This window comes from Hyla sarda, chromosome 4 (genome assembly GCF_029499605.1).
Source record: "Hyla sarda isolate aHylSar1 chromosome 4, aHylSar1.hap1, whole genome shotgun sequence".
NCBI lineage: Eukaryota > Metazoa > Chordata > Amphibia > Anura > Hylidae > Hyla > Hyla sarda.
The window spans coordinates 413507905-413579993 of record NC_079192.1 but is presented as its reverse complement, the minus strand read 5'-3'; the positions used below and the strand labels follow the sequence as shown (position 1 = coordinate 413579993).

The following is a 72089-nucleotide window of genomic DNA, read 5'->3' as shown; positions in this document are numbered from 1 at the left end:
ATTCTGCTACATGGCGTTTTTTCAGCCAAAAAATGCTGTGGCCAGATGTTAGCTGTAAATCAATGAGAAATCTCAAAATTCTTTTTCAACTTGGCATTTTTCAGTTTGGCGTTTTTTTTTTTATCCTTTTGGCATTTTTTCACTCTTTTTTGGCGTTTTTCAGCTCCTTGGCGGTTTTGCTAAGTTGCAGCATGTTGAGCCTATGGTGTTTTTCTCCCATAGAAGGTTATGGGAGTAAAAAAACGCAAAGAAAATTGCCATGTGGGTTTAAACTTTGGCGTTTTTTTATTCTCTTTTGGGCTTTAGCGATCCAAAACAGTGATGGGGATACCTTTTTTAATAAAATTTAGTAGGGTACCATTAAAAAAAAAAAAAAAAGATACAGTAGTGACGGAAAAAATTGTATTTAACAAATGAATTTTTAAACAGGGATCAATTTATGTGTGCGGGCAGGGCACAAAAAATTTAGCCGACAATAATAAAAATGTAGTGTGTGTGTTTTTCACTTTTTTTTTCTTAATTTTTTACACTTTTTAGGTAGTGCTACTACTCCCAGCATGGAACACATGGTTACAGAAGTTACACTCGCTGCGATCTGTCTATTAAAGCAGGTTGTACAGCTCTATGTTGGGAGTAGTAGTACCTGCAGTAAGGGACAGATCACAGTGGGTGTCACTCTTGATACCCAATCCGATCATCCATAATATAGCAGAGATGCGGTGCGGCTCTATACAGCACTCACATCTCTGCTCTGTACTCCGGCCAGCCACTCACTCACCATTCATATTTCCCTCTGAGAGCGGTGATTGGCTGCCACCATCCGGCCAATCCCCACTCTGCACTCAATATGAATGAGTGAGGTGAATTTCTATTCACATCACTGGCCGGAGTACAGAGCAGAGATGCGAGTGCTGTATAGAGTTGCCCCACAGCTCTGCTATATTATGGACGATCGCATTGGGTGTCAGGAGTGACACCCGCTGTGATCTGTCCCTTACTGCAGGTACTACTACTCCCAACACCCAGGGCGATATGTCTATTAGTACAGGTACTACTACTCCCGAGGGGATATGTCTATTAGTACAGGTACTACTATTCCCATCATGGAACAGTGTGTTCTATGCTGGGAGTAGTAGTACTACTTAAAAAATTTAAAATAAAGAGAGAGAAAAAAAAGTGAAACAAACACTTTATTAAAACCTAATAAAATTTCGTTAAAGGAGTTCTCCAACTGAAATCTTTTATCCCCCACTGTGCCGGGCTGTAAAACTATACATAATAAACTTTCACTTACCTGCCTACGATCCCCCGTTGTTCCGATATCGCCGTCCCGTTCTCCGGTCCCAGTCTCTTCCACTTCCTGTGGGCTCAGCCTATCAGTGGCCGCGACGGGACATTGCTGCGCCCGCTGATAGGCTGAGCGCAGAGTGAAGTCACCGACCCGCAGGAAGTGGAAGAGACTGGGACGGCGATATATTTTAAGCGTATGGAAAGTACTCCTATCATCCTTTGAGGATATGAATTTGGGGAGTGGTTTTATTCAAGCCAGAAGGTCCTATGAACAGCCGCTGGGTGTCCTTTAGTAGTAGTGGATATTGTTAGCAAAAAATTACCTTTTGATTAGGCGCTCAGAATCCCCAAGGAATTGGCAGACAGTGTGGCGGTATATAGATGAATAGACTTTATTATGTATACCAATGACTCGTTTCAGGGCTATACCGATCATGCCAATCTGAGAAAAGGGTCATAGCCCCGAAACGCATCATTGGTATACAGAATAAAACTATATATCTATATATCTTTAACCCTTAACAGGACCTATGGACATTATCCTATAAAAAGGAAATAATGGTTTAATGAGCACAGTTCAGGCCTCAGGCTGTGTTCACACATTCAGGTGTTTAAGTTCATTCACTGAAGACAAAGCCAGGAACAGATCATAAATGGGAGACACAAATGAAGGACTGAAACTTCTTCTTGACTGTGTGACAACAACCTAAGGCTGTTTTCACATTTGTGTTTTTGTTGTGTTTCTGTGTGTACATAAGAATATACAGTATATTAGGTGGGCTATATGGGCTTAGCAATGTGATTAGCTTCTGCTGCTGCTCAAAAATGCATTTTTGTCAATGCATTTTGTCTGCTGGTTTCAAATGCAATTGTTGGAACACAGTATAAGACCGCGTTTACACAACATAGTACCCTGTTGTAGACAACTAATCCACTGTTCCTCTACACAAGGTTTAAGAAAAACTCCCCACAGTTTTTATCTGTATACATATATCCATATTCCATAGGATATAAATATATATACACTTACCATACAAGGTCTGTACACAGAAGCCCCAGGTAAGACTTGCGCTCGTGTGCACAAGGCTCAATCAATCACGTGGCCGGGTCATATGAACGATCGCTAATCACTGCCAATTAATTAAATCACTGTGGACCACATATCCCCCATTTATAAAGGACGACGTGAGGCCGATAGTGATAATTGTCTTCACAATGTAAGGAAACAAACCAATCAAAATTTGATGCTTACAGTGATGGAAAAGCACCGTCCATGAGGTGAAGTGAGCGCTTGCCTTAGACGGCTTTCCACATTGCCTTCAAGGGGCCCCTTTTTTTAACCGTTTACTGTGTGGTCAAACTAACATATTATGTTGATACTTTAGGTTGGCACAATCACAACAATACCAAATTTGGGGTTTGGTATTTTTGTACATTTACGTTATTTACCGTACGGGATAAATAATGTGATATTTTAAGAGTTCGAACAATTACGAACGCAGCAATGCCGGGGACGATCCACCCCACTAGATCACCGGGGACTGTTTAAAGCAGGGTTCTCAAACTCAAATTATCCGGGGGCCACTGGAGGTAGCAGCTGGGTGAGGCCCCATTCGCCCCTTACATATAATGCTCCCATCATGCGCCCCTTATCATCCACCAGCAACACCCCCCACCAGCAGTAGCACCCCCATCATCCACCAGCAACCCCCCCATTCCCCCTACCGCGTGTGGTAATAGCATGAACTGACAGATGATGGGGGTGCTACTTCTGGGGGTTCCCCACATTAGGTAGGCAGTAGGTTCCCCACATTAGGAAGGCAGCAGGTTCCCCACATTAGGTAGTAGCAGGTTCCCCACATTAGGCAGTAGCAGGTTCCCCACATTAGGTAGAAGCAGGTTCCACACGTTAGGTAGCATTGTCGTCGCCCCCCCGACTCTCACACACACGCACACAGACAGACAGACAGACACCCACACATGCATACACACATAGACACACTTACCTGTGCTGCGCTTCTCCTCTCCGGCAGCGGCCTGACGAGTGATGTCACTGACGTCCTCCTGTGGGGGGTCTGCAGAGGGACCGGAGACACGGAGGAGGGCGGGGAAGTGAAGCCTTACGGCATTTAGCGCTGCTTGCCCGAAGCAGGGCTAAATGCCTGAAGAAGTTACCTGCCCGGTGCCCGGAACTGCATGTCCCGGGCTTCGGGCAATATAAATAAGAATAAGCAACGCCATTCTTCATGCGGATATTTTTAAGCGGATTTTCCATTCTCAAATTCCGCTTCCAAAATTCTGAAGTGTGACTTTGTGAACGGAAATCCCATTAACTAGGCTTGTGCATTTTAGCAATCAGAATTTCTGCCTACAATTTCAAAACAGAATTGCAGGCGGAAATTCCATAGTGTGAACCTAGCCTTAGACACCGCTGTCAGCTTTGACTGCGGCGATCTACAGGTTATAAGTCAAAAATTGAGTTTGTCTCATACAGACTATTAGTGGCTAAGCCAGCTCCATACACCCTTCACGAATGGGTTAAGTTTCATTTTCGAAATTGGAATCTTTTAAAATTGAAACCCAGGGTAAATATTATGTCTTCTAATCTGTGCCCTCTTGAAAGAGTGACATATGTGCATCCAGCAGCGAATTATCTTTTACCTATATACACTACCAAATGAGGTAGTGTTAGTTCTCATGATTTATGGATTGTAATCAGGATAAGCGAAAACTAAGTCCTTCAACATGACACTTCTAGTACATATGCTCTTTCTTCTTTAGATTCTTCAGCTCATCCTGTTGAACGTTTGTTCAATATTTGACCATGGGAAGGCTTTTTTTTTATTATTATTATTTTTTTTTTTATAATTCGTTTTAGGCATTGTTCCCTTGTCTTACTCCCAGCTGTCTCTCCAACTGTGGACAAAACCAATGCACAGTCACTACCTACAATTATTGACCGATCCAATGAACTGCCCAACTATTTCAGTATAATGATCACCATAATGAAACCAGGCACACAAATTACTGCAAGTTACAGGTTGGAGATCCACCCAACTCTGTGAAGCAATTCTTCACATAGCACAAGCATTTTAAGCAGAAATTAGACAAGTATACATAAAATGACTTAATAGAGTGTCTCAAATTTAAAATAATAACAATAATGTAAGGGTTGTAATAATGTAAGGGTACATACACAACCCTAATAAGAAATTACATTATGAAGACAACAAAATAAAATTTTCACTATTTGCCATACCGCTCATACTGCTCCGATCTCCCCGTGAAGCTCAGTCGACCAATTTACTTATCTGTACTAGAAAGATTTCATTTTAATAAATTATATCTTAATGGTGATTTTTTACTTTTACTTGATAATGCTTTTTTTAATTTATTTTTTTAGTGTTTCTCTTATTTGCTACTTAATGTTTCTGACTGTTATTTTAAGAATCTTTACTGTAAGAACCTGGCTCCTTATATGCAACCATAATGAACATAGGACATAGAAAACATAACTACGAAAGTGTCCATGAACAGGTTAATTATAACTGATCCTTTGCTGTTAAGCTCTTCCCTGTAGAGACAAGTATAAAACCCGCCCCCTGGTTTCTAAGCACTAGAGAGCTGTTTCCTTTCTTTCTTCCTGTCTGCCATGGCGTCTGCTTATCTGAGAGTCGAGCTGTTCTGTTCCATCTGCCTGAACACTTATACAGATCCTGTAATGCTGAGATGTGGACACAACTTCTGCCGGGTCTGTATTGATCGTGTGCTGGATACACAGGACCAGTCTGGACTTTATTCCTGTCCTGAATGTAGAGAAGAGTTTCAGGAGCGGCCGACACTGATGAAATGCTTAGCTCTGCGTAAGATAATGGAGACCTTCTTGCTTACTCAACCAATACAGACAGAAACCAGGATCTTCTGCACTTACTGTGTGGACTCTCCTGTACCTGCTGTGAAGTCCTGTCTGCACTGTGAGGCTTCTCTGTGTGATAAACATTTGAGAGTTCACAGCAAGTCACCAGAACACGTCTTATCTGAGCCCAGAAATACTCTGGAGAACAGAAAATGTTCTGTCCATAAGAAGGTCCTGGAATATTACTGCACTGAGGACGCTGCTTGTATCTGTGTGTCCTGCAGTTTGGCTGGAGAACATCGGGGACACCAGGTGGAGATGCTGGATGAGGCATCTCAGAAGAAAAAGCAAAAACTGAAAAATACTCTCGAAAGACTGACCACAAAAAGAGAGAAAACTGAGGAAAAAGTCCAGAGACTGGAGAAGCGGAAGAGAAAAGCTGCGGAAAAAGCAGCTGGAGAAGCTGAAAGAGTCACAGACCTGTTTATAGACATGAGGAGACGACTGGACGACCTGGAGAAGAAGGTCCTGAGTGAGATCTCCAGGCAGAAAAAGGAAGAGTCACTGTCACTGTCTGTTCTGATTCCGCAGTTTGAAATAAAGAAGGACCAGCTGTCCAAGAAGATGAGACACATTGAGGAGCTGTGTAACATGACGGATCCACTGACTGTCTTACAGGAACAGGACACAGGTGACTTGTATGATCCTGAGAAGGGGGGAGGTGATGAGGACACAGGGGGACATGATAAACAGCCCCATGATGTAGATTATCTGGATGTGGCTGAGATCTCAGACACATTCCGCACATTATGTGACGTAATATCAGGTATAAAAAGCGGGATCTATGTGAAGGGTCCTGCAGACATGTTTCTGGATGTAGACATAGCAGAAAATAAAACCCTTATATTAGATGATCTGAAAACTGAAACCAAGACACAGTGGGACCAGAGTCCTCCAGAAACAGGAGAGAGATTCCCGGATTATCAGGTGATAAGCAGCAGGATATTTTCTTCTGGGCGACATTATTGGGATGTGGAGGGCAGCAGATCAAAATATTGGATGGTGGGGATGTGTTATCCCAGTATAGACAGGAGGGAGGGTCAGTCAGTCATTGGATGTGACAACAAGTCCTGGAGTTTATGTAGGTGGTCTAATAATCTGTATTCAGTTATACATGACAATAAAGAGATCCGGTTACATGATTATATCTCCAGTGATAGATTCAGGATATATCTAGATTATGAGGCTGGGCAGCTGTCCTTTTATGAGCTTTGTGACCCCATCAGACACTTACACACCTTCACCACCACCTTCACCGAGCCCCTTCATGCTGCATTATGTGTATATAATAGTGCTATAAACATATTTGGGGTTAGCAGCTGGAAGAAACCATCATAACCTAACAAACTAATAAGAGAAACCAAGATTCTTATTGATTAATTATTTAGTCAAGAACATTAATGAGAATGTAGGTCACCAAGTAATGATTCCTTCATGGCAGCCATTTCTATGACCTAATCACAAGTAATTCCTCTCTGAATACAGCATTGGTACTTGTATCAATGGTGTTGATTTTATTATCATGTTTTAGAATTTGTATATTTGTAACCTTTGTAGAGGTATTTTACCTGTCCCAGGTGTTCCGCTTGTAATTTGCAGCTCATTGGTTGAGGAATTTTTCCCTCCCATTGTGCATACTACATAATGGAATGTTCACCTTGGATTGGGCATCATTGACAAAGGGTGCGCATGTGCCCAAAACGCGTCTGATGACATGCTGACAGTTGCTGTACCTGTTTTACTGTGGATTCTTGAATAAAGCTGGATTTCTTCTGACATTGTTGGATCATTGCCTTTTTTCTCCTGAGTTTTCGCATCCGGCTGGATGCTAGATCCGAGCAGGTTCACCTTGGCGAGGTAGAGCTGGGCACAGAACTTTGCATACTATTCCAGTCGTTCCAGCCGGGCCGTGCTCCCCTGCCTTGCCAGTGCAGAGCCACGAGTTTGCACGTGTGCATCTACACCACAGGTACTTAATTTTGCAACCCAGTATCACACCAGTGTACTGAGAAAACATGGCAAGTCTCAACCACTCACAACAAGCCGCCAGCCTGTTTGCTACATTTGGTTCCCAGAAACCCAATTTGGTAAAACTGAAAGTTTTAATGCATAATCTGGAGAGACTGCAACAGAAACACCAAGAAATAAAATTATGGTGGGACTGCACTACCCTCAGCAACTATGTTTCTAAAGACATTATACCTAGGGGTCTGCGCATAAAAATATTCCAACTACTGTGTTTTGTGAGGAGATGATTATGGAGTGGAACAAAGCCCTCCATGAGCCTCATGTGAACTATCAAATTTAGAAATTTTGAATCTAAAAAACTAGATGTTTTAATGCAAGAGAAACTAAAACTGGAGGCAAAAGCTTTTACAGATTTGCCTGAGTATAAGGAGCTCATGGAAAAAGTGTATGAGCGCATTGCTAAAGTGGAGCAACAAATCATGGAAAAAATAAAAATAAAAAGTTACAAAGAGACATTCATGACTATGAGGCCAAACAAGTGTACGAATGGGGCCATTGGGAATACAGTGACATCAAAGTTACCTTTCGTATAGGAAAGCCACCCGTGGGGGCGGGGGTGGGGGGGGTGGAGGAAACACTGCAGGCACCCCCACACCTCGTCTGAGAAGCCAGGTGACCAAGTAACTTCTGTATTGAGTATTTCTTCTAGGAATTTATCCCCAGAGCAAATGACTTTACTTTCTAAGGGTTGAAATTTCTCACCTTCCAATGGGTTTAATGTTTTTGGCACATTGTGTGAAATAAATACGTTTATACGCAATCTTACAGTTAAAAATGTTTTTTTTCCCAATGTAGATGATACCTCCAGTGAATTTCAGGGTTTGCCTTTCTGTGAGCAATTGGCCTTGACCTCTTCAATGGATATGGCTGATATAGATCCTGCAGCATCTAATTTGGTAAATATCAACGTTGCACACGGAAGTGGCAACCCTTTTTTCTATCCCCTGCAATCCAGGACAGAAGGGATGGAAGCATTTCAGAATGCTGTAGAGAGAGAGATCTTGTTGCCCTGGGTGATAGCCTACAGAATGGTATTTGTCCAGAAAAGAAAAAAGTGCATTGAAAGAACTCATGCCCTATAAGGGTGGCACTGTTACTGTTATGGAAAAATCAGCGTACATGCATCAAATCACTGTGATGTTATCTGACACACAGGTATACGCTAAATTGAATGCGGATCCCACAAGTAGATTTAAATGAGATCTAGAAAAATTACTGGTGGAAGGTATCACATTAGGCATTATTACTGAGAGAGACAAAGATTACTTATGTGTACCAGAACCTATTATACCAATCATGTATTTCTTCTCCACCCATGTACCCCATCGTGTCCAGCTGCGGGTCACTTCTGGAACCTTTCCATATGGGTAGACCAGTTGCTGCAGCCACTTGTTCAGAGGGTACCTGGATACCTCAGGGATTCCAGAGATGTTCTCAAGGCGTTCAAAGCATCTGTGTGGGAAAAAAGGGTTTTGCTGGCTCACTTGCGATGTCACTTCGCTTTACACCAGCATTCCCTGGTCTGTTGCTTTGGACGCCCTTGATTATCATCTCCGGACTCATAGTCATTACATGTCAGATCTCCACGAGTACATTAAAACGTGTGTATGGGTTCTCATGACGAGAAATAATTTCTTATTTGACAATACTTTTTTTTATCCAAAAGAGTGGGGTGTCGATGGGTGCTAGATACTCACCATCCCTGGCAAATCTGACCCTGTTGTTTTAGGAATGGCAGTTTATTGTCTCCAATTCCAATCCATTTGCGTCTCACATACAGTGGTATGGCCGTGACCTAGATGATCTCCTCCTTATTTGGAGGGGTGATATGTCAGCCATACCAATGTATGTGAGTTACATTAACAACAATCTTTTCAATCTCAATTCCATTCGGATCCCTCTGTGATGGCCTATCTTGAATTAAAACTCAAAGGTGTCACCAATAGTGTTATTTCAGTGGCCACGTATCGGAAACCTTTGGCAGGAAATACGATTTTACAGGCTAGCAGTAACCATCTTCCACATACAACTCATTCTATTCCAGGTGGGGAATTCACTCGTATTAGAAGAAATTGCAGTGACTCATCTGTCCATGAGACTCAAATATAGGAGGCTTCATGCAGACTTATAGACAGAGGTTATTCGTCCCATGCATTAATTCAGGCCAAAAAAATCGTGGACAAAAAGAAACGTAGTGAATTGTTCACTCCCACATATGAAACTTTAAAAAAAACTTTGACACATAAACCCATAATGGCAATTACCTATTCACCTCGGTTCAGTCACATTAAACAGATCATTCACAGGCATCTTTATTTCTTACGGCAAGATCATACTCTTTCCCAATTACTTGCAGATGGGTGCCACATTGTCCCCAAAAGAGCCAAAACATTGGGAAATCTCTTGTCACCGAGCATGGTACTCTCTGAACAATGCAATAAGGTCACCCAACTGGTTACAACATAAAGGCTTCTTCAAATGTGGTTGCAGAGTTTGCCAAACTTGCGATCATGTTAAAGTTTGTAACAAACAAAGTATGAAGCTGTACATGAATTGCAATTCCTGCAACCTGGTATATGTCATTGAGTGCACACAATGCCGGCTAAAATACACTGCTCAAAAAAATAAAGGGAACACTAATATAACACATCCTAGATATGAATGAACTAATCGTATGAAATACTTTCATCTTTACATAGTTGAATGTGCTGACAACAAAATCACACAAAAAATATCAATGGAAATCAAATGTATTAACCCATGGAGGTCTGGATATGGAGTCACACTCAAAATCAAAGTGGAAAACCGCACTACAGGCTGATCCAACTTTATGTAATGTCCTTAAAACAAGTCAAAATGAGGTTCAATAGTGTGTGTGGCCTCCACGTGCCCATATGACCTCCCTACAACGCCTGGGCATGCTCCTGATGAGGTGGCGGATGGTCTCCTGAGTGATGTCCTCCCAGACCTTGACTAAAGCGTCCGCCAACTCCTGGACAGTCTGTGGTGCAACGTAGCGTTGGTGGATAGAATGAGAAATTATGTCCCAGATGTGCTCAATCGGATTCAGGTCTGGGGAACGGGTGGGCCAGTCCATAGCATCAATGCCTTCCTCTTGCAGGAACTGCTGACCCACTCCAGCCACATGAGGTCTAGCATTGTCTTGCATTAGGAGGAACCCAGGGCCAACCGCACCAGCATATTGTCTCACAAGGGGTCTGAGGATCTCATCTTGGTACCTAATGGCAGTCAGGCTACCTCCTCTGGTAAGCACATGGAGGGCTGTGCGGCCCCCCAAAGAAATACCAGCCCACACATTACTGACCGCCTGCCAAACTGGTCATGCTGGAGGATGTTGCAGGCAGCAGTACGTTCTCCACGGCATCTCCAGACTCAGTGTGAACCTGCTTTCATCTGTGAAGATCACAGGGTGCCGTAGGTGAATTTGCTAATCTTGGTGTTCTCTGGCAAATGCCAAATGTCCTGCACGGTGTTGGGCTGTGGATGTGGGGCCTCATGGAGTCTGTTTCTGACCGTTTGAGTGGACACATGCACATTTGTGGCCTGCTGGAGGTCATTTTGCAGGGCTCTGGCAGTGCTCTTCCTGCTCCTCCTTGCACAAAGGCAGAGGTATCAGGTCCTGCTGCTGGGTTGTTGCCCTCCTACGGCCTCCTCCACGTCTCCTGATGTACTGGCCTGTCTCCTGGTAGCGCCTCCATGCTCTGGACACAATGCTGACAGACACAGCAAACCTTCTTGTCACAGCTTGCATTGCTGTGACATCCTGGATGAGCTGCACTACCTGTTTGGGTTGTAGACTCAGTCTCATGCTACCACTAGAGTGAAAGCACCGCCAGGATTCAAAAGTGCCCAAAACATCAGCCAGGAAGCATAGGAACTGAGAAGTGGTCTGTGGGCACCACCTGCAGAACCACTCCTTTATTGGGGGTGTCTTGCTAATTGCCTATAATTTCCACCTGTTGTCTGTTCCATTTGCACAACAACATGTGAAATTGATTGTCAACCAGTGTTCTTCCTCAGTGGACAGTGGGGGACATTTATCAAAACCTGTGCAAAGGAAAAGTTGTCCAGTTGCCCATAGCAACCAATCAGCTTGCTTCTATCATTTTTAATAAGGCCTCTGCAAAATGAAAGAAGTGATCTGATTGGTTGCTATGGGCAACTGGGCAACTTTTCCTTTGCACAGGTTTTGATAAATCTCCCCCAGTGTGATTTCACAGAAGTGTAATTGACTTGGAGTTACATTGTGTTGTTTAAGTGTTCCTTTTATTTTATTTTTTGAGCAGTGTATATAGGATCAGTATTACTTCATACATCATACACTAGTGTAGTCTCGACTTCTATATGATATATATCAGGTGAGTATTCATACTTCAAACAATAGTCTAGTATCAGCTTCTATATTATACACTGCTCAAAAAAATAAAGGGAACACTTAACCCCTTAAGGACCAAGGACGTACGCGTATGTCCTAACTACCTGGTAGTTAAGGACCAAGGACGTACGCGTATGTCTGTGGGAATTTCGGTCCCCGCCGCGCGCTGGGCGAAGACCAGACCGGGGTGACTGCTGGCACCCCGTGCAAATGCCCAGGGGGGTCATCACACCAGCGATTTGCGCCGATTCCGGGTCATACGGGTCTATGGTGAACCGGAAAATAAGGGGGATCGGGGTTGTCCAAGACACCCACGATCCCCCTGAAAGGATAGGAGTGAGGTGGCAGGGAAGCCACCCCTCCTATCCCTGCCACTGGTCGTCTAGAAGCGACGACCAATAGCAGATCAGGGGCGGGATTTAACTTTCGGTTTCCCTGTTCTGCCCACCCACCATAGGCGGGGCAGAACGGGGAAGCCGAAGTCCACTTACCCATCGGCGGCGGCAGAGTACGGCGGGGATTGCGACAGCAGAGGACAGCGATGCGGCTCCCTGGATCCTACGGAAGCCTAGCAACATCTGGAGGGCTACAGTTTGAGACCACTATACAGTGGTCTCTATACTGTAGCCCTCCAGATGTTTCAAAACTACAACTCCCAGCATGCCTAGACAAATGTTTGCTGTGTGGGCATGCTGGGATTTGCAGTTTTGCAACAGCTGGAGGGTCACAGTTTGGAGATCACTGCGCAGTGATCTCTAAACTGTGGACCTCTAGATCTTGCAACACTACAACTCCTAGCATGCCCATACAGCAGTTTGCTTTCTGGGCATGCTGGGATTTGTAGTTTTGCAACATCTGGAGGGCCACAGTTTGGAGATCACTGTGCAGTGGTCTCTAAACTGTAGCTCTCCAGATGTTGCAAAACTGCAAATCCCAGCATGCCTAAACAGCAAACAGCTGTCTCGGCATGCTGGGAGTTGTAGTTGCGTACCCCCAGCTGTTGCATAAATACATCTCCCAGCATACCCTTCGGCAATCAGTACATGCTGAGAGTTGTAGTTTTGCAACAGCTGGAGGCACACTGGTTGGAAAATACTGAGTTTGGTAACAGAACCTAACTGAAGGTTTTCCAACCAATGTGCCTCCAGCTGTTGCAAAAGTACAACTCCCAGCATGCATGGTCTGTCAGTACATGCTGGGAGTTGTAGTTTTGAACCTGCTGGAGATTTCCCCCCCATGTGAAAGTACAGCCTCTTCTTGTTATGCCCGATGAAGCTGCGCATGCGCAGCGAAACGCGTTGCATCTAATAAATCCATTGATTTTATCTGGCTCCCTGATGGTTCCTCTCTGAATTTACGGTCATCCTGTTTTGATTCTACTTCTACCCAGGAGGGCTGCAGTGGACCTATACATATATTCATTCTATACTTTACCTTGTTGTGTGTGGGCGCACAACCAACTCTGGTAAGCGGCTTGGGAATTACCGTCCCCTTCCCCCACTAACAAGACCTGCTGATCCCGCACATTAGGTGCCTTCCTCCCTCTCTTCTGAAGTTTTTAGTGGTAGTGTGGTAGTGGTTTTTAGACTTTTTGATCGCTTTTTATTCATTTTTTCATGATATAAAAAGTGACCAAATAATAAGCTTTTTTTTGCACGTACGCAATTGACCATGCGGTTTAATGTATTTTTATAATTCGGACATTTACGCACGCGGCGATACCACATATGTTTATTTTTATTTACACTTTTTTTTCTAAATGGGAAAAGGGGGGGTGATTCAAAATTTTATTAGGAAAGGGGTTAAAGGATCTTTATTCACTTTTTTTTCACTTTTTTTTGCAATGTTATAGCTCCCATAGGGGGCTAACACTGCACTAACTGATCTTTTACATTGATCAATGGTTTCTCATAGGAAACCATTGATCAATGATTCTGCCCCTTGACTGCTCATGCCTGGATCTCAGGCACTGAGCAGTCATTTGGCGATCGGACATCAGAAGGCAAGGTAAGGGACCCTCTTTCTGTCCTACAGCTGTTCGGGATGCCGCATTTTTACCGTGGCGATCCCAAACAGCCCGCTGAGCTAGCCGGGTGTAGTTTACTTTCACTTTAGACGCGGCGATCAACTTTGAACGCCACGTCTAAAGGGTTAATAGTGCGCGGAACTGTGATCAGTGCCGCGGGCTGTTAGCCATGGGTCCTGGCCATTGTTAGAGGCTGGACCCAACCCGCTATGATGCGTGGCCCCGCTTTTTAGAACGGGAGCGGACTCAGGACGTACTGGTACGTCCTGGGTCCTTAAGAGATTAAAATCCCTGTATTTTGAAGGCCTATAACTTTTTGAATTTTTCGTATAAGCGGCGGTATGAGGGCTAATTTTTTGTGCCAAGATCTGTACTTTTTATTGATACCACATTTGCATATATGAAACTTAATTATTATTTTTAATATTTTTTTGAATATGTGACCAAAAAAATGCAATTTTGGACTTTTTTTTTTTTTTACGTTCACGCCGTTCACCGCATGCGATCAATAACATTATATTTTGATAGTTCAGACATTTACGCACGCGGTGATACCAAATATGTTTATTCATTTATTTATTTTACACTTTCTGAGGGTAAAATAGGAAAAAGGGACAATTTATATTTTTATTGGCGGAGGGGATTTTTCAAATTTTTTTTACTTTTGTTTTTACATTTTTTACTTTATTTTTTACACTTTAATAGTCCCCATAGAGGACTATTTATAGCAATCATTTGTTTGCTAATACTGTTCAGTCCTCTGCATAGGGCATAGCACTGATCAGTATTATCGGCTATCTTCTGCTCTGGTCTGCTCGATCGCAGACCAGAGCAGAAGACCCAAGGAAGGCGGCGGAGGCAGCTGAGGGGACCTCCGTCCGTCGTTCTGGATGATCGGATCCCAGCGTCAGCACTGCGGGGGATCCAATCATCCATTGTAAGTGCCACGCTGCCACAGATGCCATGATCTGTATTGATCACAGCATCTGTGGTGTTAATGGCACACATCAGCACGATCGCTAATGTGTGCCATTACCGGCGGGTCCCTGGATCGGTGCTCACGGTCATGTACATGACGTAAATGTACGTCATGGTGCGGGAAGTACCACCACAACATGACCTACATTTACTTCAATTGTCGTTAAGGGGTTAAACCTCACTTTTTTCCTATTTTTGGATGACATTTTGGGGCTTCAGAACCAATTACCAGGTTTGCATTGAGTTATGGTCTCAACATACAATGGTCGTCCTGGAACCAATTAATATTATAACTTTAGAGACCACTGTATTACCTCATACATCATACAGTGGCCCCGACATACGATAATTTCAACATGCGATGGCCTCTCAGAGGCCATCGCATGTTGAAGGCAGCATCAACATACAATGCTTTTGTATGTGGGGCCATCGCATAAACGGCTATCCGGCAGCGCTGACTGCTTCAGCTGCCGCCGGATAGCCGTTTACGGTGCCCTCTGAGCTCCGGTGATGTCTCTTACCTGTCCTCGGGGCTCCGGCGTGTCCTCTTCAGGATCCTCTGCATCGTCGGCGCCATCACGTCGCTGCGCACGCCATCCCGTCATCCAATAGGAGCGGCGTGCGTAGCGACGTGATGGCGGCGACGCAGAGCGCGGATGCCAGGGAAGAAGAGGCCTTGCCGGAGCGTCGGGGACACCTTGAGGACGTGGCGACAGCGATGGATGGGGACATTCCGGGCAGCGGTGACGAGCGGTGATGGTCCGGAGCGGCAGGGACAGGTGAGTACAACTACCTCTAACAGTGGTCTACAACCTGTGGACCTCCAGATGTTGCAAAACTACAACACCCAGCATTCCCGGACAGCCAACGGCTGTCCGGGCATGCTGGGTGTTGTAGTTTTGCAACATCTGGAGGTCCGCAGGTTTTAGACCACTGTCCTATACTTTACATTGCACAGATCCCTCAACATGCGATGGTTTCAACAAACGATGGTCCGTTTGGAACGGATTACCATCGTATGTTGAGGGACCACTGTAAACTAGTGTAGTATCAGCTTCTATATTCTGTATAGCAGGGTGTCGGGGGTGTCCGTTAACATCTTGGGGATCCCTTATCCTAGTTATCTCACTATGCCCAACGGGCGGATCCTGAGCCTCCGCTATCTGGGAGCTGGGGTACATGTCTTCGGCAGTGCCTCCCCCCAGTGGAGCATCTGGGATCTGTGGTGCAGGTCTCTCTCTATAACAGGTGCTGTCTCTGTAGTGCAGGTCTCTCTCTATAACAGGGGCTGTGTCTGTAGTGCAGGTCTCTCTCTATAACAGGGGCTGTCTCTGTGGTGCAGGTCTCTCTATAAAAGGGGCTGTCTTTGTGGTGCAGGTCTCTCTCTCTCTATAACAGGGGCTCTCTCTGTGGTGCAAGTCTCTCTCTTTAAAAGGGTCTGTCTCTGTGGTTAAAGGAGTAGTCCAGTAGTGAACAAGTGGTGAACAACTTATCCCCTATTCTAAGGATAGGGGATAAGTTGCAGATCACAGGGGTCCGACCACTGGGGCCCCCCGCGATCTCCTGTACGGGGCCCCGACAGCCCGCGCGAAGGGGGCGTGTCGACCCCCGCATGAAGCGGCGGCCGACACGCCCCCTCAATACAACTCTATGGCAGAGCCGGAGTGCTGCCTTCGGCAATCTCCGGCTCTGCCATAGCGATGTATTGAGGGGGCGTGTCAGCCGCCGCTTTTGTGCGAGGGTCGACACCCACTATCTGGCCGGAGAGCCTGGCCCCCGTACAGAGAGATCGCACGGGGCCCCAGCGGTCGGACCCCCTGCGATCTCAAACTTATCCCCTATGCTTAGGATAGGGGATAAGTTTTTCACCACTGGACTACCCCTTTAAGGTCTCTCTCTATAACAATGGCTGTCTCTGTGGTGCAGGTCTCTCTCTATAACAGGGGCTGTTTCTGTGGTGTAGGTCTCTCTCTATAACAGGTGCTGTCTCTTTGGTGCAGGTCTCTCTCTATAAGAGGGGCTGTCTCTATGGTGCAGGTCTCTATAAAAGGGTCTGTCTTTGTAGTGCAGGTCTCTCTATAACAGGGGCTGTCTCTATGGTGGAAGTCTCTCTATAAAAGGGTCTGTCTCTGTGGTTCTGGTCTCTCTCTATAACAAGGGCTGTCTCTGTGGTGCAGGTCTCTCTCTATAAAGGGCTGTCTCTGTGGTACAGGTCTCTCCAACAGGGGCTGTCTCTGTGGTGCAGGTCTTTCTAACAGGGGCTGTCTCTATGGTGCAGGTATCTCTATCTATAACAGGAGCTGTCTCTGTGTTGCAGGTCTCTCTCTATAACAGGGGCAGTCTCTGTGGTGCAGGTCACTCTCTCTATAACAGTAGCTGTCTCTGTGGTGCAGGTCACTCTCTCTATAACAGTAGCTGTCTCTGTGGTGCAGGTCACTCTCTATAACAGGGGCAGTCTCTGAGGTACAGGTCACTCTCTCTATAACAGTAGCTGTCTCTGTGGTGCAGGTATCTATAACAGTAGCTGTCTCTGTGGTGCAGGTCTCTCTATAACAGGTGCTGTCTCTGTGGTGCAGGTCACTCTCTCTATAACAGTAGCTGTCTCTGTGGAGCAGGTCTCTCTATAACAGGTGCTGTCTCTGTGGTGCAGGTCACTCTCTCTATAACAGGTGCTGTCTCTGTGGTGCAGGTCACTCTCTCTATAACAGTAGCTGTCTCTGTGGTGCAGGTCTCTCTCTCTCTATAACAGGGGCTGTATCTGTGGTGCAGGTATCTCTCTATAACAGTAGCTGTCTCTGTGGTGCAGGTCACTCTCTATAACAGTAGCTGTCTCTGTGGTGCAGGTCTCTCTCTATAACAGGGGCTGTCTCTGTGGTGCAGGTCTCTCTCTATAACAGGGGCTGTCTCTGTAGTGCAGGTCACTCTATAACAGTAGCTGTCTCTGTGGTGCAGGTCTCTCTCTATAACAGGGGCTGTCTGTGGTGCAGGTATCTCTCTATAACAGTAGCTGTCACTGTGGTGCAGGTCACTCTCTATAACAGTAGCTGTCTCTGTGGTGCAGGCCACTCTCTATAACAGTAGCTGTCTCTGTGGTGCAGGTCTCTCTCTATAACAGGGGCTGTCTCTGTGGTGCAGGTATCTCTCTAACAGTAGCTGTCTCTGTGGTGGAGGTCACTCTCTATAACAGTAGCTGTCTCTGTGGTGCAGGTCTCTCTCTATAACAGGGGCTGTCTGTGGTGCAGGTATCTCTCTATAACAGTAGCTGTCTCTGTGGTGCAGGTCACTCTCTATAACAGTAGCTGTCTCTGTGGTGCAGGTCACTCTCTATAACAGTAGCTGTCTCTGTGGTGCAGGTCTCTCTCTATAACAGGGGCTGTCTCTGTGGTGCAGGTATCTCTCTATAACAGTAGCTGTCTCTGTGGTGGAGGTCACTCTCTATAACAGTAGCTGTCTCTGTGGTGCAGGTCTCTCTCTATAACAGGGGCTGTCTCTGTGGTGCAGGTATCTCTCTATAACAGAGGCTGTCTGTGGTGCAGGTCACTTTCTCTATAACAGTAGCTGTCTCTGTGGTGCAGGTCTCTCTATAACAGGTGCTGTCTCTGTGGTGCAGGTCACTCTCTATAACAGGTGCTGTCTCTGTGGTGCAGATCTCTCTATAACAGGTGCTGTCTCTGTGGTGCAGGTCTCTCTATAACAGGTGCTTTCTCTGTGGTGCAGGTATCTCTCTATAACAGGTGCTTTCTCTGTGGTGCAGGTCACTCTCTATAACAGGTGCTGTCTCTGTGGTGCAGGTCTCTCTATAACAGGTGCTTTCTTTGTGGTGCAGGTCACTCTCTATAACAGGGGCTGTCTCTGTGGTGCAGGTCACTCTCTATAACAGGGGCTGTCTCTGTGGTGCAGGTCTCTATAAAAGGGTCTGTCTTTGTAGTGCAGGTCTCTCTCTATAACAGGGGCTGTCTCTGTGGTGCAGGTCACTCTCTATAACAGGGGCTGTCTCTGTGGTGCAGGTATCTCATAGCTAGAAGCACATCCTTTCTCTGAGAGATTCAGGACCTGTGTGATGTCACAATCATGTGACCGGACTCTCCACCAATCTAAATAATCATGTGATCACATCTCCAGTCTTTATTAACAGCATACTAGTTCATTTATGGTCTCTGTCATCTACTAAGCATTTCAGGTACTGCAGCCAACTCCATAGGAGTTACATATGTATGGACTCAATATTACCTCACACAATAGTGTAGTATCAGCTTCTATATCATGTATGGGATCAGTATTACCTCACACAATAGTGTAGTATCAGCTTCTATATCATGTATGGGATCAGTATTACCTCACACAATAGTGTAGTATCAGCTTCTATATCATGTATGGGATCAGTATTACCTCACACAATAGTGTAGTATCAGCTTCTATATCATGTATGGGATCAGTATTACCTCACACAATAGTGTAGTATCACCTTCTATATCATGTATGGGATCAGTATTACCTCACACAATAGTGTAGTATCAGCTTCTATATCATGTATGGGATCAGTATTACCTCACACAATAGTGTAGTATCAGCTTCTATATCATGTATGGGATCAGTATTACCTCACACAATAGTGTAGTATCACCTTCTATATCATGTATGGGATCAGTATTACCTCACACAATAGTGTAGTATCACCTTCTATATCATGTATGGGATCAGTATTACCTCACACAATAGTGTAGTATCACCTTCTATATCATGTATGGGATCAGTATTACCTCACACAACAGTGTAGTATCAGCTTCTATATCATGTATGGAATCAATATTACCTCACACAATAGTGTAGTATCACCTTCTATATCGTGTATGGGATCAGTATTACCTCACACAATAGTGTAGTATCACCTTCTATATCGTGTATGGGATCAGTATTACCTCACACAATAGTGTAGTATCAGCTTCTATATCATGTATGGGATCAGTATTACCTCACACAATAGTGTAGTATCACCTTCTAAATCATGTATGGGATCAGTATTACCTCACACAATAGTGTAGTATCAGCTTCTATATCATGTATGGGATCAGTATTACCTCACACAATAGTGTAGTATCACCTTCTATATCATGTATGGGATCAGTATTACCTCACACAATAGTGTAGTATCAGCTTCTATATCATGTATGGGATCAGTATTACCTCACACAATAGTGTAGTATCAGCTTCTATATCATGTACGGGATCAGTATTACCTCACACAATAGTGTAGTATCAGCTTCTATATCATGTATGGGATCAGTATTACCTCACACAATAGTGTAGTATCAGCTTCTATATCGTGTATGGAATCAATATTACCTCACACAATAGTGTAGTATCACCTTCTATATCATGTACGGGATCAATATTACCTCACACAATAGTGTAGTATCACCTTCTATATCGTGTATGGGATCAGTATTACCTCACACAATAGTGTAGTATCAGCTTCTATATCATGTATGGGATCAGTATTACCTCACACAATAGTGTAGTATCACCTTCTAAATCATGTATGGGATCAGTATTACCTCACACAATAGTGTAGTATCAGCTTCTATATCATGTATGGGATCAGTATTACCTCACACAATAGTGTAGTATCACCTTCTATATCATGTATGGAATCAGTATTACCTCACACAATAGTGTAGTATCAGCTTCTATATCATGTATGGGATCAGTATTACCTCACACAATAGTGTAGTATCACCTTCTATATCATGTATGGGATCAGTATTACCTCACACAATAGTGTAGTATCACCTTCTATATCATGTACGGAATCAGTATTACCTCACACAATAATGTAGTATCACCTTCTATATCATGTACGGGATCAGTATTACCTCACACAATAGTGTAGTATCACCTTCTATATCATGTATGGGATCAGTATTACCTCACACAATAGTGTAGTATCACCTTCTATATCATGTATGGGATCAGTATTACCTCACACAATAGTGTAGTATCACCTTCTATATCATGTATGGGATCAGTATTACCTCACACAATAGTGTAGTATCAGCTTCTATATCATGTATGGGATCAGTATTACCTCACACAATAGTGTAGTATCACCTTCTATATCATGTATGGGATCAGTATTACCTCACACAATAGTGTAGTATCAGCTTCTATATCATGTATGGGATCAGTATTACCTCACACAATAGTGTAGTATCAGCTTCTATATCATGTATGGGATCAGTATTACCTCACACAATAGTGTAGTATCACCTTCTAAATCATGTATGGGATCAGTATTACCTCACACAATAGTGTAGTATCAGCTTCTATATCATGTATGGGATCAGTATTACCTCACACAATAGTGTAGTATCACCTTCTATATCATGTATGGAATCAGTATTACCTCACACAATAGTGTAGTATCAGCTTCTATATCATGTATGGGATCAGTATTACCTCACACAATAGTGTAGTATCACCTTCTATATCATGTATGGGATCAGTATTACCTCACACAATAGTGTAGTATCACCTTCTATATCATGTACGGAATCAGTATTACCTCACACAATAATGTAGTATCACCTTCTATATCATGTACGGGATCAGTATTACCTCACACAATAGTGTAGTATCACCTTCTATATCATGTATGGGATCAGTATTACCTCACACAATAGTGTAGTATCAGCTTCTATATCATGTATGGGATCAGTATTACCTCACACAATAGTGTAGTATCACCTTCTATATCATGTATGGGATCAGTATTACCTCACACAATAGTGTAGTATCAGCTTCTATATCGTGTATGGGATCAGTATTACCTCACACAATAGTGTAGTATCAGCTTCTATATCGTGTATGGGATCAGTATTACCTCACACAATAGTGTAGTATCAGCTTCTATATCGTGTATGGGATCAGTATTACCTCACACAATAGTGTAGTATCAGCTTCTATATCGTGTATGGGATCAGTATTACCTCACACAATAGTGTAGTATCAGCTTCTATATCATGTATGGGATCAGTATTACCTCACACAATAGTGTAGTATCACCTTCTATATCGTGTATGGGATCAGTATTACCTCTCACAATAGTGTAGTATCAGCTTCTATATCGTGTATGGGATCAGTATTACCTCACACAATAGTGTAGTATCACCTTCTAAATCATGTATGGGATCAGTATTACCTCACACAATAGTGTAGTATCAGCTTCTATATCATGTATGGGATCAGTATTACCTCACACAATAGTGTAGTATCAGCTTCTATATCATGTATGGGATCAGTATTACCTCACACAATAGTGTAGTATCACCTTCTATATTGTGTATGGGATCAGTATTACCTCACACAATAGTGTAGTATCACCTTCTATATCGTGTATGGGATCAGTATTACCTCACACAATAGTGTAGTATCAGCTTCTATATCGTGTATGGGATCAGTATTACCTCACACAATAGTGTAGTATCAGCTTCTATATCATGTATGGGATCAGTATTACCTCACACAATAGTGTAGTATCAGCTTCTATATCATGTATGGGATCAGTATTACCTCACACAATAGTGTAGTATCAGCTTCTATATCATGTATGGGATCAGTATTACCTCACACAATAGTGTAGTATCAGCTTCTATATCATGTATGGGATCAGTATTACCTCACACAATAGTGTAGTATCACCTTCTATATCATGTATGGGATCAGTATTACCTCACACAATAGTGTAGTATCACCTTCTATATCATGTATGGGATCAGTATTACCTCACACAATAGTGTAGTATCAGCTTCTATATCGTGTATGGGATCAGTATTACCTCACACAATAGTGTAGTATCACCTTCTATATCGTGTATGGGATCAGTATTACCTCACACAATAGTGTAGTATCAGCTTCTATATCGTGTATGGGATCAGTATTACCTCACACAATAGTGTAGTATCAGCTTCTATATCATGTATGGGATCAGTATTACCTCACACAATAGTGTAGTATCAGCTTCTATATCATGTATGGGATCAGTATTACCTCACACAATAGTGTAGTATCAGCTTCTATATCATGTATGGGATCAGTATTACCTCACACAATAGTGTAGTATCACCTTCTATATCATGTATGGGATCAGTATTACCTCACACAATAGTGTATCATCACCTTCTATATCATGTATGGGATCAGTATTACCTCACACATCATACACTAGTATAGTATCAGCTTCTATATTATATATGGGATCAGTATTACCTCACACATCATTCACTAGTATAGTATCAGCTTCTATATTATATATATGGGATCAGTATTACCTCACACATCATACAATAGTGTAGTATCACCTTCTATATCATGTACGGGATCAGTATTACCTCACACAATAGTGTAGTATCAATTTCTATATCATGTATGGGATCAGTATTACCTCACACAATAGTGTAGTATCACCTTCTATATCATGTATGGGATCAGTATTACCTCACACAATAGTGTAGTATCAGCTTCTATATCATGTATGGGATCAGTATTACCTCACACAATAGTGTAGTATCAGCTTCTATATCATGTATGGGATCAGTATTACCTCACACAATAGTGTAGTATCACCTTCTATATCGTGTATGGGATCAGTATTACCTCACACATCATACAATAGTGTAGTATCACCTTCTATATCATGTATGGGATCAGTATTACCTCACACAATAGTGTAGTATCAGCTTCTATATCATGTATGGGATCAGTATTACCTCACACAATAGTGTAGTATCAGCTTCTATATCATGTATGGGATCAGTATTACCTCACACAATAGTGTAGTATCACCTTCTATATCGTGTATGGGATCAGTATTACCTCACACAATAGTGTAGTATCAGCTTCTATATCGTGTATGGGATCAGTATTACATCACACATCATACAATAGTGTAGTATCACCTTCTATATCATGTATGGGATCAGTATTACCTCACACAATAGTGTAGTATCACCTTCTATATCATGTATGGGATCAGTATTACCTCACACATCATACACTAGTATAGTATCAGCTTCTATATTATATATGGGATCAGTATTACCTCACACATCATTCACTAGTATAGTATCAGCTTCTATATTATATATATGGGATCAGTATTACCTCACACATCATACAATAGTGTAGTATCACCTTCTATATCATGTACGGGATCAGTATTACCTCACACAATATTGTAGTATCAATTTCTATATCATGTATGGGATCAGTATTACCTCACACAATAGTGTAGTATCACCTTCTATATCATGTATGGGATCAGTATTACCTCACACAATAGTGTAGTATCACCTTCTATATCATGTATGGGATCTGGAGGGGCAAGCTGTGCATAACTAGCTTGCCCCCTGACTGGTGAGCAGTAAGAGGTTAAGAAATATACAGGCAAGGTTTTTTAGCCCCCTCCCCCGCCTGTAAAACTTGTTGGTAACTATAGTGGTATGTCCCATGGGTGGGGGGGGGAAGGAGTGCACCAATCAGGGGTTTAATAGTTTCCCGGGCTTTCAGAGGCCCTCCCCTGGGTATTTATAGCTGTGGTGCCTCCCTTCCCCCCTCAATCTGCCCAGGACCCGGAGTTTTGTCTGCCGGTTGGTATGTATCTGCCCCTTATATTATGGCCCGGATGGAGCAGGAGGGTGAGGGTTGGCATGCTCGCTCGTGGCTAGCTGGCCTCCCCTCCTGTTGCACCCTGGCGTTAGGTTCGGGAGGCTGGCGGACCTCTCGCCCTCTCACAGTCCCGCTCTCCTTTGACACCACCCCCCCCCGTCCGCCTGTCCTGCCCGTTCCTTTACTCCTCTTCCCTGCCCCGTTCCTTTAATCCTCTTCCCGTACCTTTAATCCTTTTCCTTGCCCGTTCCTCCAATCCACTTCTCTGCCCCTGGCCCGAGCCCCTTTGCCAGGCGTGCTCTTTATGTGCGCGCTTTGCCTCCTTCCCCGTTGCTGTCCCCTCCGTCTGCGGTGGCGGCCCCTGGGTTGCTGCGGCTGTTTTGTGTAGCCTTGCGCAAATGGACGTTTATTAACGTCCATTTGCGTGTTCCCAGCTGTAATGCGCGCTCACAAGGCGAGCGCGCATCATAGCCGTCGGGTCCCAGTTGCTATTAGCAACCAGGACCCGTGCTAATGCCGGACATCGCCGATCGGGCAGATGTCCGGCATTACCTTTTCGGATGCGGCGATCAAAGTTGATCGCCGCATCTGAATGTATGTATAGGTGTCCCGGCTGCTCAGTCGGGCTGATCGGGACCATCGCGATTAAATCGCGATGTCCCGATCAGCTGGAACGCAGCAGGAGGGTCACTCACCTGCCTCCTGCGCGTCCGCTCGTGGATTGATTGCTCCAAGCCTGAAATTCAGGCTTGAGCAATCAATCACTGACAACCCAGATCATTGCCATGTTAATACATGGCAAGTGATCTGTGTGTGCAGTGTTATGGCTCCCTATGGAGCTATAGCATTGCGCACAAAAAAAAAAAAAAAAAAAAATATTTAACCCTTGCCATGATAAATGTTTGGATCACTCCTCCCCCCCCCCTTTTTCCCCCATACATAAAAACATGAATTAAAATATAAATACATAACTAATAATAATTAAATAAATAAATAAAAAAAAACAAAAAAAAAAAAACTGTATTACATCAAGCATGTATATGGTATCGCTGCGTGCGTACATGTCCGTACTATCTAAATATGTCTTCGATTGCAGCATTCCTTCAATGGCGTATGCGCAAAAAAAAAAAAAAAAAAAATATTTACTTAATTAATTTAAAAAATAAATAATTAAATAAATAAAATTAAAAAAAAAAAAAAAAATACAAAAAATTAAAATAAAAAAATAAAAAAAATTACAATAAAAAAAAAAAAAAAAAAAAAAAAAGTACGAACTGTGTAGATTTCAATGCACAGGCACATGTGGTATTGCCACGTGCGTCAATGTCCGCACTATCAAGTTATATATCCTCATTTGATCCGCGTGTAAGCGCGAATTAAAAATTAAATATATAAAGTCTACAGTCCCATATAGCGTATTTTGGTCGCTTTTCATACCTATAAAAAAAAAAAAAAAAAAAATAATAAATAAAATATATATATATATATATATATTTATATCGCAACTCTGTTTGACACGACAATTGTATCGCTGTAAACTTCGGATCACAGCGCATGGTTCAGGCAGCCACTGCACCCCAAACCCTCTCCGCTGCTGTCCCTCTTCCTGAGTTCTCTGCTGCTGGTTTCCCGGCGCCATTCCGGGCGGCGGCAGAGTACCCGCAACCAGGTGGTCTCCAGCGTGCCTTGTTCAACGCCTGCGGTGGTGAAGTGGTTCCTCCTGCTTTTGTGCCTTCTCCATCTTCTGGACTTAGTGAGTGTGCTGTTGCGGGGGGGCAGGGGGGGCTCTATTTTCGTGCCTGCCCTTGGTGCTTTGGCAGGCCAGTTGTCTTCAACTGGCTAGCTGGGTTGGTTCCCTCTCCTTCCCCGGTTAGTGTGCTTATGGCTGTTCTGGTAGTTTCCACCTTTTGTTCCTGTGGGTTTGTTGGGTTTGGGTCTCGGATATAGGTGTATGTCTATGTTGGTCTCTGGTTGTGAGTTGGGTACGTCTCTTCTTGACGGGGTGCTTTGGTGTGGTATCATTTTCTGCGGTGCACGCTTAGGTGAGTGGTCTTTTGGCCTTACGCTCTGGATGACCGGGTTTTGTGGATTTAGCTCCTGAGGCTTGTTCCTTATTTTGAATCGGTGGCACCCAGTTACGGTTTTGTTTCTTTTGGTTTTCTCCCCCTTTGTTTGGTGTTTCTCTCCGTCACTAGTTGTAGTCCCTCTCCGCTGCTCTGTTTGTCCTAGTGTATTGTCTGATGTTTTCTCCTGTTTTGCTCCCGATCTTTGGTAGGCATGGGACTCCTGTATGTCGTGCTGGGTGCTTTAGCTGATGTGGCGGTGGGTAGGTTTCGCTTTGAGTCTCAGTTTGTCTTTCCTCGTGGTTTCTTTTGTTTGTGGTGGTTTTCCGGAGGGGGATACTCCTGTGCTCTACGCTTGTTGGGGTGTGGTTTGTTGCTGTCTTCCGTTGGCGTTGGTCTGCAGTTTTCCTGTGGACGGGGAGTGATTGCGTTTGCTCTGCTTTGGTTTCCTCGGGGCTCGCTAGGTGCCCCTGTTCCGGTCCTTGCTGGTTTACTGTAAGTTCCGCATGGAATATGGTTCTGGGCGGAGTTTTTTCCTGCAGGTTGTCTTTGGCCGCCGAGGGTGTCTGGTATTTGGGCCCCGCCATATGTGCCCCTGGTACGCTTTGGGCTGACATTTCGGTTGGTTGGGGTTTTTTCAAGGGTCATGCGGTGGCCTGGCCTGCTTTCAGTTCCCTGCACGGGGAGCTCGCTTTGTTCTCGGATGTGGCTGGTTTGGTCGGTTGTTGGTGTGGTGTTTGGTTTTCCAGTGGTGCTGTGGGGTGGTTTACCCCTGGGTCTTGGTAGTCAGTGGGTTTCTGCCATGCTTGGGGTTTTGTTTGTGCTTCTCCCTTGGTGTTGGTTGTGGGACTTTGGGTGCTTGCTTCGGCAGCTCATGTTCTAGGCTTGTAACGTTACTGTGTGGGTTGCAAGTCCCCTGCGCTTGGTTGCGCGCTAATTTTGTGATGCTTTTCTTCTTTTCTAGTGTGTGATTTGAGTGATCACGGGGCGTGTTTTTCTTCCTGTGCTCTGTCTGTTGCATCTAGTGCTTCGCTGTTTGGAGTTACAATTTCTTTCAGGGCTATGCTCCCTGGGTCGGTATTGGGTGTTGACGCTTTGTCCTGTTTTCTCTGGCTGTAGTTCCGGAGGGTTGCTTGTGTGGCCGGCCCGTGGGTCATCGGGGAGAGTGGTGTAATTTGTAGTCCGCTTTGGTGGCTCCTGCGACTTGGTCGCACTCACGGTACGGTACTTGCGAGTGGTTGGTGTTGGTGTGGAGGCCGGGATGTCTATCTACAGTCGTGGAGGGTCCCGGAGGTTCTAAAGGGTCTGTGGACAGGGGATAAAAACATAAAAAATAAAATAAAAAAAAGTAATAAATAAATATTGGTTTCGGTACCTGGAATGCCCTTTGAAGTGACCTTACGAGGCTAATGTTTGATTTCCTGTTTCGTTTTAATAGGATGTGATGACGGAAGTTATCTGCTGTGTCACCTCTCCAAGGAGGTTCGAGATTTGGGCAGTGTTCTCGGTGTATCCAAATAACATTCTGAGTATGTGATGTGGGATCTTCACCTGTTCATGTTAATCAGCTAAACATAAAAATAAAATAAAAATGATAAATAATCTAAAAAAATAAATTAATAAAAAGTTGGGTGGCTTTCCCGCTGTGCTGCACGGCACATGGCAGGGGGTGATTTTCTTTCTGCTTTGCGGGTGGTGTATAAATAGGGGCTGGGCCCGCGAGTGGGTGGCCTTGCTGTCGGCGACCGGTTTTTCCTATCTGTTTTTGGGTCGCTTAGTGGCGGCTGCAGGTTTTTGGTTGTCGCTTTTGCGTTGTTTTTCTGATCCGAGTTTTTGCGCTAGCTTTTTTCAGGGCTATGTGGATGGGGCACTTTTTCTTTCTCCTCGTCTCCTTCCATGGGACTTGGGTGTCTGTGTTTTTGGGTGGCTATTTTGTGCGTTTCATGGTAAAAGTTTATAAAAATAAAATAAAAATTAAAAATAATAAAGGCCCGTCGGTCCGAGACTGTTTAGGCGATCCGGGACACGCAGCTCGTGCTCCATGAGGGTCCGCGAATGACTCCCTCCCTCCCTTTTTGTATCTTTGTTTATTGTAAGTCACAGCTTGGCGGTAAGAAGACGGTGAAAGCGGGGTCAACCCGGGGTAGACCTCCACACAGGACGGTGTGGCAGCACCTCTCGGGTTGGTAAGAAGCCAATCGGTGTCTTTGTTACAGTTAAATTGTTATTTATATAAGTAATTTTATAAATAAAGCTGTGGCCGATCCCCACCCACGGAAAAGTTAAATTGTTGTTGTGTCAGTTATTATTTAAGTATTTATTGTAGTAAGGGGGAGGGGTAGTTATAGCCTGCTAGGAGCTAATTGTGTCTCAGCAGTCAGTATTACCTCACACAATAGTGTAGTATCACCTTCTATATCATGTATGGGATCAGTATTACCTCACACAATAGTGTAGTATCACCTTCTATATCATGTATGGGATCAGTATTACCTCACACAATAGTGTAGTATCACCTTCTATATCATGTACGGGATCAGTATTACCTCACACAATAGTGTAGTATCACCTTCTATATCATGTACGGGATCAGTATTACCTCACACAATAGTGTAGTATCACCTTCTATATCATGTACGGGATCAGTATTACCTCACACAATAGTGTAGTATCACCTTCTATATCATGTACGGGATCAGTATTACCTCACACAATAGTGTAGTATCACCTTCTATATCATGTATGGAATCAGTATTACCTCACACAATAATGTAGTATCACCTTCTATATCATGTATGGGATCAGTATTACCTCACACAATAGTGTAGTATCACCTTCTATATCATGTATGGGATCAGTATTACCTCACACAATAGTGTAGTATCAGCTTCTATATCATGTATGGGATCAGTATTACCTCACACAATAGTGTAGTATCACCTTCTATATCATGTATGGGATCAGTATTACCTCACACAATAGTGTAGTATCAGCTTCTATATCGTGTATGGGATCAGTATTACCTCACACAATAGTGTAGTATCAGCTTCTATATCGTGTATGGGATCAGTATTACCTCACACAATAGTGTAGTATCAGCTTCTATATCGTGTATGGGATCAGTATTACCTCACACAATAGTGTAGTATCAGCTTCTATATCATGTATGGGATCAGTATTACCTCACACAATAGTTTAGTATCACCTTCTATATCGTGTATGGGATCAGTATTACCTCACACAATAGTGTAGTATCAGCTTCTATATCGTGTATGGGATCAGTATTACCTCACACAATAGTGTAGTATCACCTTCTAAATCATGTATGGGATCAGTATTACCTCACACAATAGTGTAGTATCAGCTTCTATATCATGTATGGGATCAGTATTACCTCACACAATAGTGTAGTATCAGCTTCTATATCATGTATGGGATCAGTATTACCTCACACAATAGTGTAGTATCACCTTCTATATCATGTATGGGATCAGTATTACCTCACACAATAGTGTAGTATCAGCTTCTATATCGTGTATGGGATCAGTATTACCTCACACAATAGTGTAGTATCACCTTCTATATCGTGTATGGGATCAGTATTACCTCACACAATAGTGTAGTATCAGCTTCTATATCGTGTATGGGATCAGTATTACCTCACACAATAGTGTAGTATCACCTTCTAAATCATGTATGGGATCAGTATTACCTCACACAATAGTGTAGTATCAGCTTCTATATCATGTATGGGATCAGTATTACCTCACACAATAGTGTAGTATCAGCTTCTATATCATGTATGGGATCAGTATTACCTCACACAATAGTGTAGTATCAGCTTCTATATCATGTATGGGATCAGTATTACCTCACACAATAGTGTAGTATCAGCTTCTATATCATGTATGGGATCAGTATTACCTCACACAATAGTGTAGTATCAGCTTCTATATCGTGTATGGAATCAGTATTACATCACACATCATACAATAGTGTAGTATCACCTTCTATATCATGTATGGGATCAGTATTACCTCACACAATAGTGTAGTATCACCTTCTATATCATGTATGGGATCAGTATTACCTCACACATCATACACTAGTATAGTATCAGCTTCTATATTATATATGGGATCAGTATTACCTCACACATCATTCACTAGTATAGTATCAGCTTCTATATTATATATATGGGATCAGTATTACCTCACACATCATACAATAGTGTAGTATCACCTTCTATATCATGTATGGGATCAGTATTACCTCACGCAATAGTGTAGTATCACCTTCTATATCATGTATAGGATCAGTATTACCTCACACAATAGTGTAGTATCACCTTCTATATCATGTATGGGATCAGTATTACCTCACACAATAGTGTAGTATCACCTTCTATATCATGTATGGGATCAGTATTACCTCACACATCATACACTAGTGTAATATCAGCTTCTTTATTTTATATATGGGATCAGTATTACCTCACACATCATACACTAGTATAGTATCAGCTTCTATATTATATATGGGATCAGTATTACCTCACACATCATACACTAGTGTAATATCAGCTTCTATATAATGTATGGGATCAATATTACTTCACACATCATACACTAGTGTAATATCAGCTTCTATATAATCTATGGGATCAATATTACCTCACACATCATACACTAGTATAGTATCAGCTTCTATATAATGTATGGGATAAATATTACTTTACACAATAGTGTAGTTGTCACGATGCCGGCTGGCAGGTAGTGGATCCTCTGTGCCAGAGAGGGATTGGCGTGGACCGTGCTAGTGGACCGGTTCTAAGCCACTACTGGTTTTCACCAGAGCCCGCCGCAAAGCGGGATGGTCTTGCTGCGGCGGTAGTGACCAGGTCGTATCCACTAGCAACGGCTCACCTCTCTGGCTGCTGAAGATAGGCGCGGTACAAGGGAGTAGGCAGAAGCAAGGTCGGACGTAGCAGAAGGTCGGGGCAGGCAGCAAGGATCGTAGTCAGGGGCAACGGCAGAAGGTCTGGAAACACAGGCAAGGAACACACAAGGAACGCTTTCACTGGCACTAAGGCAACAAGATCCGGCAAGGGAGTGCAGGGGAAGTGAGGTGATATAGGGAAGTGCACAGGTGAACACACTAATTGGAACCACTGCGCCAATCAGCGGCGCAGTGGCCCTTTAAATCGCAGAGACCCGGCGCGCGCGCGCCCTAGGGAGCGGGGCCGCGCGCGCCGGGACAGAACAGATGGAGAGCGAGTCAGGTAGGGGAGCCGGGGTGCGCATCGCGAGCGGGCGCTACCCGCATCGCGAATCGCATCCCGGCTGGCAGCGGAATCGCAGCGCCCCGGGTCAGAGGACGTGACCGGAGCGCTGCAGCGGGGAGAGTGAAGCGAGCGCTCCGGGGAGGAGCGGGGACCCGGAGCGCTCGGCGTAACAGTACCCCCCCCCTTGGGTCTCCCCCTCTTCTTAGAGCCTGAGAACCTGAGGAGCAGACTTTTGTCCAGGATGTTGTCCTCAGGTTCCCAGGATCTCTCTTCAGGACCACAACCCTCCCAGTCCACTAAAAAAAAAATTTTTCCTCTGACCTTTTTGGCAGCTAAAATTTCTTTGACCGAGAAGATGTCCGAGGAGCCGGAAACAGGAGTGGGAGGAACAGATTTGGGAGAAAAACGGTTGAGGATGAGTGGTTTGAGAAGAGAGACGTGAAAGGCATTAGGGATACGAAGAGAAGGAGGAAGAAGAAGTTTATAAGAGACAGGATTAATTTGACACAAAATTTTGAAAGGACCAAGGTAGCGTGGTCCCAACTTGTAGCTAGGGACACGGAAGCGGACATATTTAGCGGAGAGCCATACCTTGTCTCCAGGGGAAAAAACGGGAGGAGCTCTTCTTTTCTTATCCGCGAACTTCTTCATGCGTGATGAAGCCTGTAAGAGAGAATTTTGGGTCTCTCTCCATATGATGGAAAGGTCACGAGAAATTTCATCCACAGCGGGCAGACCAGAGGGCAAGGGAGTAGGGAGGGGGGGAAGAGGGTGACGGCCGTACACCACGAAAAATGGGGATTTGGAGGAAGACTCAGAGACCCTGAAGTTATACGAGAATTCGGCCCATGGGAGGAGATCTGCCCAGTCATCCTGGCGGGAGGAAACAAAATGTCGCAAATAATCACCCAAGATCTGGTTAATTCTTTCTACTTGTCCATTGGACTGGGGATGATATGCAGAAGAAAAATTTAATTTAATCTTGAGTTGTTTACAGAGAGCCCTCCAGAATTTAGACACGAATTGGACGCCTCTATCCGAGACAATCTGCGTAGGCAACCCGTGAAGACGAAAAATGTGTACAAAAAATTGTTTAGCCAACTGAGGCGCAGAAGGAAGACCAGGAAGAGGGATGAAATGTGCCATTTTGGAGAATCGATCAACGACCACCCAAATAACAGTGTTGCCACGGGAAGGGGGTAAATCAGTAATGAAATCCATACCAATCAGAGACCAAGGCTGTTCGGGGACAGGCAGAGGATGAAGAAAACCAGCGGGCTTCTGGCGAGGAGTCTTATCCCGGGCACAGATAGTGCAGGCTCGCACAAAGTCCACAACATCCGTCTCCAGAGTCGGCCACCAATAGAAGCGGGAGATGAGTTGCACAGATTTCTTGATACCCGCATGACCTGCGAGATGGGAGGAGTGACCCCATTTGAGGATTCCGAGGCGTTGGCGAGGAGAAACAAAGGTCTTTCCTGGAGGAGTCTGCCTGATGGAGGCAGGAGAAGTGGAGATCAGGCAGTCAGGTGGAATGATGTGTTGCGGAGAGAGTTCAACTTCTGAGGCATCCGAGGAACGAGAGAGAGCATCGGCCCTAATGTTCTTATCGGCAGGACGAAAGTGAATCTCAAAATTAAATCGGGCAAAGAACAGAGACCACCGGGCCTGGCGAGGATTCAGCCGTTGGGCAGACTGGAGGTAGGAGAGGTTCTTGTGGTCGGTGTAGATAATAACAGGAGAACTTGATCCCTCCAGCAGATGCCTCCATTCCTCAAGTGCTAATTTAATGGCTAGAAGCTCTCGATCCCCGATGGAGTAGTTCCTCTCCGCTGGAGAGAAGGTCCTAGAGAAAAAACCACAAGTGACAGCATGCCCGGAAGAATTTTTTTGTAGAAGAACAGCTCCAGCTCCCACTGAGGAGGCATCAACCTCCAATAGGAAGGGTTTGGAAGGGTCAGGTCTGGAGAGGACGGGAGCCGAAGAAAAGGCAGACTTGAGTCGTTTAAAGGCGTCTTCTGCTTGAGGAGGCCAGGACTTGGGATCAGCATTTTTTTTGGTTAAAGCCACGATAGGAGCCACAATGGTAGAAAAATGTGGAATAAATTGCCTGTAATAATTGGCGAACCCCAAAAAGCGTTGGATAGCACGGAGTCCGGAGGGGCGTGGCCAATCTAAGACGGCAGAGAGTTTGTCTGGATCCATCTGTAGTCCCTGGCCAGAGACCAAATATCCTAGAAAAGGAAGAGATTGGCATTCAAACAGACATTTCTCAATTTTGGCATAGAGTTGGTTGTCACGAAGTCTCTGAAGAACCATACGGACATGCTGGCGGTGTTCTTCTAGATTGGCAGAAAAAATTAGGATATCGTCCAGATATACAACAACACAGGAGTATAACAGATCACGAAAAATTTCATTGACAAAGTCTTGGAAGACGGCAGGGGCGTTGCACAGGCCAAAGGGCATGACCAGATACTCAAAGTGTCCATCTCTGGTGTTAAATGCCGTTTTCCACTCGTCCCCCTCTCTGATGCGGATGAGGTTATAGGCGCCTCTTAAGTCCAATTTAGTAAAGATGTGGGCACCTTGGAGGCGATCAAAGAGTTCAGAGATGAGGGGTAAAGGGTAGCGGTTCTTAACCGTGATTTTATTAAGACCGCGGTAGTCAATGCAAGGACGTAGGGTGCCATCTTTTTTGGACACAAAGAAAAATCCGGCTCCGGCAGGAGAGGAGGATTTACGGATAAAGCCCTTTTTTAGATTCTCCTGGACGTATTCGGACATGGCAAGAGTCTCTGGGGCAGAGAGAGGATAAATTCTGCCCCGGGGTGGAGTAGTACCCGGGAGGAGGTCGATAGGGCAATCATAAGGCCTGTGAGGAGGTAGAGTCTCAGCTTGTTTTTTGCAGAAAACATCCGCGAAGTCCATATAGGCCTTAGGGAGACCGGTTACTGGAGGAACCACAGAGTTACGGCAAGGGTTACTGGGAACCGGTTTTAGACAGTTCTTGGAACAAGAGGACCCCCAACTCTTGATCTCCCCAGTGGACCAATCCAGGGTTGGGGAATGAAGTTGAAGCCAGGGAAGTCCAAGGAGAATTTCCGAGGTGCAATTGGGGAGGACCAAAAGTTCAATGCTCTCATGATGAGATCCGATGCTCATAAGAAGGGGCTCCGTGCGGAAACGTATGGTACAGTCCAATCTTTCATTATTTACACAATTGATGTAGAGGGGTCTGGCGAGACTGGTCACCGGGATGTTGAACCTGTTGACGAGAGAGGCCAAAATAAAATTTCCTGCAGATCCAGAGTCCAAGAAGGCCACAGCAGGGAAGGAGAAGGCAGAGGCAGACATCCGCACAGGCACTGTAAGACGTGGAGAAGCAGAGTAGACATCAAGGACTGTCTCACCTTTGTGCGGAGTCAGCGTACGTCTTTCCAGGCGGGGAGGACGGATAGGACAATCCCTCAGGAAGTGTTCGGTACTAGCACAGTACAGGCAGAGGTTCTCCATACGGCGTCGTGTCCTCTCTTGAGGTGTCAGGCGAGACCGGTCGACCTGCATAGCCTCCACGGCGGAAGGCACAGGAACAGATTGCAGGGGACCAGAGGAGAGAGGAGCCGAGGAGGAGAAACGCCTCGTGCGAACAGAGTCCATATCTTGGCGGAGTTCCTGACGCCTTTCGGAAAAACGCATGTCAATGCGAGTGGCTAGGTGAATAAGTTCATGTAAATTAGCAGGAATTTCTCGTGCGGCCAGAACATCTTTAATGTTGCTGGATAGGCCTTTTTTGAAGGTCGCGCAGAGGGCCTCATTATTCCAGGACAATTCTGAAGCAAGAGTACGGAATTGTACGGCATACTCGCCAACGGAAGAATTACCCTGGACCAGGTTCAACAGGGCAGTCTCAGCAGAAGAGGCTCGGGCAGGTTCCTCAAAGACACTTCGGATTTCCGAGAAGAAGGAGTGTACAGAGGCAGTGACGGGGTCATTGCGGTCCCAGAGCGGTGTGGCCCATGACAGGGCTTTTCCGGACAGAAGGCTGACTACGAAAGCCACCTTAGACCTTTCAGTGGGAAACAGGTCCGACATCATCTCCAGATGCAGGGAACATTGGGAAAGAAAGCCACGGCAAAACTTAGAGTCCCCATCAAATTTATCCGGCAAGGATAGGCGTAGCCCAGGAGCGGCCACTCGCTGCGGAGGAGGTGCAGGAGCTGGCGGCGGAGATGACTGCTGAAGCTGTGGTAGTAACTGTTGTAGCATAACGGTCAGTTGAGACAGCTGTTGGCCTTGTTGCGCTATCTGTTGTGACTGCTGGGCGACCACCGTGGTGAGGTCAGCGACAACTGGCAGAGGAACTTCAGCGGGATCCATGGCCGGATCTACTGTCACGATGCCGGCTGGCAGGTAGTGGATCCTCTGTGCCAGAGAGGGATTGGCGTGGACCGTGCTAGTGGACCGGTTCTAAGCCACTACTGGTTTTCACCAGAGCCCGCCGCAAAGCGGGATGGTCTTGCTGCGGCGGTAGTGACCAGGTCGTATCCACTAGCAACGGCTCACCTCTCTGGCTGCTGAAGATAGGCGCGGTACAAGGGAGTAGGCAGAAGCAAGGTCGGACGTAGCAGAAGGTCGGGGCAGGCAGCAAGGATCGTAGTCAGGGGCAACGGCAGAAGGTCTGGAAACACAGGCAAGGAACACACAAGGAACGCTTTCACTGGCACTAAGGCAACAAGATCCGGCAAGGGAGTGCAGGGGAAGTGAGGTGATATAGGGAAGTGCACAGGTGAACACACTAATTGGAACCACTGCGCCAATCAGCGGCGCAGTGGCCCTTTAAATCGCAGAGACCCGGCGCGCGCGCGCCCTAGGGAGCGGGGCCGCGCGCGCCGGGACAGAACAGATGGAGAGCGAGTCAGGTAGGGGAGCCGGGGTGCGCATCGCGAGCGGGCGCTACCCGCATCGCGAATCGCATCCCGGCTGGCAGCGGAATCGCAGCGCCCCGGGTCAGAGGACGTGACCGGAGCGCTGCAGCGGGGAGAGTGAAGCGAGCGCTCCGGGGAGGAGCGGGGACCCGGAGCGCTCGGCGTAACAGTAGTATCACCTTCTGTATCATGTATGGGATAAATATTACCTCACACATCATACACTAATGTATTATCAGCTTCTATATTATGTATGGGATCAGTATTACCTCACACATCATACACTAGTATAGTATCAGCTTCTATATAATGTATGGGATCAATATTACCTCACACATCATACACTAATGTAGTATCAGCTTCTATATTATGTATGGGATCAATATTACCTCACACATCATACACTAGTATAGTATCAGCTTCTATATAATGTATGGGATCAATATTACTTTACACAATAGTGTAGTATCACCTTCTGTATCATGTATGGGATAAATATTACCTCACACAATAGTGTAGTATCACCTTCCGTATCATGTATGGGATGAATATTACCTCACACATCATACACTAATGTATTATCAGCTTCTATATTATGTATGGGATCAGTATTACCTCACACATCATACACTAGTATAGTATCAGCTTCTATATAATGTATGATGTATGAGGTATCAGCTTCTATATAATATATGGGATCAGTATTACCTCACAAATTAAACAATAATAAGTATCACCTTCAATATCTATATTATTATGTATGGGATCAACATTACCTCACAAATGATACACTAGTGTAGTATCATCTATATTATGTATGGGATCAGTATTACCTCACACATCATACAATAGTGTAGTATCAGCTTCTATATTATATATAGATGGCCCTTATTTACTAAGAGTGTTGTGAAGGTTTATTTGTGGGTTTTAATTCCCTACAATTTATTTTCCACGGTATTTACTAAGGTTTCCCTACATTTTCCACTTTCCCTACATTTAGCTTTTTTTACCCATGCTCTGATCTGTAGGGTTTTCCTCAGCTCAAATCCACCACATTTTATGTGAGGTTTTTGTAAAAATGTTGGGAACACGCCCCTTTTTGTAGACCATGCCCCATTTCCCAAGAGGCCACACCCCTTTTTAAAAGGGTTTTCTTAGCAAAATTAGAGAGTTAGTCGGGGTTTTTTCTAGGGATCGACCGATTATCGGTATGGCCGATATTATCGGCCGATAATCACGATTTTGGGCATTATCGGTATCGGCAATTATCTTGCCGATAAGCCGATAATGCCCCGCCCCCCGCACCGCCCCCACCGCACCTCGACCGCCACCCCCTCGACCCGCCGCACCGCACCTCCGACCCACCGCACCGCTTCGCACCCCCCACCGTGATGCTAGGCGGTATACCGGTATGGATTTTTTCCCATACCGCTATACCGGTCGGGCCCCTCCCCCACCCTCCGAGTGAATAAAAAAATTAAACTTACCCATAATGGGGGTGGTCCAGGCCATCCTTCCTTCATGTAGTGTCCGGGGGCGTTCCGGGTGGAGCGTGGTCCGGTCCGGGCTGTCCTTCTTCTCCCACGGTCTTCTTCTCCACTCCGGGCAGGCTCCGGCCTAGTACGCTGCATAGACGCCGCTACGCCGTGACGTCAGGTGCGTCGCTGCGCACGGGCGTCACTGCGCAGCGGCGTCTATGCAGCGTACTAGGCCGGAGCCTGCCCGGAGTGGAGAAGAAGACCGTGGGAGAAGAAGGACAGCCCGGACCGGACCCCCCTTCACCCGGAACACCCCCGGACACTACAGGAACGATGGATGGATGGCCCGGAGCACCCTGGCAGGTAGGGGAGAGAAGCGGGTGGTGGCGGCGGCGGTCTATGGCCCCGCAAAAGCCACTGCAGATCATTAATTTAAAGCGCCCGCTTTAAATCAATGATCTGCAGCGGTGTCGCAGGGGGTTAAATAGCCGATAACTTATACCGCTCTGCTGCCGCCTGTCTGCTGTGGGGACTCTGAGATCGCCACTGCCACCTGGGACCCGGCAATTGAAAAAGGCAGTGGGCTTGCGACCTGCAGTGGGGGGTAAGTGACCTGCAGGGGGGTTGCGCCTCTCTGAGAGGGGCCCAGGCCAGGCATACCACTATGGGGGATTCTATTACCAGAGGGACCCATGAGTTGTAGGCCTCTCTGAAAGGGGCCCAGGCCAGGCCTACCACTATGCGGGACTCTATTACCAGAGCCTCTGGTAATAGTCCCCCATAGTGGTAGGCCTGGCCTGGGCCCCTCTCAGAGAGGCCTACAACTCATAGGTCCCTCTGGTAATAGAGTCCCCCTGGTAATAGAGTCCCCCATAGTGGTAGGCCTGGCCTGGGCCCCTCTGGTCCAGAGGGACCTATGAGTTGTAGGCCTCTCTGAGAGGGGCCCAGGCCAGGCCTACCACTATGGGGGACTCTATTACCAGAGCCTTCTCCAAAGCACCTTATATATGGGGGGGGGTCATAGGGGAGGGCTAGGGGCGGAGTCAGGGCGGGCAACCGCGCGCAGAGGGGGAGGGGGGGGGGGCCCTGTCCTTTAGCTGTAAAATTCCTGATGGCAGGCCTGGACGCAGAGCATCTAACTCACTTACATGGTCAGACCATACCAGCAGTACAGCGCAGCTGCAGCTTTACTGATAGTATGGTTAATAGAGGAAGCCAACACCATGATCCTGGAGCCTGGAGAGAAGGGGGCAGGGAAGAGAGTGAGGCCGGAGATGATTCCCTTCCCCCTCCCTATCATCTGCCAACAAACAGAGATCACTGAAGGAGATAAGACTGAGCTCCACACACAGACAAGAGATAAGGGGGGAGATTTATCAAAACTTATGCAGAGGAAGAGTGGTGCAGTTGCAAATGGAAACCAATCAGATTGCTTCTTTCATTTTGCAGAGGCCTTGTTAAAAATGAAAGTAGGGATCTGATTGGTTGCTATGGGCAACTGTTTCTCTGGACAGGTTTTGATGAATCTCCCCCAAGGAGAGCTCCCACAGCTGACACAGTGACACTGATGGATGTGAGTAGTAAAACCTTGCACTGTCACTGCTGTATAGGGAGGGGGCTCTGTGTGTACTGTTTATTACTGTTGCAAAACTATAAGTCCCAGCATACTCAGACAGCAAATGATTGTCTGGGCATGCTGGGAGTTGTAGTTTTGCAACATCTGGAGGGCCACACTTTGGAGATCACTGTGCAGTGGTCTCTTAACTGTGGCCCTTTAGATCTTGCAAAACTACAACTCCCAGCATGTCCTTTGGCTGTCAGTACATGCTGGGAGTTGTAGCTTTGACTATATAACTTAACCCCAAGGCTGAAGCCCGGGGTATGAAACCCCTATTGCTTACCCCTAAAATATAACTTTTATTGCATAATGTAAAAATACAAATCTCCTGAGGCGGCAATAGTGTTGTTTTTAAGCGATACCAGTGTTATCCTTATAATAGATAGCCACTGCAGGGCTACCTAGTTATCAAGTGGAGACTGCTCCCTTAAAACGATTTAAATTGACACTAGGGTCACTTGGTTATCAGTTTTAACTTTTTTTTTTGGGGGGGGGGGTTATATTTTTACATTATGCAATAAAAGTTATATTTTAGGGGTAAGCAATAGGGGTTTCATACCCCGGGCTTCGGCCTTGGGGTTGAGTTATATAGTCGGTTATTTGTCCTAACTCAGTGTTACCTAACTCAGTGTTTCCCCACCAGTGTGCCTCCAGCTGTGGCAAAACTAAGACTCCCAGCATGCATGGTCTGTCAGTGCATGCTTAGAGTTGTAGTTTTGCAACACTTGGAGGTCTTTGCTGCCCCCCCCCCCCCCCCTTTTAAAAAAAAAAAAGCTACAGGGTACATTACTGACACGGGCGGGGCTTATAGTGAGTTTCCAGATGCGAGTTTTAGCTGCGGCAAATTCTTGCTGTTAACCCAACCGTGTGAATATACCCTAAAAAACACTACACTACATAAAATAAAGAGTAAAATACTGCATATACACACACCCTTGCAAAGTTAACCTCCCCCCACACACACACACACATAAAAATTTTAAACGTCTCGTATGGCATTGTTTCTTGTGTCTCTGTACTGAGTGTACGTGTGTACCTGACTGCACTGAGTGTGCATGTGCTAGTATATTTGTACTAAGTATATGTGACAGCCTGGGGGATGTAGGGTATGGGGAGTGTAGCTGGTGCTTGTTAACCCTTGCTATTCGTGACGCCAGGGTGAGGGCTCCTCAGTAATGCTTGTCCTATCGCCACCCTTCCCAAGAGCGATAGGGAGGTAGAGAATAATAGAATGTCCACAACCGGAGAGTTTTCTGAAAACTGGTATAAACTTTTACTGAAGGTTTTCTGCAAGCTTCAATAACGGAACAGTCTCTATGCATACAAGTGTTTTCTTTGGAGATTGACAACGGTTGGGACTTTAGCAATATAGAGTCTTTAAGTATTAGGCGCTGTTCCACTGAATTTAGGGGATTAGTAGCGGGGGTAGATTAGAACTCACGGTTTTAGTTCTGCTGAGGCCGGTAGGATTTCTGGCCTAGCGTGTCTTTGAAAGTTGCGTAGATCCGTCCTGCTAGTCCGGCATCCACATGAGCAGCAACCCAAGAGAGCGATAATTGGCTACAGCTCCCTTATATGTGCAGGGGCTGGACTAGTGCTAATTGGTCCATTACTGATGTCAATCACCATTACAAAGATTTACGGGTAACACATGACCCCTAAGGTCCTCCAACAAACCATAGAGGAGATTATCATGGTCACATGACCGAAGGTCCTGTGACGCTAAACAAGGTAAGTACTATACATTATCCTATATATATATATATACACTATTATGAAATATATACATATATAAACATTTAGATAATTAGACTTAAGAAGAGGTGACTAGGGGCAGTCCCATCTGAGGGACCCTACCTGAGTGAAGTTACTCTTACTTTGGGGACCTCTACACTAGGTATGGTATGTAATACAGTACCGTGCCACCACATATACATGTATACCTGACTGTACAGAGTGTGCATGTGTCTCTGTACTGAGTGTACATGTGTTTCTGATTGTATTGAGCATGCATATGCATGTGTCTCTATATTGAGCATACGTGTGTACCTTACTGTACTGAGCATGTGTACCTTACTTTACTGAGCCTACATGTGTGGGATACACCTGTCTGTACAGAACATGCATGTGTGTGTCTTGTTGCCATTAGTCTGTAGCAGCTGTACCTTACCACTGTTCAGTCACCAACAAGATGGTGCAGTACTGTGGAATGTCTCCCTGCACAGACACAAGAAGAAGGGAGGTGTGAGGTCACCAGCAGGGAGAGGGGTGGGTCAACTTTGCAGCAGCCAAGTTTCAAGTTACTTTCTTATCACGTTCTCATTTTAGCTCCCTATACTGGTCAGCAGTGGGATATAAGAAAACTTTAATAATGGCAGGCACCATACTGCATAGGGAAGGTGCCTCTGACTGCCGTGTTGATTCCCCCCCCGCCCCGTGTTCTGTTTTTTTTTTGTATCACCTATTTTGCATGACCAGTTCACAAGTTCAAGTGACAGACATCCCTACCAATTATAGTTTGAAAGTTGTCCTCAACCTATAAAATGTAGAGATTCCAAACCAATAAGGAATCACCCCAAGTTATATACCCCTGCTTTTTCTTGGGTTTTTCCTCTTCTCAGATCATTTTCCCTCCCTCCCAGATTTAACCCCTTAAGGACCCAGGACGTATGGATAAGCCCTGGGTTTTTGATTGTTAAGGACCCAGGGCGTATCCATACGCCCATGGGAATTCCGGTCCCCGGGCGGGGACCGGACCGGGATGCCTGCTGAAATCATTCAGCAGGCATCCCGTGCAAATGCCCCACACCAGTGATTTTGCACCGATTCCGGGTCATACGGGTCTATGGTGACCCGGAATATAAGGGGGATCGCAGTTGTCCAAGACACTCACAATCCCCCTTAAGGGATAGGATTTTTATATGGAATGGGAGTGATTACAACTGATTGGGCCAGGCACCAATTAGTGGTGCACTGGCCCTTTAAATTTCAGAGAGTCGGCGCGCGCGCGACGGGACATGACAGCAGGGGAACGGGACAGGTGAGACAATTTAGATGCGACCCGCGGGCGGGCACGTCCCGCTACGCGGATCGCATCCCCGCCGGCGATAACCGTGCAGCGCTCCCGGTCAGTGGGTCTGACCGGGGCGCTGCACACAGAAGAACGCTGCGAGCGCTCCAGGGAGGAGCAGGGACCCGGAGCGCTCGGCGTAACAGTACCCCCCCCTTAGGTCTCCCCCTCTTTTTGGAGCCCAGGAATCTGCGGACAAGCTCCTTGTCAAAAATGTTGGCCTCAGGTTCCCAGGACCTCTCACAATGCTCCCAATCAATTAAAAAAAAATCTTTTACCTCGGACGATCTTGGAGGCAAGGATCTCTTTGACAGCAAAGACATCGGAGGAGCCAGAAACAGGAGTGGGAACAGTAACCTTGGGAGAAAAGCGGTTAAGCACAAGAGGTTTGAGAAGAGACACATGGAAAGAGTTAGGAATGGGAAGAGAAGAAGGAAGATGAAGTTTGTAAGAGACAGAATTAATTTGATTCTTGATTTTAAACGGACCGAGGTAGCGAGGACCCAACTTGTAGCTAGGGACACGAAAGCGTATGTATTTGGCAGAGAACCACACTTTGTCCCCAGGGAGAAAGACAGGAGGAGTTCTTCTCTTTTTATCTGCATGTCTCTTTATTCGAGACGAGGCCAGTAGGAGCGACTTTTGAGTCTCCTTCCAGATAGCGGAGAAGTCCCAGGTTACTTCATCCACGGCAGGAACTCCAGAAGAAGTGGGAATGGGGAGGGGGGGCAGAGGCTGACGGCCGTACACCACAAAGAATTGGTGAGGAGGATTCAGAATTTTTGAAATTGTACGAGAATTCAGCCCAGGGCAGAAGGTCGACCCAATGATCTTGGCGGGAGGAGACAAAATGTCGCAAGTAGTCACCAAGAATCTGGTTTACTCTTTCCACTTGTCCATTGGATTGGGGGTGATAGGAGGACAAGAAATTTAACTTGATCTTTAATTGATTACAGAGAGCTCTCCAAAATGTTGACACAAATTGAACGCCTCTATCCGAGACTATATGCGTGGGAAGCCCGTGAAGACAAAAAATCTGCAGAAAAAATTGCTTCACCAACTGTGGCGCAGGAGGAAGGCCTGGAAGCGGAATGAAGTGAGCCATTTTGGAAAAACGATCAACGACCACCCAGATGACGGTGTTGCCATGGGATTCAGGAAGATCTGTAATGAAATCCATGGCAATTTGGGACCATGGTTGCTCAGGGACGGGCAAAGGATGGAGGAGTCCAGCAGGCTTCTGGTGAGGAGTTTTATCCCGGGCACAAACAGTACAAGCCCGAACAAAATCAGTAACGTCACCCTCCAGTGTAGGCCACCAATACAGACAGGAGATTAGTGTTGCTCGCGAATATTCGCAATTCGAATATTATTCGCGAATATCGCATATTCGCGAATTCGCGAATTTCGCGAATATAGCGCTATATATTCGTAATTACGAATATTCGTTTGTTTTTTTTTTTTTTTTCTTCACAGTACACATTACAGTGATCACCCCTCTCTGCTTCCAGCTTGTGTGGTGTAAAAAAAAGGCTGTAATACTACTGTGTGAGACTGCCGTGCGAAAATTCGCATATGCGAAAATTAGCATATGCAAATTTTCGCATATGCGAATTGTCACATATGTTAATTTTCGCATGCGCGTATTTTCGCATACGCGAAAATAAAACGAGAATATAACGAATATGCGAATATTCGCGAATATATGACGAATATTCGTCCATATATTCGCGAATATTCGCGAATTCGAATATGGCCTATGCCGCTCAACACTACAGGAGATTAGCTGAATGGACTTTTTAATGCCAGCATGACCAGCCAGGTGAGAAGAATGCCCCCATTTGAGGATCCTGAGGCGAAGGCATGGAGGAACAAAAGTCTTTCCAGGGGGGGTTTGCCCCAGTGAGGCTGGAGCAGAGGAGACCAGGCACTCAGGTGGTATAATATGCTGCAGAGAGGCTTCAGACTCGGAGGCATCAGAGGAATGAGAAAGGGCATCAGCTCTGACATTCTTGTCAGCGGGACGGAAGTGTATCTCGAAGTTGAAGCGGGCAAAAACAAACGACCATCTAGCCTGGCGAGGATTCAGACGCTGAGCGGACTGGAGGTAAGACAAATTCTTGTGGTCAGTGTAAACTACAATGGGGTGTTTGTAACCCTCCAAAAGATGTCTCCACTCCCCGAGTGCTAACTTAATGGCCAGGAGTTCACGATCTCCAATAGAGTAGTTATTTTCTGCCGGAGAGAAAGTCTTTGAGAAAAAACCACAAGTAATGTTACGTCCGGTAGCCTTTTTTTTGCAGAAGTATGGCTCCGGCTCTGACTGAGGAAGCATCTTCTTCCAGGAAGAATGGTTTCAACAGATCAAGTCTGGACAAAACTGGTGCAGAGGCGAACGCAGCTTTGAGACGTTTGAAGGCCTCATCCGCTTGTGGAGGCCACGACTTTGGATTAGCATTCTTCTTAGTCAGAGCCACAATAGGGGCCACAATGGTGGTGAAGTGGGGAATAAACTGTTGATAATAGTTGGCGAATCCCAGGAAGCGTTGGATAGCACGGAGTCCAGAAGGGCGTGGCCAATCCAAAACCGCCGACAGTTTATCTGGATCCATTTGAAGCCCTTGGCCAGAGACTAGATAACCAAGGAAAGGAAGACTGTTGCATTCAAAGAGACATTTTTCAAATTTAGCGTACAGGTGGTTTTCACGGAGTCTTTGGAGCACTTGACGGACATGACGACGGTGTTCCTCTAAGTTAGAGGAAAAAAATCAAGATGTCATCCAAGTAGACCACAACACAGGTATACAATAAGTCCTGAAAGATCTCATTAACAAAGTCCTGGAAGACTGCAGGGGAGTTGCAGAGCCCAAAGGGCATAACTAGATATTCAAAATGTCCATCTCTGGTATTGAAAGCGGTTTTCCACTCATCACCTTTACGGATGCGAATAACATTATACACGCCCCTTAAGTCCAGTTTGGTGAAGATACTTGCTCCGCGTAGACGGTCAAAGAGTTCGGAGATCAAAGGCAGGGGATAGCGGTTTTTGATGGTAATCTTGTTTAAACTGCGGTAGTCAATACATGGGTGTAAGGATCCATCCTTTTTAGAAACAAAGAAGAACCCCGCTCCAGCAGGGGATGAGGATTTCCGAATAAAACCCCTCTTTAAGTTCTCCTGGATATACTCCGTCATGGCTTGAGTCTCTGGGGCTGACAGAGGGTAAATCCTGCCACGGGGCGGAGTGGTACCAGGAAGAAGGTCAATGGGACAATCATAAGGTCTATGTGGAGGTAAGACCTCTGCTTGCTTTTTGCAGAATACATCTGAATAGTCCTGGTAAGCCTTGGGAAGGCCCGGTAAAGAAGAAGCCTCAGGGGTTTGACTAGAGGAAGCAGATGTGAGACATTGCTTGTGACAAGAAGGACCCCAACTTTTGATCTCCCCGGTGGTCCAGTCGAGGGTAGGAGCATGACGCTGGAGCCCCCGGCAAGCCGAGAAGAACTTCAGAGGTGCAGTAAGGCAGAACGAAAAATTCAATTTTTTCATGGTGAAGTCCAATGCTCATGGGCAGGGGTTCAGTGCGGTAGCGCACAGTGCAATCCAATTTCTCTCCGTTTACTGAAGAGATGAAGAGCGGCTTGACGAGACGGGTTACTGGAATACTGAACCTATTAACGAAAGAGGCCAAGATAAAGTTTCCTGCAGAACCAGAGTCCAAGAAGGCCACTACTGAGAAGGAGAAAGGAGAAATCCACACAGGTACAGTCAGACGTGGAGAGGCAGAATTCACACCAAGTGTCGTTTCACCCTTGTGAACTAGGTGCGTGCGTTTCTCCTGACGCGGAGGGCGGATAGGACAGTCTTTTAGGAAATGTTCGGTACTAGCACAGTACTGGCACAAATTCTCGTTTCGGCGGTGAGTCCTCTGTTGTAGGGTCAGGCGAGACCGATCCACTTGCATAGCCTCCTCGGCGGAAGGCACAGGAACAGATTGCAAAGGACGTTGGAAGAGAGGAGCCTGGGAGAAAAACCGCCTGGTGCGAACAAGATCCTTTTCCTGACGAAGTTCCTGGCGTCTTTCCAAACACATGTCGATGCGGGTGGCCAAATGGATGAGTTCTGACAGATTAGCAGGAATTTCTCGTGCGGCCAGGACATCTTTGATGTTACTGGATAAGCTTTTCTTGAAGGTCTCGCAGAGGGCCTCATTATTCCAGGATAGCTCTGAGGTGAGGGTGCGGAACTGGATGGCATATTGGCCCACAGAAGAACTCCCTTGGACAAGGTTCAGCAAAGCAGTCTCGGCTGAGGAAGCCCGGGCTGGCTACTCAAATACACTACGTACTTCAGAGAAGAAGGACTGGATTGTAGCAGTGGCAGGATCGTTGCGGTCCCAAAGCGGTGTGGCCCATGACAAGGCCTTTCCAGACAGGAGGCTGACCACGAACGCCACCTTAGACCGTTCTGTAGTGAATTGATCTGACATCATCTCCAGGTGTAGGGAACACTGGGACAGGAATCCACGGCACTGTTTAGAGTCCCCATCAAACATGTCCGGTAGAGACAGGCAGAAGCTGGGAGCCGCCACTCGCTGTGGAGGAGATGCAGGAGCTGGCGGGGGAGATGGTTGCTGTTGTTGCGACAGAAGCTGTTGCAGCATAGCGGTCAACTGAGTCAACTGCTGTCCTTGTAGCGCGATCTGCTGTGATTGCTGGGCGACCACAGAGGTTAGGTCAGCGACACTGGGCAGCGGAACCTCAGCGGGATCCATGGCCGGATCTACTGTCAGGATCCGGACTGGTATGCGGAGAGGACACTGGAGGTGGATCCTCTGTGTCAGTGAGGTGATGGCGTGGGCCGTACCAGGGCAACGGAGTCTAAGAGGTTACTGGTTTTCACCAGAGCCCGTCGCAAAGTGGGATGGACTTGCAGCGGCAGGTAACCCCCAGGTCGTTCCACCCGATAGCGACTCAACCTCACTGACAGCTGAGACAGGCGCGGTACACAAGGACTAGACGGAGGCGAGGTCAGACGTAGCAGAAGGTCAGGGCAGGCAGCGAGGTTCGTAGTCAGGGGCAACAGCAGACGGTCTGGGTACACAGGCTTGGGAACACACTATAACGCTTTCACAGGGCACAAGGCAACAAGATCCGGCAAGGACAGGAAGGGGAAGTGGGTTTTTATATGGAATGGGAGTGATTACAACTGATTGGGCCAGGCACCAATTAGTGGTGCACTGGCCCTTTAAATTTCAGAGAGCCGGCGCGCGCGCCCTAGAGAGGGACATGACAACAGCGCGCGCCGGGACATGACAGCAGGGGAATGGGACAGGTGAGACGATTTAGATGCAACCCGCGGGCGGGCGCGTCCCGCTACGCGGATCGCATCCCCGCCGGCGATAACAGTGCAGCGCTCCCGGTCAGCGGGTCTGACCGGGGCGCTGCACACAGAAGAACGCCGCGAGCGCTCCGGGGAGGAGCAGGGACCTGGAGGGCTCGGCGTAACAATCCCCATAGCAAACCTCTTCTAAACTGGGCGGTTCCCGAGACAGGTGTCATCAGAGAGCACTTAGACAGAAAAGAACAACTTTAACTTCAGAAGCTCATAAGTATTGAAAGGATTAAGATTTTTTTAAACCCTTAAGGACGCAGCCCATTTGGGCCTTAAGAACGCAGAAAATTTTATTTTTACGTTTTCATTTTTTCCTCCTCGCCTTCAAAAAATCATAACTCTTTTATATTTTCGTCCACAGACCCATACGAGGGCTTGTTTTTTGCGGGACCAGTTGTCCGTTGTAATGCCATCACTCACTTTACCATAAAATGTATGGCGCAACCAAAAAAATACTATTTGTGTGGGGAAATTAAAAAGAAAACCGCAATTTTGCTAATTTTTTAAGGTTTCGTTTTCACGCCGTACAATTTACCATAAAAGTTACATGTGTTCTTTATTCTTTGGGTCAATATGATTAAAATGATACCTGTGATAACATACTTTTCTATTACTGTTGCGCTAAAAAAAATCACAAACTTTTTAACCAAATTAGTACGTTTAAGATCCCCCTATTTTGAAGAACTATAACTTTTTCAATTTTCCGTATAAGCGGCGGTATGAGGGCTCATGTTTTGCGCTGTGATCTGTACTTTTTATTGATACCATAGTTACTTATATAAAACTTTTAATACATTTTTAATACATTTTTTTGGGGAATAAAATGGTATAAAAAGCAGCTATTTTGGACTTTTTTTTCTTTTTTTTTACGTTCACACCGTTCACCGTACGGTATCATTAACATTTTATTTTAATAGTTCAGATATTTATGCATGCGGCAATTCCAAATATGTATATAAAATATTTTTTTAACACTTTTTGGGGGTGAAATAGGGAAAATGGGGCAATTTAAGTTTTTATTGGGGGAGGGGTTTTTTCAAATTTTTTGTACTTTTACTTTTTTTACTTTTATTTTTACACTTTAATAGTCCCCATAGGGGACTATTTAAAGCAATCATTCGATTGCTAATCCTGTTCAGTGCTATATATGGGACATAGCACTGATCAGGGTTATCGGTCATCTTCTGCTCTGGTCTGCGGGAAGGCAGATCAGAGCAGAAGACTCCTGGAAGACAGCGGAGGGAGGTGAGTGGACCTCCGGCTGCCGTGCTGGATGATCGGATCGCCGCGGCAGCGATCCGATCATCCAATTAAGTGACCGCGATGCTGCAGATGCCGTGATCTGTATTGATCACGGCATCTGAGGGGTTAATGGCGGACATCCGCGGGATCGCAGATGTCCACCCTTACCGGCGGGTCCCTGGCTGCAATCAACAACCGGGACCTGCCGCGCATGATCCGGGCATCACTCCGATGCCCGCGGTTATGCTTAGGACGTAAATGTACGTCCTGGTGCATTAAGTACCACGTCACCAGGACGTACATTTACGGCGCTCGTCGTTAAGGGGTTAATAGAAGTAATTTACAAATCTATTTGACTTTCTGGAGCCAGTTGATTTATAAAAAAGTGTTTTCCTGGATAACCCCTTTAAAGTGACAGTGGTCAGATGTGCAAAAAATGGCCGGGTCCTTAAGGTGAAAATGGGCTGGGTCCTTAAGGGGTTAAGGCCGTTTTCTGTTAAGCCACGGCGAAAAGACACGTAGGCTGACTTGTACCCCGGGCTCGGGGTTACATAACGCTGCGTGTCCTGCTGTGATGTAAAAATTATTCTTGTGATTGAAAATAAAACCGTGGCCTTCCCCACCCACAAAAGATTTACTGTTGTTGGTGGTTTTTTATTAGTTTATTGTCATGCAAGGTTTTTCCTCATGTTTTTCCCTGTTCCCCTTCCCAAATTGATAGTCACGGCAGTCTTATTTTTTTTTATTTTCTGACATGTGAATTTTTTTTTTTAAGATTTCCAAAAATATTTAAAATATATAAACAAATGTATTTAACCTCTAAGATAAAAAAGTATATATATTTTGGTGGCACATTCCCGTTAACCTCATCACTGTGCAAGTTAGTACGTAAATGGCTCAATGATAGGAAACAGAGGGTGGTTATTAATGGTTCTTATTCTGATTGGGTGACTGTTACTAGTGGGGTACCACAGGGGTCCATCTTGGGTCCTGTTCTATTTAATATATTTATTAATGACCTTGTAGAGGGCTTGAATAGTAAAGTAGCAATCTTTGTAGATGATACTAAATTCTGTAAAGCGGTAAACACAATAGAGGACAGGTCACTGTTACAAACAGATCTGGATAGGTTGGAGGTTTGGGCTGGGAAGTGGCAGATGAGGTTCAACACTGATAAATGTAAGGTAATGCACATGGGGAAGAAAAATCCGGGCTGGGATTATGTATAAAATGGGAGCACACTTGGGACGACTGACATAGAAAAGGATTTAGGAGTTTTAGTAAATAGTAACACGATTTTTGTTCAGACCCGAACAAAAATCGTGTGAAATCGGATGCGGATCAAATCGAATGCGTGTAATGGATCCGATTTTTTTAATGGAGGTCAATGGATCCAACTTTATATACGATTTCATACGATTTTAAGTTATAAAATAATTTACTCAAGTCGGATGGAGAAATTGTGATGTGAACGCAGCCTTAGGAAACAGAAGGGAGCCACAAACCCCCCTAAGCGGCAGCGAGACCTATATACATTGCTCCAGAGTGAATACATACACAACCTGTCATCAACATTTCTTTAGTTCATGGACATTTTATTATGCAATTTCTGTAACTATGTTTGTTACGATTTGTGTATACTTACGTATGTATTGTGATTTATGATTTATTTATTCCTATTTTTGTATGGTACAATTCTATTTACATTATGGGTGACTTTCATTTATGCTTTTTAATTTTGCTATGTTACATTAAACTGGCACTTCGGTGATCCTTTTCTATTTAAAATCTACTTGGGGAGGATGTAAATAAAAAGAACCCTCTCTTACCTTCCTTGCTCCCGCACCTCCACAGGAATCACGGAACTCTGGTTTTCGCTGTCTGGCGCTTCTGGGTTTGGTGACATGATGTCACACGGCTGCTCAACCAGTCCTTGGCTGAGGTAGGACCATCTGTACATGTAAAGCACTACACCCCCAACTTATTTTCAATTTTTTCCCCAGGCAACCGTCTCTTTTTCCCTAGGCAACCGTCTCTTTTTCCCTGTCCAGTACTTAATAGTTAAATGTACTTTATTACAAGGGATTCCTTCCACCTAAGAGGTTGTCTGACACAGACATTTCTTACAATAAAGAAAATGTATTATAAGAGTTATCAAAAAAAGGATTATCACCTCCAAAAAAACATTATATAAATAATACACATTTTTTTGCAGCCTGTAGAATACACTTATAACCTTATAATTACAATGTAAATGTTATATAATATTTGGTGTATGACATTAAAAATAAAAACATTGGAATTGTTTTCTTTCTGCATTTTTGCCAAAATACTCATCTTATAGAACACATCCACAGTACATGCCCATACCATATGACCATAACATGACCTTTTACTTTCTTTCACATTATAAAGACAGCAAAACTAACGTGTTCACCAAACTGCTCATACTGCCCGATTTCCCCCTGACCCCCAACCTTGGTGAATCTATTCCCTCATCTCTATTTACATATGAAAAAAATCCTGACTTTTACTATAAGAATTTATTAACAACCCAGGACTTTAGATGTGATCACAACGTAGACCCTGAATATACAGCAGACTATTTACACAATAATTGACTACTGTTCAGCGTCCAGGAAAAAGTTAATAGTGACTGATCTCATGCTGTGAAGCCCTGCCCTGTGGAGACACATGTCTAAAGCCCGCCCTCTGGTTTCTGAGCAGAGGGAATTGTAGCTTAGTTTTTCTCTTCCTGTGTCAGCCATAAGCGTCTGCTTAGACAAGATGAACTGCTCCATCTGCCTGAACATTTATACAGATCCTGTAATGCTGAGATGTGGACACAACTTCTGCCGGGTCTGTATTGATCGTGTGCTGGATACACAGGACCAGTCTGGAGTGTATTTATGTCCTGAATGCAGAAAAAGGTTTACACAGCGGCCTGCACTGATGAAGGACATCGCTCTTAGGAAAATAATGGAAAAGTTCCTATTTACTCAACCAACACAGACAGAACCCGGGATCTTCTGCACTTACTGTGTGGACTCTCCTGTCCCTGCTGTGATATCCTGTCTGCACTGTGAGGCTTCTCTGTGTGATAAACATCTGAGAGTTCACAGCAAATCACCAGAACACGTCTTATCTGAGACCGGAACTTCTCTGGAGAACAGGAAATGTTCTGTCCATAAGAAGATCCTGGAATATTACTGCATTGAGGACACTGCTTGTATCTGTGTGTATTGTTCAGCTGGAGAACATCGAGAACATCGGGTGGAGAGGCTGGATGAGGCCTCTGAGAAGAAGAAGGAGAAACTGAGGAATGTTCTCCAGAAACTGATCACAAAGAGAGAGGAGACTGAGGAAAGAGTCCAGAGTCTGGAGGAGCGCAGGAGAAAAGCTCAAGAGAAATCATCTGGAGAAGCGGAGAGAGTCACTGCCCTGTTTCTAGATATGAGGAGATGGCTGGACGACCTGGAGAAGAGGGTCCTGAGTGAGATCTCCAGGCAGGAAAAGGAATCACTGTCACTGTCTGCTCTGATCCATCAGCTGGAAATAAAGAAGGACGAGCTGTCCAGGAAGATGAGACACATTGAGGAGCTGTGTAACATGACGGATCCACTGACTGTCTTACAGGAACCAGACACAGGTGACTTGTGTGATCCTGAGGAGGGGGGAGGGGATGAGGACACAGGGGGACATAAGACACATGATGTAGATGATCTGGATGTGACTGTGATCTCAGACACATTCTGCACATTATGTGACATAATATCAGGTATAAGGGTCTATGAGGAGGGTCCTGCAGACATATTACTGGATGTAAACACGGCTCAGAATAATCTCCTTATATCAGACGACCTGAAAACTGCAACCAAGACAGAAGAGAAGCAGAATCGTCCAAAAACAGCAGAGAGATTCCTGTATTATCAGGTGATGAGCAAAAACAGATTCTCCTCAGGACAACATTATTGGGATGTGGGGATCAGTAGTTCAAGATATTGGAGGGTGGGGATGTGTTATCCCAGTATAGATAGGAGGGGAGATCAGTCATTAATTGGAGATAATAACAAGTCCTGGGGATTGAGGAGGAGGAGGAGCAGGGGGAATAATTATTTAGTGATACATGACAACAAACAGATCCAGTTACCTCACAATATCTCCAGTGATAGATTCAGGATCTGTCTGGATTATGAGGCCGGGCAGCTGTCCTTTTATGAGCTGTGTGACCCCATCAGACACTTACACACCTTCACCGCCACCTTCACCGAGCCCCTTCATGCTGTATTATGGGTAAGAGAAGGTTCTATAAAGATATCAGAGGGAGGCAGAAAGTGGACGCAACCATCATAACCTAAGAAACTGTTGAGAGAAACCGAAATTCTGATTGGTGGATTATTTAGCCAATGGAATGGATAACAGGTGATGATTCCTACATGGCAGCCGTCCCTATGACTAGATCAGGTGGTCTTATTGATTGATATATTTCTACATATTGGGGCAATTAGGTGTTAAGAGGATTATTTCTGCCTTAAAGGGGTACTCCGGTGGAATTATTATTTTTTTTTTAAATCAACTGGTTATACAGATTTGTAAATTACTTCTATTTAAAAATCTTAATCCTTCCAGTACTTATCAGCTGCTTTATACTACAGAGGAAGTTGTATTTCTTTCTGGAGTTCTTGTCATTTTGACCACAGTGCTCTCTGCTGACACCTCTGTCCATGTCAGGAACTGTCCAGAGTACAAGGAAATACCCATAAGCAAACCTCTCCTGCTCTGGACAGTTCCTGACATGGACAAAGGTGTCAGCAGGGAGCACTGTGGTCAGACTGAAATGAACTCCAGAAAGAAATACAACTTCCTTTGGAGCATACAGCAGCTGATAAGTACTGGAAGGATTAAGATTTTTAAATAGAAGTAATTTACAAACCTGTATAACTTTCTGGCACCAGTTGATTTAAAAAAAAATTGTTTTTCACCGGTGTACCCCTTTAAAGATATTAAAGGAGATTTTACAGGGTAAAATTGTCCAAGACCAAAGAATAGAAATTCATATCCACCACAGTCTTATTGCCCTCTCTAAAACTTCTACAGTAACCAACACTGTACACAAAGTGCCTCCATAATGTTTTCTCTATTCTGTACATAGCACCATAATAATGTCTCCCAAAGTGCCCCATGTAATATTGTGTTAAAGTGTAGATCTAGGACCAGCTTAAGGGGGCATATATAAAATGGTGCTATTAGTGGAGGTCATGAGCATTCGAGCTTCTGTCTCACAGGTATCCGAGCTAGATCCATATATCAGATACACATCAGTTTCACTATGTGGGGGTTAAATATGTTGTTTAGTATTAATTTGGCGTAACTACAGTTTTTTCTAATGTTCAAAGCTGACCAAGCACACGTATCTATATTCTAATTCTCCGCATGTGTATATAAAAGTATATATTTCCAATCATTCATATATGTATATAAAAGCAATAAATCTAAATTTTTATAATAAACCATTTGACACTTTTGTGAGTATTTTAGAGGAGGGGGGGGGGGGGGGCTTATGAGGAGAGTGAGATATAGGTCGCAGAAGCCAGGGCTGGACTGGCCTACCTGGATACCAGAAAAATGCCCTTTAAACCAGTTCTGCCCTGGATGCTGGGCCCTCTTACAACAGCCCCTGAGGGAGAGAAGTCGGGGAGCCTTTGGCTCTTCTCTTCCCATCACTAAAGGCCCATCTTCTCTTTCTCTGCGCTCCACCTCACGACAACATCATTGTCGCGTGCCTGCAGACCAGAGGAAGAAAGAAGAGAAGTCGTGCCAGTGCACTATACAGGAGCCAGGCGCCTAAAGGTGAGTACATGTTTTTGTTTTTTTTATCTTGGAAGGGGGCACATTACCTACAAGGGGGACCTACCGACAGGGAGCACACTACCTACAGGGTGGACTTACCTATAGAGGGGACCTACGTACTAGGGGATGACTACCTATATGGGCGCCCTACTTACAGGTGACACACTACCTACAGGGGGCAACAACCAGAAGGTTGTGCAGTGAGGTACTACCTTCAGTGTGCATATATGAGGGCCCTACTTACAGATGACACACTACCTTCATGGGTGTCCTGCCTACAGGGAACAAACTACCTAAAGGGGTCCCTGCCTACAGGATAAAAATGTACCTATTGGGAGCACACTACCTAGAGAGGGGACCTACTTACGGGGGCAAACTACCTATGGGGGGGGGGGTCATACCCACAGGTGGCATACTACCTACAAGGGGATCCTACCTTGTCAGGCTTAATATACAGAGGCACATTATCTTCAGGGAAGCAAACGGTATACCTACAGGGGCAAACTACCTTCATGGGGATCTTACCTAGAGGAGGCAAACTATCTACTGGGTGTTCCTACCTACAGTTAGAGGTATACTATCTACAAATAGGGGACATACCAACAGATATGCACTAAATCTGGAAATCAGGTATAGGGGACCTACCTACAAGGAGGACTTCTCTACTGGGGGAAACTGCATTCTACAGGCACCTACCTAAAGGTGGAAACCTGGGAAACCCTGTTTACCTATTGGGGGGGAACCCACCCACCTCCTTCCCCCATGTCAGGCAAGCACAAGTTTGTCTACAAATTTGTAGGGGTTTTTGTCCCCCCACCCCCTCCATTGTATGTGTCCCCACTGTCCTAGGCAATCATATGGCTAGAGGTTGGTAATTTTTCTGTGATCCCCCCATATCCTGTCCACATTTTTCTCCCAGGCTTTTTACAGCTGTCTAAAGCGGCCTCTGCGCATATGCGTCAGCTGCAGCCTCTTCCTTATTTATATAGTTTAACATTTTACTCTTGTTCAAGTAGATAGCGGTGTAAACAAGAAAGAGGCTACAGCACTTTCCACCTATGTATTTGTAGCATTTCATAGTTTCCCTGCTGGAGTCTCTAAAGGGCAGCAATTTTAGCCTTGTGTATTCTTAAGGCATTCACCATGCGGGATATCAAAAAATTGTGATCTTTTATTACCTAGACATTTTGGGCTGTAACAATGCTTATTTTTGTATTGCTTATTTATTGTATGAAAACTGGGAAAAGAGAATGGTTGAATTTTAATATTTGTTCTCATTTTATATTTAGGAAAAGCTGCTGAGTTGCTCGTAGCAACCAATCAGATTGCTACTTTCATTTTTGAAAAGGCCTCTGAAAAAGTGATCTGAGCAACTTTTCCTCTGGACAGGTATTGATAAATTATGTAACAAGGTTTTGGGGGTGTCCACCTATATGCCTGTGGTCCCTTACCTTGTTACCATATTGCACTTAGCAGGCTTATTCCTGAGCCTCCGCTATATGGGAGCTGGGGTGCATATCTGCGGCAGTGCCTCCACCCAATGGATCATCCAGGGTATGGATGTTGGGGTCCCGTTGGAAACATCTCTGAGTGCTTAATAAAACTTACACAAAGCTAACTTGATACTAACTTTGTATTGCATAAAGGGAAAAAAATCCATGCATAAGATAACAAAGCAGTAAAGGTACAGTATAGCACAAACATCAGGTAAATGCAATGTTAGTTTTTACTTATAACAACTCTGGCCCACCTAAATCTTCGCCCTAGCGGCTATTGGGTACCTTCAATTAGTACACATTGAACTGATGGCGCCCATACAAAGTCCTGCTCCACAGTGTAACTTGGAAGGGGTTACATTAGTTAACTTTATAATGTCCTGCGAACAAATTGTCCAGATTCAAGCGCTGCGGAATCTGTAGGTGCTATATTAATAAATAAATTGTCCCCCTAGAGAACTTAAACAGGGGATTGCTTGTACAACATACTACAACACTAATGTATTTCACTGTATTGTGTTATAACTACAATCCTTTTAGACCATAGCAGACCTATGCAACTTTATTAGGCTCCCAGATGCTATGACATTTATGGGGGCAGTTGAGTTATAGATGGCAGATAGCAGTGTCCCCCAGCTAATGATTTAGATCCTGTGGTTGCTTTTGACTGTGGCAGCTAAAAGGATAAATGGTCAGGATTAGAGTTATCTATGATCCCGGCTATTGTAAGCAGATGTCAGCTATATTACCCAGCCAGCATTTACTAAGTGAGGACTTCACTTAGCTACTTAGCCTGCTCCATACTCCCTGCCTACATTATGACATGCATATATATCAAATGTTAGAAAGAGTTTTATGCGACTGAGCTTTTTAATAGGACCCGTGTTGTTCGATTATGGAGATTGCATGACTGCGTGCTTTATTTTATGCAGTTGTTTGCAATGGTGCTGCTGAAGGTTGTGTTCAAACACTGCTACAGAGACATCTAAATAAACCCATAGGGTGACTTAATATGCAGCAGATTTGTTGCACATAAATTCTAAAATAAAAAAATCTGTTACACTGATCTGAAGAAGGATATTTCAGACCAATAAGACAGTTGTGTTATGATTCGGCTAACTGGATGTGGATCCTCTGTGTCAGTGAGGGATTGGCGTGGACCGTGTTGGTGGACCGGTTCTAGGGTTGCTACTGGTTTTCACCAGAGCCCGCCGCAAAGCAGGATGGTCTTGCTGCGGCGGTAGCAACCAGGTCGTATCCACCGGCAACGGCTCAACCTCGCTGACTGCTGAGAAGGCGTGGGACAGAAGGACTAGGCAGAGGCAAGGTCAGACGTAGCAGAAGGTCGGGGCAGGCGGCAAGGTTCGTAGTCAATAGTAATAGCAGGAGGTCAGGAACACAGTAATGGTAAACACAGTAGAAGCTTTCTCTAGGCACAAAGGCAACAAGATCCGGCAAGGAAGTGCAGGGGAAGTGAGGTTATATGGACAGGGAGCAGGTGGAAGCTAATCAGACTGATTGGGCCAGGCACCAATCACTGGTGCACTGGCCCTTTAAATCTTAGAGAGCTGGCGTGCGCGCGCCCTAGAGAGCGGAGCCGCGCGCGCCAGAACATGATAGCCGGGGACCGGGACGGGTAAGTGGCTTGGGATGCGATTCGCGAGCGGGCGCGTCCCTCTATGCGAATCGCATCCCCATCGTGAATGTCAGTGCAGCGCTCCCGGTCAGCGGGTCCGACCGGGGCGCTGCATAGAGGAGAACACCGCGAGCGCTCCGGGGAGGAGCAGGGACCTGGAGCGCTCGGCGTAACGAGTTGCAGAAATTTCTCTAATTAATATGCCATATTTGAATTCATAGGAATTCACAAATGGCATATTGAATAGGAAACATCCCTATAGTAAAATAGAATAACTTTTTTTGTGGCTAATAACTTCACATTAAACATAAAAAATATTATAGATGCAGGAATCAAACCAGTTCTAGTTTTTTCAATACTCAATGCATATATGAGAATAAACCATAGGTGGCAGCACTAGAACTCCTATACACAGTAAATGACATCCAGTATAATGGAGACATGCTGTAGATGGTAGCTATAGGTTTGTAACTGAACAACCAGTCATCTGGAAAATCTAATAATGCCAAATGGTATTGACTGTACTGAATTTTAGTATTTATTTTGTAAGACGATGAGATATAAGTGAAACTGTTCATCACAAACCAATTTCACTCTGAATTTTCCAGAATGTTCACATTTGTTTGTTTGAATCTGAACTTTTGGGATTCACATTTTCTCACAGGAGCGAGGACGCCTCTCAAAGACAAGAGAGACATCCCCAATCCAAAGGATAGGGGATAAGATGTCTGATCGCGGGGGTCCCGCCACTGGGGACCCCTGCAATCTTGCATGCAGCACCCACATGTGGGAGCTGCACGCAGTCCTGGAACCTCTGAGTCTGACGGGTCACGACTATGGGGCCGGAGTATCGTGACGTCACGACAAAACCTTTGGATAGGGGATAATATGTCTTAGGGCCGGAGTACCCCTTTAAAGCTGTAAGTCATACACTGTGGGGGGAAATTTATCAATGATTTTACCCTCTTTTATTGCGCAACGGGGGAAATATTTGCCTGCAGATCATTTAGACTAATTAATAAAAAATTTAAAATAAACAACTAGAATGTAGCGCAGTATGGTTAGCTTTTTGCGGCAGATGGTGCTTTATCAACAGCAACTTTTTAAAAATATTGCAAAATTTTTACGCAGAGACTTGAATTTTTGGCGCAATCTCACACCAACCCAGACTTGATTTAGAAAGACATACCGTAAATTCTTCTTTGTGTCTGCTTCTTGGTGAATTTTGCACAGTTTTTTATGGCTTTAACTTTGTAGATACATTTATTATAGTGAAACTACGGGCAGCATGAAACAGAAGCATAGAAGACTATGATTTAGTCTGAAAGGTTCGGACATGAAGCAGATGACAGGTTGCTGAATATCACCGTGATTGGTGAAGTCCGGCATTAGCCACAGCTCTTGAGCCCGTGTCTTAAAAGGGGAGCAGAACAATGGTGTACAGGTACGCCCTTCATCCTTAAAGGGAATGTCACCTTTTTTATATATTACTTAAATTGTAATATAACATAAGTTAAGATCATTTGGGAATTACATATATGTGTAAAGTATTTTAAATTTTATTCATGTATTTAGTGTGTACTGGGGGCTGCCATTACTTAGAGCACCTGTGATTATGTCACTTAACGACACCTTCACAGATGCTTTACGGCAGTCCCTGCACATAGGAAAGTCCAGTCGCAGCGCGTCTGATAGGACAACATTACAGACTAAAATGCTGTGTTCTGCACATGTCTGTCATGTGCAGAACGCAGCAGGTGTCCGACACAAGAGGAAGCCGAGGGAGCAGAGCCATGTTATTAAAGTCCGGAAACAGCAGCTTCTGGAACTCCTGGCACTCTCCCTCGCTTGCTCCTGTGGTCACTGGGCTGTCACTTCCCTGCGGCTTCGAGCTATCATCCACGGGTTTGGACAGCCAGTGACCACCTTCCCACCATGTCTTTGTTCCCTCCTTGTCCTCCTTCACACCTCCCGGAGCTTACACTTTCGCTATCCAGATCTCCCCTGCGTCTCCCATTGTATTTACAGCTTCTGCAGCACAGGCAATAAGTGATTCAGCCGGACGCCCGTGTTTGTAACTGCAAAAACTACAACTTCCAGCATGCCTAGACAGCAAAAGGATGTCTGGGCATGCTGGGAGTTGTAGTTTTGCGACATCCTGGTTTGAAAACACTGCTTCCTCCCTCCATACCAGTGTTTCCCAACCAGAATGTTGCGAAACTACAACTACCAGCCTTAAGCTGTCGGGGCATTCTGGGAGTTGTAGTTTTGCATAATCTGGAACAACCCTGGTATGAAGGGGCAACACTGTGTGAAGTCGTGTTTCCCAACCAGGATGTTCCAAAACTACAAATTACAGCATTCCCAGACAGCTTTTAGCTGTCTGGGCATGCTGGGACTTGTAGTTTTGCAACATCCTGGCTGGAAAACACTGCTTTACACAGTGGAGCCCCTCCATGCCAGGGTTTCCCAACCAGGGTGCCTCTGGATGTTCCAAAACTACAACTCCCAGCATGCCCAGACAGCTTTAGTTGTCTGGGAGTAGTAGTTGAAGAACAGGGTGCCTCCAACTGTTGCTAAATTACAACTCCCATCATTCCCAGACAGCCAAAGGCTGTCTGGAAATAATAGGGGGTGTAGTTTAGCAACAGCTGGAGGCCCCCTGTTTGGAAACCTTGCTTTATGGGCGTTCTCCCCAGGGGAGAGCGCCATAAATGTACTAACCAATTTTTTGTGTGTGTTTTTTTCTTCTCATTTCAGATCCGTGTATGCAGAGGACTACTTCAGATTCGGTAGACTACGACAATGACCGGCGCTTATTTTTTGTTTACTATAAATAAAATGGTTAACGAGGGCTTGTGGGAGAGTGGTTTTAGGAATAAAAGTTTTTAATACATTTTTAATTTACTTTACAGGCTTAGTGGTGGAAGCTGTCTTATTGACGGAATCCATTACTAAGCCGGGGCTTTGAGTTAGCCTCAAAAACAGCTAGCGCTAACCCCCAATTATTACCCCGGTACCCACCGCCACAGGGGTGCTAGGAAGAGCCGGTACCAACAGGCCAGAAGCGTCAAAAATGGTGCTCCTGGGCTTAGGCGGTAACAGGCTGGCCTTATTTAGGCTGGGGAGGGCCAGTAACAATGGTCCTCGCCCACCCTGGTAATGTCAGGCTGTTGCTGCTTGGTTGGTATCTGGCTGAGAATTAAAATAGGGGGAACCACACACTTTTTTATATTTAATTATTAATGCAAAAAACTTGTGGGGTTCCCCATATTTTAATTCTCAGCCAGATACCAACCTAACAGTAACAGCCTAATGTTACCAGGGTGGGCGAGAACCATTGTTACTGGCCCTCCCCAGCCTCTTACCACCTAGGCCCAGGAGTGCCATATTTGACACTGCGGGCCTGTTGGTACCTGTACCGACTCTTTCCGGCACCCCATTAGCTGTTTTTGGTGCTAATGCTAAGCCCCGACTTCGTAATGGATTCCGTCTATAAGACAGCTTCAATTACCAAGCCTTTTAAAGTAAATAAAAAAAAAAAAAAAAAACACGTTTTGAAAAATGTTATTTAAAAAAACAACTAGGCAACTTTTCCTCTGGACAGGTTTTGATAGTTCTCCCCCATAATGTATGTGTGTATATATATATTTATTATTAAGGCTCCCTGATATGTTGCAATCCCAATTGAGTCACGATATTTGGGGATTGCGATATGTCGATGCAGCCCTTTGCAAAATTTTGCCATTTAACAGTGGCAGCGGTAAGCTAAGCTCCCTTGCAGCATAGACAGGCTCGGCCCCTCCAGTGTGAGGCCGACTGTCTCTCCTCCTAGCAGTGCCCAGTGCGGCTGGTGTATGATGCAAGCTAATATACACATATACAATTGTTTAGTTCCCATAAGGCAGGGTTTTGCAAACAGTATGTCTCTAGTTGTTGCAAAACTACAACTCTCAGCATGCCCGGACAGCCAAAGGCTGTCCAAGCATGCTGTGAGTTGTAGTTTTGCAACAGCTGAAGGCACACTGTTTGGAAAACTCTGCCCTATGGGGACTAAGCAATTGTAAAAAAAAAATGTTTCATGAAAATGTTAAAAATCTTAATAAGCCTCTCCCCTAATAAAAGGTTAAATTAGCACTCTTTTTTTTTGGTAAAACGAGTGATGTAATTAAAAAGTACAATTGGCGCATAAAACAAGCCTCATACGGGTCTGTTGGTGGAAAATTAAGTTATGGCTATAAGAAGGTGAGAAGGAAAAAACGACCCCCCCCCCCCCCAATTCTGTTCCTAAAAGGAATTCAATGGGGGGGGGTAATGTTGGCTACATGAAATGTGGGGATTGGACATGAAATAGGAGGAATTTCACCATTTGTTTATTATATCACAATCGCATATCGAAAGCGCAATATTTACCTCCATAATCGCAATTGCAAATTTTTCCCAAATCGTGCAGCCCTAGTATATATATATATATATATATATAAATGTGTGTGTGTGTGTGTATATGTGTATATACTGTGCATATATATGGGTATATATATGTATATGGGTGAATATATGTGTATGTATACAATATATCTCAAATTTTTAACACAGCTGCGATGTTAGAACAGAAAAGTGTGTGAAAGACTTATGGTAGTCTGTACTTTAACATTCTTCAATCACCAACAAATTGGCTCTGCCTAGTGGAATTGAAAAAAACTACAAATTCCCCTCCACCCTTTCTTTTTGCATACAGACACAAGAGGAAGGTGCAGACGGGCAAGGCCACATTTTGCAGCATATCCCTTGTTTTCACCAGATTCTTCATGTAAGCTCCCTCTGCAGGTCAAGAATGGGAAATATGACAGGTTTAGAGATGAGCGAACTTACAGTAAATTCGATTAGTCACGAACTTCTCGGCTCGGCAGTTGATGACTTATCCTGCGTAAATTAGTTCAGCTTTCAGGTGCTCCCGTGGGCTGGAAAAGGTGGATACATTCCTAGGAAAGAGTCTCCTAGGACTGTATCCACCTTTTCCAGCCCACCAGAGCACCTGAAAGCTGAACTAATTTATGCAGGAAAAGTTATCAACTGCCGCGCCGAGAAGTTCGTGACGAATCGAATTTACTGTAAGTTCGCTCATCTCTAGACAGGTTATTACTGAATTTTCATATTTTGTGACAAACAATTTTTTTTTTTATATTTCCAAAAATATTAAAAAAAATTGAAAAATAACCTCTAAAAAGAAAAAAAAAAAAAAAAAAAGAAAATAAACATTTGGTGACACATTCCCTTTAAGAGGTTAAAAGGAAAGTATCATGAAACTCTTTATTATTATATTTGTAATAACATATTAACATAAATGTAAAAACTATTTAATTATTTAGTGTCATAGTTCTCTGTTTATTGTAAATAAATACCCATACTGGGGGCTGACATGTGTAATAGCATTTCTGCTTGCGTCACGGACGACAGGTACAGATGCTTTATGGCATACGCTGTGTGGTGCCTTGGGGGGTGTATGGCAGTTGGGGTGTTGCTATGCGGTACATCAAGGGTGTAATTAACTCTTGTCAGTCGTGACGCCAAGGTGAGGGTTAATACTGTGATGCTTGGCCTAACTGCAACAGGGATAACAGGAACAGTCCATATAACAAAGTCTATGTACAGCTTAAGCAAGCGTAGATTGACATGTGGTTGGGACTTTGTAAATTCTTTAGCTTTGGAGGATTGGTAAGCATAGATCCGCTGGATTTAGGGGTTTGTTTAGGTCCAGTGATCCTGCTAGCATTAGCGGGGAAGTTGCAAGAACTCACTGTTTAGTTTCAAGCCGAGGCCGGCAGGCTTTGGCTCAGTAGTTGTCGTTGTAAGTTGCGCAGATCTTGACTCTTCAACGATCCGGAACCCAAGAGAAAGACTATTGGCTGCAGCTCCCTTATATGGGCAGGGGCTGGCCGTTTTAGGATTGGTCCACACCATCTGTCAATCAGCTTTACAAAGTGTTATGGGTAATCACATGACCCATGAAGCCCTGCGACGCTATGAAGGTAAGCATACATATTATATACAGCATTTACCTGTAATTTAACAGAATATTAACTATATGAGAGGTGACTAGGGGATGGCTAGGGAAGCGGACCCCCACAGTTCCTAGGTACTCTGACTTTGGGGACCCCCAACCAATGTACAGTATGAAATACGGTAACGGGACACCACAAACCCCCTAACTTAAAACAAGTCGACCCCGACGCCTGTCCCCTAAGGCAGAGGAACTAGGACTAAGGATGAAATTACCATACATTATATACATCCTGACAAAAATTTTTCTATTTTCTCTGACTAGCATTATCTCACTAGACAATTTAAAGCTTCTATACATTTTTAAAGCTCTCTAGACCTTTTTCAAGCTTTGTAGACATTTTTATATCTCACTAGACATTTTTTTGTTTGCCATTTAAGCTACCTGTTAGTACACAGAAGTTATATTGGCTTGCCTGAGGCTATCTACCAATAAGCTAGCTACTAGGGTCTATCGGCTACACGCTCTTACCCCTAGAACATAACAGTATAACCTTACCTAGGTTATCTTTAATAGATACGTGCATCAATTTTTAGCTCGCAAGAGCACCTGCTGGCCGGGCAGGGCATCTCACACACGTAGAGAGAAAAGAGAAATTAGTGTACATAACAGTGGCAGGAATTGGAATATGACTTAGGCTACGATTCCTAGTGTTTTTTCTTAGTGTGAGATATATTTTATTTTTGTGTACTAAGTTAGAATGAGGTAAGTACAATTTAAGTGATTTGTGTGACGTACTATGTGTACAGATACTATTTGGAAGATCAGTCTTGGTATCTTAACCCCTTAAGGACCAGGGCATTTTACACCTTAACCCCTTAAGGACCAAGGACGTACCGGTACGTCCTTGGTCTTGCTCTTCTGATATAACGCGGGGTTACACGGTAACCCCGCATCATATCACGGCGGGCCCGGCATCATAGTGAAGCCGGGACCCGCCGCTAATAGCGTGCAGCGCCGCGTGCTATTAACCCTTTAGCTGCACGCTCAGAGCTGAGCCGCGTGGCTAAAACCGAAAGTGAAAGCTGCCGGTTAACTCAGTGGGCTGTTCGGGATAGCCGCGGCGAAATCGCGGCATCCTGAACAGCTTACAGGACAGCGGGAGGATCCATACCTGCCTCCTCGCTGTCCGATCGCCGAATGACTGCTCAGTGCCTGAGATCCAGGCATGAGCAGTCATGCGGCAGAATCGTCGATCACTGGTTTCCTATGAGAAATCAGTGATCAATGATGAAGATCAGTGTGTGCAGTGTTATAGGTCCCTATGGGACCTATAACACTGCAAAAAAAAGTGAATAAAGATCATTTAACTCCTCCCCTATTAAAAGTTTGAATCACCCCCCTTTTCCCATAAAAAAAAAACACAGTGTAAATAAAAATAAACATATATGGTATCACTGCGTGCGGAAATGTCCGAATTATAAAAATATATAATTAATTAAACCGCTCAGTCAATGGCGTGCGCGCAAAAAAATTCCAAAGTCCAAAATAGTGCATTTTTGGTCAATAAGTCCTATCAATGCAAAAATTGTACCGTTAAAAACTTCAGATCACGGCGGAAAAAATGAGCCCTCATACCGCCACATACACGGAAAAATAAAAAAGTTATAGGGGTCAGAAGATGACAATTTTAAACGTATTAATTTTCCTGCATGTAGTTATGATTTTTTCCAGAAGTCCGACAAAATCAAACCTATATAAGTAGGGTATCTTTTTAATCGTATGGACCTACAGAATAAAGATTAGGTGTCATTTTTACCGAAAAATGTACTACGTAGAAATGGAAGCCCCCAAAAATTACAAAACAACGTTTTTTTTTCAATTTTGTCGCACAATGATTTTTTTTTCGGTTTCACCGTAGATTTTTGGGCAAAATTACTGACGTCATTACAAAGTAGAATTGGTGGCGCAAAAAATAAGCCATCATATGGATTTTCAGGTGCAAAATTGAAAGAGTTATGATTTTTTAAAGGCAAGGAGCAAAAAACGAAAATGCAAAAACAGAAAAAACCCCGGTCCTTAAGGGGTTAAGGACCAGAGAGTTTTTTGCAAATCTGACCACTGTCACCAGGGGTGTGGAAATTTTATAAAAAACTACTTGTCCAAGGGACTAAAGCTGAACACAATCTACTTGTCCCTCAAGAAAATCCACTTGTCCTGGTAGATTAAATAATTTCAACCAAAATAGTCTGATCCCCCCCCCCCCCCCCACTAGACCACCAGGGATGGATATAAGATCCCTTTAGACACTGCTGACAGCGGTGATCTAATGAGTTAATAGGTGATCACAGCATGCCAGGCTATTAGAGGCGGGAGAGCTGTAGCTCCTCTTACACCCGAGACAAGCCCAGAAATGTCTAGATAAAACTTTTTGATCACCATAAAAAACTTCTCATATGAAGTGACCAGAAATGAACAATTCTGGACAATTCTTTTACATTTACACCGTCACCGCACGGTTTAATTAACATTATAATTTAATAGTCTGGACATCTCCACATGTAGCGATACCACTTATGTTTATTTTTGTACATTATTTTTATTTAAAGAAAATTGGAAACTTTTATTAGGAAAGGGGCTTATTCACATATATACGCACTTTTTAAAATATTTTAATCACTATTTTTCAGTCTCAATAGGGACTTATGTGTTACTGGGGGGGGGGGGGGGTTCTGCGGGGGGGTTCTGCTTCTCCAGTTTATGTGCTGCATTTTGTGTCAGAAAATGCTGGAAGTTGCATTTAGTTACTAGATAACTACAACACACAGCATGCCCTGATGCAGCCTATGGTTGTGTGGGTGTTGCAGCATGTTGCACTGTATTGTAGTACAGTTAAGGTAATTGTGTAACATGCTGGGAGTTGTAGTTTTGGTTTGTGTCAGCTGCAGAGCCATAGTCTATGTCAAGGAATACTGGGAATTACAGTTAGTAACTACAACACCCAGCATGCCCTGATGCAGCCTATGGCTCTGCAGCTGACCCGAACCAAAACTACAACTCCCAGCATGTTACACTTTATAGTTCTACAGTTTAAGTTATGGTGCAACATGCTGGAAGTTGTAGTTTGCGTGCATCCGTGGGGCTCTTGGTTGGCGGGTGAGTATGAAGGGGGCGGGATTCTGGGGGTGCAATTTAGTGCGGGTGCCACTAAAAATAAATAAAATTAGATGGCACAACTGTCCTAATGCCCGACGTGACAGTCCGCTCCTATACAAAACATTCATGCATACACATATCATACATACACCAGCCACTGCCCCCATATCATACATACACACACACCCGCCACTGCCCCCCCACATCATACATTACATACACACATCACACATACACTCACACCATACATATGCACACATCATACATACACCCGCCACTGCCCCCCCACATCATACATTACATACATACACACATAATACATTACATACACATCACACACAGACAGACATCATACACACATCACACATTACATACACATCACACATAGACATCATACACACATCACACATACACTCACACCATACATATACACCATACATATGCACACATCATACATACACCCGCCGCTGCCCACCCCACATCATACATCACATACACACACACATCACACTTCCTCCGGGAGGGGAGATAAGGGGGCTCTGCGGTCAGCTGGAGGCCGCCGCCCCCTCTATACACTCTGAGCGCCGGTGTGAGGTGCAGACTTGCATCGGCTCCTGCGCCTCACACCGACATTAAAGAAAAATAAGGGGGAAGTCTGTCTGTCCCTGCTAGCCCGATACAGGGCTAAATCTATAAACAATTCACCTGCCCGGCACCCAAAGCTACTTGTCCCGGGCATCGGGCGATAGAATTTCCACATCTCTGGTCACTTTAAACATTAATAACTCTGGAATGCTTTTAGTTATCATTCTGATTCCGAGATTGTTTTTTTCTTCACATATTCTACTTTAACTTAGTGGTAACATTTTATGGTAACTTGCATCCTTTCTTGGTGAAAAATCCCAAAATTTGATGAAAAAAATGAAAATTTTGCATTTTTCTAACTTTGAAGCTCTCTGCTTGTAAGGAAAATGGATATTCAAAATACAATTTTTTTGATTCACATATACAATATGTCTACTTTATGTTTGCATCATAAAATTTATGAGTTTTTACTTTTGGAAGACACCAGAGGGCTTCAAAGTTCAGCAGCAATTTTAAAATTTTTCACAAAATTTTCAAGCTCACTATTTTTCATGGACCAGTTCAGGTTTGAAGTGGATTTGAAGGGTCTTCAAATTAGAAAGACCCCATTATAAAAACTACACCCCCAAAGTATTCAAAATGACATTCAGTAAGTGTATTAACCCTTTAGGTGTTTCACAGGAATAGCAGCAAAGGGAAGGAGAAAATTCAAAATCTTAATTTTTTACACTCGCATGTTCTTGTAGACCCAATTTTTGAATTTTTGCAAGGGGTAAAAAGGAGAAAATATGTACTTGTATTTGAAACCCAATTTCTCTCGAGTAAGCACATACCTCATATGTCTATGTCAATTGTTCAGCGGGCGCAGTAGAGGGCTCAGAAGGGAAGGAGCGACAAATGGTTTTTGGGGGGCATGTCACATTTAGGAAGCCCCTATGGTGCCAGGACAGCAAAAAAAAAACACATGGCATACCATTTTGGAAACTAGACCCCTCGGGGAACGTAACAAGGGGTAAAGTGAACCTTAATACCCCACAGGTGATTCACGACTTTTGCATATGTATAAAAAAAAAATTTACCTAAAATGCTTGGTTTCCCAAAAATTTTACATTTTTAAAAAGGATAATAGCAGAAAATACCCCCCAAAATTTGAAGCCCAATTTCTGCCGATTCAGAAAACACCCCATATGGGGGTGAAAATTGCTCTGCTGGTGCACTACAGGTCTCAGAAGAGAAGGAGTCACATTTGGCTTTTTGAAAGCAAATTTTGCTCTGGGGGCATGCCGCATTTAGGAAGCCCCTATGGTGCCAGAACAGCAAAAAAAACAAAACACATGGCATACCATTTTGGAAACTAGACCCCTCGGGGAACATAACAAGGGGTAATGTGAACCTTAATACCCTACAGGTGTTTCACGACTTTTGCATATGTAAAAAAAAATTATTTTTTTTTACCTAAAATGCTTGGTTTCCCAAAATTTTTACATTTTTAAAAAGGGTAATAGCTGAAAATACCCCCCAAAATTTGAAGCCCAATTTCTCCCGATTCAGAAAACACCCCATATGGGGGTGAAAGGTGCTCTGCTGGCGCACTACAGGTCTCAGAGTCACATTTGGCTTTTTGAAAGCAAATTTTGCTCTGGGGGCATGCCACATTTAGGAAGCCCCTATGGTGCCAGAACAGAAAAAAAAAACAAACACATGGCATACCATTTTGGAAACTAGACCCCTCGGGGAACATAACAAGGGGTAATGTGAACCTTAATACCCTACAGGTGTTTCACGACTTTTACATATGTAAAAAAAAATTTTTTTTTTTTACCTAAAATGCTTGGTTTCCCAAAATTTTTACATTTTTAAAAAGGGTAATAGCTGAAAATACCCCCCAAAATTTGAAGCCCAATTTCTCCCGATTCAGAAAACACCCCATATGGGGGTGAAAGGTGCTCTGCTGGCGCACTACAGGTCTCAGAGTCACATTTGGCTTTTTGAAAGCAAATTTTGCTCTGGGGGCATGCCGCATTTAGGAAGCCCCTATGGTGCCAGAACAGCAAAAAAAAAAAACACATGGCTTACCATTTTGGAAACTAAACCCCTCGGGGAACGTAACAAGGGGTAATGTGAACCTTAATACCCCACAGGTGATTCACAACTTTTGCATATGTAAAAAAAAAAAATGTTTTTACCTAAAATGCTTGGTTTCCCAAAATTTTTACATTTTTAAAAAGGGTAATAGCAGAAAATACCCCCCAAAATTTGTAACACAATTTCTCCCGAGTACGGCGATACCCCATATGTGACCCTAAACTGTTGCCTTGAAATACGACAGGGCTCTAAAGTGAGAGCACCATGCGCATTTGAGGCCTAAATTAGGGACTTGCATAGGGGTGGACATAGGGGTATTCTACGCCAGTGATTCCCAAACAGGGTGCCTCCAGCTGTTGTAAAACTCCCTGCATGCCTAGACAGTCAGTGGCTATCTGAAAATACTGGGAGTAGTTGTTTTGCAACAGCTGGAGGCTCAGGTTTGGAAACAGTGGCGTACCAGACGTTTTTAATTTTTATTGGGGAGGGGAGGGGGGCTGTGTGGGGGTATGTGTGTATGTAGTGTTTTTTACTTTTTATTTTATTTTGTGTTAGTGTAGTTTAGTGTTTTTAGGGTACAGTCGCACAGGCGGGGGTTCACAGTAGTTTCTCGCTGGCAGTTTGAGCTGCGGCACAAAATTTGCCACAGCTCAAACTTGCAGCCGGATACTTACTGTAAACCTCCGCCCATGTGAGTGTACCTTGTATGTTCACATTGGGGAGGGGGGAACATCCAGCTGTTGCAAAACTACAACTCCCAGCATGTACGGTCTAGCAGTGCATGCTGGGAGTTGTAGTTTTGCAACAGCTGGAGGCTCCGTTTTGGAAACAGTGGCGTACCAGACGTTTTTCATTTTTATTGGGGAGGGGGGTTGCGTAGGGGTATGTGTATATGTAGTGTTTTTTATTTTATTTTGTGTTAGTGTAGTGTAGTGTTTTTAGGGTACAGTCGCACGGGCGGGGGTTCACAGTAGTTTCTCGCTGGCAGTTTGAGCTGCGGTAGAAAATTTGTGCAGCTCAAACTTGCAGCCGGATACTTAGTGTAAACCTCTGCCCATGTGAGTGTACCCTGTCCGTTCACATTGGGGGTGTGGGAACATCCAGCTGTTGCAAAACTACAACTCCCAGCATGTACGGTCTATCAGTGCATGCTGGAAGTTGTAGTTTTGCAACAGCTGGAGGCACACTGGTTGTGAAACACCAAGTTTGTTAACAAACTCAGTGTTTTGCAACCAGTGTGCCTTCAGCTGTTGCAAAAGCTACAACCCCCAGCATGTACGGACAGTGGAAGGGCATGCTGGGTCTTGTAGTTATGCAACAGCTGGAGGCATACTACTTTGGCTGGGGATGCTGGGGATTGTAGTTAGGCAACAGCTGGAGACACACTGGTTTGCTACTTAACTCAGTGTGCCTTCAGCTGTTGCAAAACTACAACTCTCAGCAGTCACCGACAGCCAACGGGCATGCTTGGAGTTGTAGTTATGCAACCAGCACCAGCACCACTACAACTCCCAGCATGAACTTTAGCTGTTTGTGCAAGCAGGGAGTTGTAGTTATACAACATCTGAAGGTACACTTTTCCATAGAAAAAATGTGCCTCAAGCTGTTGCAAAACTATAAGTCCCAGCATGCCCTTTTTGCATGCTGGGAGCTGTTGCTAAGCAACAGCAGGAGGCTGTCACTCACCTCCTGCTGCTGCTCCACGCCGCATCAGGTCAGTCCCTTGCCGCCGCCGCTGCTCCTGGGGCCCCGCTCCCAACATTGACGCCGGAGTTCGGGGTCCCCAGCTCCTGGGGGGCACGTCCCGCACCCGCTCACGTCCTCCGGAAGAAGGGCGGAGCGGGTTGCGGGAGTGAAACCCGCAGCAGGCGCCCTGATTGGTCAGCCGGTAAACCGGCCGACGAAT

At 44.7% G+C, this 72089-nt stretch overlaps 2 protein-coding genes and 1 long non-coding RNA gene across 3 annotated transcripts; all 3 read left to right on the top strand.

Annotated features, from left to right (window-relative positions):
* The first annotated feature begins 4864 nt into the window (after positions 1-4864).
* On the top strand, positions 4865-6984 carry LOC130267681 (E3 ubiquitin-protein ligase TRIM11-like). The gene has a single exon (XM_056517759.1). It carries the CDS (start codon positions 4943-4945, stop codon positions 6542-6544), a length of 1602 nt encoding a protein of 533 aa, XP_056373734.1. The 5' UTR covers positions 4865-4942; the 3' UTR covers positions 6545-6984.
* An 11786-nt stretch (positions 6985-18770) lies between these two features.
* LOC130267680 (uncharacterized) lies at positions 18771-60524 on the top strand. Its single transcript, XR_008843242.1, has 3 exons — positions 18771-18814; positions 51229-51316; positions 59629-60524. It is a non-coding gene; the product is annotated as an uncharacterized LOC130267680 (long non-coding RNA).
* On the top strand, positions 51902-54175 carry LOC130267679 (E3 ubiquitin-protein ligase TRIM41-like). The gene has a single exon (XM_056517758.1). The coding sequence runs from the start codon at positions 52162-52164 to the stop codon at positions 53725-53727; it is 1566 nt and encodes a 521-aa protein (XP_056373733.1). The 5' UTR covers positions 51902-52161; the 3' UTR covers positions 53728-54175.
* Positions 60525-72089: the final 11565 nt, after the last annotated feature.

Bases quoted from the DNA above. Each gene is read 5' to 3' on its own strand.
- LOC130267679 (XM_056517758.1), top strand. From the start codon at position 52,162: ATGAACTGCTCCATCTGCCTGAACATTTATACAGATCCTGTAATGCTG.
- LOC130267681 (XM_056517759.1), top strand. From the start codon at position 4,943: ATGGCGTCTGCTTATCTGAGAGTCGAGCTGTTCTGTTCCATCTGCCTG.